Here is a 50,474-nt window from a genome sequence, read left to right as displayed (position 1 = left end):
GAAGGAGGCTGAACTATATAACTGCGAAACAAATCAGCAGCAGCAACAGTGGCGTTTGCGGTTACCCGACTCAGTACTTGATGTGACGATGACGACACAAATGAACCTCGAAAGGCTGTGGAATAATGATGCCGGTGTCGCGCATGGAAAGACGTCTATGTTTTTATAGCGCAAAGTTCACGGATTATGACATAATTTAGATCGCCTAGTGGTGAGTTATCCCCTTCAAGAGGGACCAATAATACTATGGGTAGTGAGGCGCATGATGCAGCATAGTAACCCCATCCACCTAGTAACGCACCAACCGCGATTTACACCACCATCTTCAATGAACGTTATATTCTTAGGGAAGCGAAGCCATGGCCGAAAATTGTGCTTTCTAGCGATACGCAGCCTCAATTCCGAGGGCTGAAAGCCGTATGCTCGCCAAACCTGCCAAATTACATGACGTCCGCTCTGGATAAATATCAAAGCGGTGTCGATTAAAACGAAGCCGTCGTAGCTTAGAAAAGTTAGCCGAGATTCCTTACCGAAAAGAGGGTAGCTATTTCCATGACGTTCGCGTTCAACCGACAGCGCTTTTGAAATGTATTCCAGTGCAAACGGTGCAAACAGCCCTCCTTGGCGCTGGTGGCCAACTGCGCAAATTGTGCGTTTTTCGGGATGCACCTTCCTATCAATCATTCTCTGTGCCATGTTTCGATTGCAATGAACCAATTCGCTATGCGCTTCTACGCACAATACACTCGAGGAAGCTAGCATCTATGACTCATACTCGCCAGCATGTTCTTCCGTTTTCTATGTCTTTGGCTTCTCCTTGCCAGTCTATTAAAGAGCTTCAGTGTTTGCAGCTTGTCCCAATCTTCGTAACGTCCTGTCCTTACCGTATCTATCTCTGAACAGTAATCATTTAGGCAAAGATATCTTCGCCACATAGCACACCACGGCAAACTGGTGGCGCTGCGATGGCATCCGCTGTCTCCTCGGCTAATGGTCTGCTGACCTCGACTTTGCTTGTTGCTAATATCCATTGTCCATCTTGCGCCTCTTATGCCGAGGACATTCTGCGACCTTTTCAAGAAATTCGAAACGTTGATGTATCCATCATTGACCATGCCATACGCATACAACACGAGGTGGATATTTCCAGGCGGTTTACAGACGAGTTGGTGAAAGCAGCATTTGAGGTTCAGCATATCTCTACATGTGACGCCTCAGGGCGTCAACTGCACACACGCGATGTTCCTCACGAGCCTACGAAGCCTACATCGTACCATCTATGGCCTGTCTTCATGTCTCGAGCGCAGAGAAAGCACATCGAGAATTGCAACGCATGCCAGAGCGAGCGCCAAAAATACAGCATCAAACACCGAACATGGTCCGCCCTCACGCAAGCAAGGCGACGTGGTCAGGCTTCTGTGGATGTTTCGGCCCTCGAGCGTGGAGAAAGCCAACTGCATACTCCCGTAGGCAACCGGTCTTCACTTGCTCTTACGAATGGTACAAGCTCCCTTGAGAAGGATGAGGCAAAAGTCTATATAGCGACTATCTCCATTGAAGGCATGACATGTGCTTCGTGTAGTGGCACTATCACCGCTGAACTTGAGCAGATGGACATTGTCCAGCACGTCAGCGTTAATCTTCTCAGCAACAGTGCAACTGTCACATTCAGTGGTCCCAGCTCCAATGCAGATAACATTGTCGAAGCTATTGAAGATGTGGGCTACGAGGCTACCATCGACGATGTCCAGGCTGCTGTTTCACCCAATGACTCGAACCACTTTTACAAGGCGTCTCTTAGTATTGAGGGCATGACATGTGGGTCCTGTGTTGGAACGATTACCAGGGGCCTTCAAGACCTCCCCGATGTCCAAGAGGTCAATGTTGACTTGGTGGGAGACGGTGCCACCGTCGGGTTCAAAAATTGGTCAACTGTTGATTCGATTCTTACTAAGATTGGGGACTTAGGCTACGGTGCCACTGTCGTCGACTTTGAGGAGCTCTACGCCAAAGAACAAGGGCGCGCCTCTCACGAACGCAGCGTACAGTTCCAAATATCTGGAATGTACTGCCCTAATTGCCCCATCAACATTGCAAGTGCTATACACGGGGCTTTTGGTGATGATGTACTCATCTCGGAGCATCCAAGCCTTAAAAACCCTCGAATCACTCTTGCCTATAGGCCCAACCCTCCGACATTGACAATACGTCGCCTACTGTCCGTGATAAATGCCGTTGATGCTGCATGGTCAGCCACAGTCTATCACCCTCCGAGCGTCGAAGAGCGGTCACGCACGTTGCAGCGCAAAGAGCGAGATCGCATCCTTCGCCACCTTTTCCTGACCTTTCTTGTCGCAATCCCAAGCTTTATCATTGGTGTCGTGTACATGAGCCTTGTGTCCGAGGAAAATGGGACAAGACGATGGTTTGAAGAACCAATTTGGAGTGGCACTACTATGCGAATGGAGTGGTCACTTTTTATCATGACGACTCCAGCCATGTTCTACGGTGCCAGCATCTTCCATGCTCGGGCTCTAAAAGAGATCTGGTCTTTATGGAGACCAAAGAGCAAGGTTTCTTTTCTACGAAGACTCTATCGATTCGGCAGCATGAACCTGCTTATCAGCGCAGGAACAAGTGTGGCTTATTTCGCATCCTTAGCGGTCTTGATCATGGAAGCGACGGCCTCTCAGCCTATAGATACCCATCACGACATGGATAATCGGCGCAAGTCGATGACTTATTTTGACACTGTCACCTTTTTGACCTTCTTCATATTGATAGGCCGTTTTCTAGAGGCCTACAGCAAAGCTAAAACTGGAGATGCAGTCGCTATGCTTAGTGGCCTTCGTCCTACCGAGGCGCTGCTACTAGACGACAGTTTTGACGAGAATGGACCAGAATACAAACCTGCAACGAGGAAGGTCCCAGTGAGCCTTCTTGAGGTTGGAGATAATGTCGTTATCCTTCATGGTGCATCTCCACCCACTGATGGCATACTCGAGCAAGATGGAACGTTTGTGTTCGACGAAAGTTCTCTTACAGGAGAGTCGAAGCCTGTCAAAAAGATTCGTGGCGATACTATTTTCACCGGCTCTGTGAATGTTTCAGACCCAGTCAGGATTACAGTTACCGAGCTTGGCGGCAAGTCTATGCTGGATCAAATTGTCGCTGTGGTGCGTGAAGGCCAAGCCAAGCGAGCGCCCATTGAACGCGTAGCCGACCTGCTGACTGGCTATTTTGTCCCCGCTCATCACAATGCTAGCTATTGTGACATGGATCGTCTGGCTTGCTCTGGGAACATCAGGTAGACTGCCGGCGGATTGGCTTGATGCTGATCAAGGAGGGTGGGCCTTCTGGTCTGTGGAGTTTGCGATTGCAGTCTTTGTCGTTGCTTGCCCCTGCGGCATCGGACTGGCTGCTCCAACAGCCCTCTTCGTCGGCGGCGGAATAGCTGCAAACTCCGGCATCTTGGTTCAAGGCGGCGGCGAAGCATTTCAGGAGGCATCTCAGTTGGACGCCATAGTGTTCGACAAAACTGGCACACTGACAGAAGGACAGATGATGGTTACAGATGTTCAATTCCTCGACGAAAAGAAAGCAGTCTTGCTGCAGCACCTTGTGTTTGCACTTACCAAAGCTATGGAAGAGTCCAGCACGCACCCTATTGCGAGAGCAGTTGCTGATTACTGCTCTCAACATGGAGCCGACCGCCCTGAAGTTGTGATCAAGAGCGCCGAAATCAAGGAAATGCCCGGACAAGGGATGACTGGGAGGTTCGTTTTGCAGGACCCTTCATCGCCTACAGACACAGCATACGAAGCTGCCATCGGCAACGGACGATTATTGTCTACTCTCTCGCCCTCCGTTACGGAGCATAGCCAAGTGTCGGCAACCAACCTTTACCTGAGTCAAATATTGGCTCGACTCCAGTCGACTGGCTTCTCGACTGCTATCTTCTGCTGGCGCAAGTTACCCCTGGATGCGCTCAGTGACACCTCTTGCGCTGCTAGCATCTCCATTTGTTCCTATAACAGTATTTGGCATCTCTGATCCAATCCGACAAGAAGCACAAACAGTCCTCCAAGCTCTCCGAGACAGTGGAGTCGACGTCCACATGTGTACTGGAGACAACCAAACGACAGCTCAAGCCATAGCATCACAACTCAGCATCCCCGTCTCCAATGTCCGTGCCGGCATCATGCCTCAGGGCAAAGCATCCTATATCCGAGAACTCCAGTCCCTCGGCCAATCCTCCCGTCGTCGCATCATTGCCTTTGTCGGTGACGGGACAAACGACACACCCGCCCTTTCCGCCGCGGACGTGTCGATCGCACTTTCTTCCGGGTCCGATGTTGCGGTGACAACGGCATCTTTCATTCTCCTCAACAGCAGTTTGCAGACGATCCCTGAGCTCGTTAAACTTGCTAAGCGGGTGTTCCTACGAGTGAAGCTGAATTTCGCTTGGGCGGCGGTCTACAATATCTGTTTGATTCCTGTTGCAGCGGGAGTGTTCTTTCCCATCAGCCAATGGAGGTTAAGTCCGGTCTGGGCGAGTGCAGCCATGGCTGGGAGTAGCGTTAGTGTAGTATTGAGTAGTTTGGCACTCAAGTTGCCGGAATTGGAGTGGATGAAAGTAAAGGGGTTGTTTGCCAGAAATGAACATGTTGGATGACGCCGAGGAATGACTGAGATTCGGCACTACAAGTTGTGTAAGGCTCTGGTTGCTCTCCAGAAATCTCTATAGTATATAACCTTCGCCTAGCAATACTAATTCGTTATTGCTCTTATCGGTAATGAGAATCAGTTGCTGAAAGATACAGCCTTTTCCTACCGATAACAGGACAAAGTGTTGAATACGGTATAACGAGGATCGACTCGAGTAAGTGAGCCACGAGAGCTAGTCATTCTATTCGCGCAATCCCAGAAATGGACGTTTCGAGCACGGCCTAGGTATTGGCTTCGTTAACGGTGTTCCCCGTTGTGGTGCTTGCCTAGGGTCAAAGCCGTACCGGTAAGAGCTTTGTTCAGCGATTTAGATTTGGAAGGCTTGCATCTAGGCGGGGAATTACGCTTTTCTAGAAGAGGCTAGTTGCATGAGTGGTTTGTGCGTGTTTTGTTGGAATACGGCGATCTTGATCAAGTCTAACTCTGATAACGAGCAAATCAGAAGCTGCGAACAATCCGAGCCGCTGCGTGATCATGAACTCTTCCTACATGCGATATGCGTACCAGAGTGTAAGCCGAACTAAGAGGTTGCGTTCTTCTGCAAAACGCGCTGGCTGGTCTTGCACTTATCTCGAAGGAAATGAGACCAGAGGCTTGCGGATTGTCCGACCAATCACCTATTTGACATTTCCTTCACCTTCGAGCCGACGGTCACGGTATGTCCGGCATCCATACCCGCCTGTACAGTTGCCTGAGCAGCATTGCTTGCAGCCAGAGTCACCCATCTTATATACAGTGTTTTGAGGTAGTAAGCAATAATTTATAGCCTGGAAGGAATCCGTCTGTTGAACACCGTGTTGTGCAGAGCTAAACAGTGAGACATGGCTTTAGCCTGGAATTCTAATTGCATCTTGTGAGGTCAGCATTCTATGGAAGCAGTTGTCCCGTTGGAAAGTCCATGTGCAAAGGAGCGGGGAAGGGCACATGGAAATTCCCTTGCTCCAATTAATGACACGACTTGTTGTATTTGCGCAAGCGGATGTAGTTGTACGGAAGCGGTGTCAGAAAGCCTGCGACAATGGCAGCGCCAGCAGCAAGCCAGAATGGTGCACTTCCAAGCTCCACAGTACCACCCGTCAGCAGGTAATCAACCACATTTTCGGCGACCTCCATCGCTAACATCGAGATCAGACTCATACCAGTAGCCGTCTTTGCTGCGACTTTCCACGGCAGTTGATCTCGGCCTCGGTGAAGGAGGATTGTTTCTAGAGCCATAGACGAACTGATTCCTGCCGACACTAAAGAACAAGAAACTTGTCAGCACGATCTTAATTCAGTCAAGCAAGGACCCGGTGGTAATTCGGCAATGGGCAAGCTTACTTGAGAGGAGCATGATCAGTCCCATTCCCAACTGCGGATAGCTTGACTGAAGAAACCACATTGTTGTAAAATCGCCGAAAGTGCAACCGATGAGACAGCGCAATGTGTTGATGACAGCTCTCTTCCATGTCATGCGAGCTGTCCAGAACTTCACCGAGGTTAAGCGCGACGGCTCGATGGTTGTGCAAGTATGGGATCGTTGTAAAATAAAGGGGCCGTGGCAACTCCCGGGGTACGTCTCCTGCCGCCGAAAATTACCAAGCTGCTGCGGAGAGCAAGTTTTGAGGAAACTCGAACAAGCTCGCCTGTATGGGACGCGTGCCATACGCATGCGGCTGACCGGGATTGTAGATGTCAGCATGTCGTCACCTCCGCCTCATTCGAATGGTTGACAGAATATGGGACAGAAAGTCAATGACAGCTGCCTGCGTAAGTACTTCCGCCTTTTCCCAAACTCGCCAGTTCCAATACACGAGGAACGAGCAACAGGCCCAAGGAGATTGCGCAACGGAGCAGATTGTGTCTGCTGAAACCTCCACGCCAAAAAACGTTTGCAAGCGTGATGACTGTCACGGCCAAGAATACAGGCTTCAGCCTGTGTAATGTCGTAGCAAAAGCTGAGCCGACAGAGACAAAGTCAAGTACAATCTAGGAGGTCAGCATGTGTCTGCACATTCCACCTCCGGCAGTATTGCTTACAGGCAACCAGCAGCATGAGCCGTGTAGTAAAGCTGGTAAGACTGGCAAGAAGAGCCACGACTGGGTTGGCTTTGATGATGAGGCCGGTCGTTCGCTGCAGCAATCAGGCATTTTTCAGTAATCACAAGCATAGGAACTTTTCAGGACTGCGGATGTGCTGAACTGCGCTACCTTATTTAAGCACTAGATCTTCGCCTGTGACGTTTCAATAGCGCGAAAATCACGCTCAGGGTGCCAATACAGTACTCTCCTTTAGTTGTGAGTGATTTGTGCCTGTGGCAATGGAGAACTAAATTCGAACCGGTAGGCTAATTGGCTACACGCTTAGCCCATCTCTTTCTGTAGTCCAGATAATATAATATTTTATGGATAAATATTAAAAATTATGGGTTGACACGGAAACTCCATGGATCTTGTCTAGTGCCATTAGACCTGAGCGAAACCGGGCTAGCAATCAATACGAAATAGGTTTCTACGATACATGAAAGTTTCTCCAACAATCTTATACGGTTGAATGATAGTCGCTATACAGGCGCTGATATCGAGAGGGGAAGCATTAGACAAGCTATTGTAGCTGCTGTTGTTATACCTGCAAAGTATAGTAAAAACACTCTACTAAAATAGAGCAGTTAGGAAGATAGCAATTAAGTGAGTCTACACTTGATCTATACTTATATATATACACTTTAACATAGAGTTCTACGGTCCCACGTTTGCCAGATTTATATGGTACAGGATGACATGGGTAGGAGATGGTGACATATTGAAACCGCTGCTTGTCGAACTGGTTTGCCTCAACCTCGTGGTGGACAATGTGCTTCGCCGTGTGCTTTGCAAAGCTTCTTGCCGTAACTGGTGTCGACGTGTCGCCTGCAGACAAACATACGAGGCGATTCATCCAAGCGAACGACTTGAGTTTGGCTCGTTCAAAGTCTTGGATCTCCAGCATCTGCTTGATCAGCAAGCGTTCTCGACATACTCGGTTGAGTGAGAAGTCCTTAACGTCGTTCCACATGCTGCCTCCGTACGTATATGGCTTTGCCAGTATCTCTCAAGAACGCCACTTGACCTGCCTTCACATCCGCGAACGTTCGAGCCACAATCTTCGTTGTCAATCGTGCTACCAGAAAATCGTGAGCAACCTGTTCGCGGTACGCGATCGTCAGTAGCGGATCTTCTTCTGTTACACAAAACTCGTATAGGCTGAGAACAAACGGAGATTGAGCTCGTCAAGTCATGATGCATAGTTCCCTGCAACGACGGCGCCCACTAAAATCGTGCTCGATGGCTGATAGGGAGTGTTGCCCTTACCGGTCTTGTTTTCGAGCCGTGCCAATGACTACTCAACCTGGACGACTTGTAGTAGCACCACGGCAACCGGTGTGGTCGTCAGCCACACCAGCGATCCCTCTCGACAAGGATGGGACGTTGTGCCAAGGAGTACAGCCTATGTGGCAGCTGTGGTCATGCCGCAAAAATCTCGCCGATTGGCTGTTCTTTCCACTACAGTCTCCCCACAATCCGCCGTATAGAATCTCTTCAAGGAACAATCACCGATTTGATGCGTCCAATCAGTAGACACGTTCAACTGACTACTGACGTGAGAACCATTTTCTTGATTTTCTCCGACCACAATTAACAATGCATCACTACACATTAGTAGGGCGAGAACGCTTTAACAGGTCTACAGTCACGAGTCTTACACATAATTTTTCCTGCCTCCGTGGCCAATCTACGTGAACTACACAGTTTTTCCATGTTAGTGTAGTTTGCACTCGACACTTATGTCGTTAGTGCTACCTTCTAATACCCACTACTGAGGCCTGTTTTCAAATTCTGTTAAGTTCTAAGACCATCCAAGATTAGCCTCGTGACAGCAGTGATCTTCTGAAGGTGTCCTCTGTCTGAACAAGAGATACATCATGCCTTCAAATCAGACGCCGACCTGGCCCCAAAAACTTGTGGATGATCGCAAGTATACTTTAGAGGAGATTCGAGCAGCAAACCACAAGCCCTTGATCGAGCGCCTCCTTGAGATTCAGACATATGCATCCACAAATCTGCGGCCCTTCGAATGGGCACATGAAGTGACATGTCTTCGTCTTGCTGACAAACCAAGCTGGAACATGAAAAGTGGATCGGATGTCTATCTACAAGAAGTTACTCTTGACATCCTTTGTCCAGATTCGAGACACCTCGCGGTGTCTTATTGCAATCAGCCTAGCCCGTCCGAACCCATCATGAGCCAGAAGTATAACATTCTTCGAAAAGGACTGGCAGAGCCGCAGAACAGCAAAGCACGCGCTTACGTCTTCTATCGTGTTTTGAACTTCTCGCGCCGTCACGACATCGATAAGTTCTGGATTGACGACGACTGTCTGGGCACAGTGGATCGGGCAAAAGCCATCAACGGGATGGATACAGTGTATCGCAAAGCGACAAAGTGTGTCGGTCTCCTCTCCGTTACTCTTCACACCAGGGAGGAAGCTTGCTTGCTAGATGCGTTTTTGTCCGGAAGATTCACAACGCTTCGTGGCAGGTGCAATCAAGCCATACTGCAATCTCAGGTTGATGAAAGACAACTTCGCGGAGCCTGCAGTCTTCTCGGAAGAATTTTCTCGGACGACTGGTGGAATCGGTGTTGGATTTTTCAAGAGGCATACTGTGGTGGTAGCAAGATGACGCTCTTATTGCCATGTGCAGGTCGATGGCTTCACTCACATCGCTGGCGCCACATAAAGCCGCTCAATAGAGATGTTCAGCTTGACTTACGAAAGCTGCAAGAACAGATAACGTTGTTATCCATGGCCCTAGACAACCATTGTCGACAGCGTCCTTGCGCTTGGTGGGCACCACTCAGAAAATCATTTGCGAAGGGTCGAAGATACGATATAACACATGAATCTGGTGTGACCAGACGAGCACGCTTCAGTAAGACACCAATATCTGCTTCGATTATTGCTGATGTCTGCAAACGTGATCTGTTTGAAAAGACCGACCTCCCTGCCGTGATTGCGAATTGCTGTGACTATACTCAACGCATTGATATGTCGTCTTTCGTACCAGCCAAGCTGAGTCTCAGCCTCGTCATACTCGTCCTCTTCTTGCGAAACGGGGACTTTCTCAAAATCGACTCGAGCACAAAGCCGCACTCACACAAAACCATACTCGAGATCTCGTGTGACACGTCTTTCAGGCAGACGGTAAGACCGGAAACAAGACGCTGTCTCACGATCCTGAAACGCCGACGATGGCCCAAAGTCGAATTGTGTCGAAATTTCATCAAGACTTGGGGTCATGTCTGGATAGTGGACAAGACTGTCAGAGTGCGAGTCAGAAAACTCTCTCCTGGCCAGGTCAGTAAGAGGGCGCATTCGATCAGTAGTTTCGAGCAGGACTGTCTGAAGCATTTGATTGAACAAATGCGTCCGGAGCAACGATCGCTTGCCTCACATCTTCGCTCCCTGCTTAATGAACTTTCCGGAGTCGTATACGAGACGTCGCCAAGACGACAGTGGATGCTCTTGATGGCGCAGGAAATCTGTCGCGCGCTCAAAAAAGGCATGCCTTTGCTACTTGGGAGACCGTCCGGCGAGAATCAGTATCATGCCATGTTTGTCAGCCCGGCGCGTTCGATTAGCCGACAGATCACGGCTTTGACGTCCTGGGAGGTGGGTGAAGTGATAGAAGGAGCATCGGGTCTGCGTGCTATTGAGAAATACGTATCTTTCAGAGCCCAACCGGTTCGTCCATCGGCTGATGCAGACAAGATGTGGGTGCCAAAAGACTGGCTGAATGGCTTGTGCTTTTTTGAAGGATTACCACAACGGGAGATCCGGATGCCGTGGCCAGATTTTTTGAGGTAATTCATGGTCACATACATGCTATATAATGTTTCTCACCCCTCGGCTGTGGTTGATGGAGCAAGTGCTATGTTCGGAATCAAGATGTGCTTTCTGCTGAAGTTCGTGCTGAAGAGGTCTTCGTCGTCTTGCAAAACATCTACTCTGCCCAAAGGGAAAGCCTTCCAGCTTGCTGTCGTCGAAGTCCATCGTTACCTTCGATCATTTTTGGGAGAGTAAAGTGTGTTTGGGTATTTGTTGGGCCGACACACTCTTTCATCGACCAGTCTGGATACCAGACAGGTACACAGTCATCGTGGTTTCGCCAGTGAGTGACACAATCAAATCCAGTCCTTGTGTTTTCGTCTCGTACTACTTTCCTGCCATACGCTTCCATGAGCCATCTACATTTTGGTATCTGCAGATACGAAGGGATTACCCATGTTCTCCGCTTACATGCCATTAATGCTTTCGGTCAATTGATCCATCACTTCTCGAGATGGCGGCTGTATCATCTGCTGGTTGACCTTTTGGTCGACCTCACGAAGAGGTCTTCTCCGTTCGGTTTTAACTCTGGCACTGCGTTTCTTAGCAGTTCGACATATCTTCTGGGACAGCCCACTTTGGATAGCCGGGTTGTGCGTTTTTGCGTTCGACTCGGTCACTTTGAGATGTTCTTCCATGGAATCTATAGTTAGACAAGGTACCTTTGCGCAGCACCATGTGTCCAACTACTCTCATAACTCTGTATAGCCGCGGATCTAAATGATGCCGTTAATTGTTTCGAGGTCTATAACATCATTGATGGTGCTGAGACGTAGTCGTCTTGGGCATGATCTTTTTGTGTTCTCCATCCATTGGACATGAACCCGGTATTGGTTCTTGCCCTGTATCCTGATCACGGAGAGGTCCTCGATCATCGTGATCCAGTCCATTCCTCCTCCGCCATGGTGGACAAAGACCACTGTGCGCAGTTGCAGAATGAGCCCAAGTCCAGCTCGTCCGCCCACTGCAGCCACGCGCGGTCAGCGTCGCCCGCTTCGTTCGGCCGCACGTAGTAGTTAAGGGTCAGGTCCTGCACCACCGAGCGGATGTGGTCCTGCATCTCTTCCATCGCCTGATAGACGGTGCGGAAGAAGCGCACTTCTCGCGTCAGCGAGGCTTTGTCGCGGATGATCTCGACGAGCCGCTGCTCGTACGGGGGTCGCGGCACGCCTTTCTGGCCCGCGATCGCCCCCGGCTGGAGACCGAGGGCGAAGGTCACACGCCCCGAAGCTCTCTGACAGTGGTTCTGCTCAAGCCATGTCGTTATCGCTAGAGACGGTTCTCGCCATTCTCGGCCTGGTAGTGAGCGTCGCTCCGATCATGGGGCTCGTGGTGGACAGGATGTGGAGGCAACGAGGATCACATCCTTCATCGACTTCTGTCAGTGCAGGTACGTGCCCGAGTCAGCTGCGCCTGCAGCATCAGTAGCTTCGAACCAGATCAGCTGACGAGGGAGTGAACAGGACACAAAGCCATCGAGAACGTGGACGAACAGACCTCCAGATACGCGACGACAGACCAATTACGTCAGTACGGAGTGGTGGCAGAGACAGCCAGTGATGGCAAAGTCGACGACCACATGTGTGGCCCTACAACGACAGCTGGGGAGCAAGGTCTGGTGACTGAGGCACGATAGAGCTCAAACATATGGTTGGAAAGACTGCTAGCAGAGCGCAGACAAGCTCCTGAGGCTGAAGCCTTGTCGATAAGGCTCTCCTAAAGGGCTTTGAAGACGTCACCAGCGCTTAACTGGGGTGATCGGCGTCAGCCAAAACCAAGCCATCTTTGATGCCCGTTTGGTGTTGCTAATATGCCGGCCGAATTTCTGCATTGAGGTTGAAGGGAATACTCAATACTCGACTCGCTCAAGCGACCCTCTGACAGACGCATGGGTTCGGTCGTTCGGTTCAGGTCTCTCTTCGCTACCAAGCATCTCGTCCACTCCTTCACCCACTCATCGTCCTTTCCCCACCACTTCACCTGCTCTGCTACTGTAATCATCTTGCCCTAAAGACTTCATCCGCCGTCTCCGCTTCACTCCTCGTCTCCCACTCGATCTTATTGTTCCTGGCTTTCTCATCGATATCCTCCAAATCAGCTTCTAGCTTTCTCGCTTGACTGACCCCTCCCGATCAGGGATGTCCAGGCTACCACTACTAGAACTTTTTGTCACAAATGCTCAGTCTAAGGTGAGGGTGGTCAGTTTATCCTCCAGAAAGTGTTCCCAATCTGCATCCGCCTCCAATTCCGCTCGTGCAAAGAGATGCTGTACCACTCCTCCGTGCCCGTTTTGAATAGCCCAGGACAATGGTGTTCCCCCATCTTCGTCGATAGCATCCCAGTTGACCTCTTTCCGAGCAAGAAGGAGAGCCACAATCTCTGTATGACCATTGCAAGCAGCCCACAGCAGGGGCGTCCTGCTACCTTCGTCTTCTATATCAGCTTGCACGTCCGGACGAGCCAATAGGAGCTCAACAACATCTATATGTCCGTTTACAGACGCTTGTGAAAGCGATATCATCCCATCAGAGTCTGTTATAAAGGGACTCCGTGTCAGCTCGAGCATACTCACTTGACGTGTAGAACGTAAGCGAAGAACGGAATACCCTCCTCATTTTTTTTTGAACAGCACAATACGAGGGGGAATCATGCATTCATTGACAGATCGGGGTGAGACAGATACACTCCGAGTCACACCTAGGACACCGCCACATACGTCCTTGTACAATCGCATGACTTTCAAAGACGTAGTCCAAAAGTGGCAGTCGACCTTTTTGAGAATTCGAATCAACAGACATTGTTACTGCGGCATGGAATCGAAAAGTAACTTGCCCAAACTCAGCCTACTTTGGATGAGGTGTATGCAGGAGGTAAGCGAGTTCGTATCGAAGGGGCAGAGGTCTTTGCTACCCCGCTGTGGCGCTTGCTGTTCTTATTTCTGATGCATAGCATTTAGGGGGACCGTCAAGACCATCATTCACTTGTAGGTTTTGTTACACAGGAAGACTCGTGGGCCAAAATGGCGGAGAACCTGGTCCAAAAGCGACAACAACTTATCTACGCCGCCCAGTCATTCATACAGGCCTTGGCTGAGAAGAAACCACCAGACGTTATATTCAGCTTTTTTTCTGAACAGATCATCATCCACGAGCACGGCTTGCAACAACTAGCGCCATTCTTGGGCCGCGAATATCGTGGCATCCCGGGGGCAGAAGAGTATTTACTGTTCTGGCCTCGACGATCTCTTTGGAGAATGGGAGAATGACGGGTATATTCGTCGACACAGAGGAATCTAAAGTGTCAGTCAAAGGTGAGGCGACGTTCACTTGGACAAGTACAGGTCAAAGCTGGGATGAGATCTGGACGTCTTTACTCGAGTTCGACCAGGAGTACAAGATCAAGATGTATGAGATTTGGGCGGATCCTGGAGCCGCATATCTGGCTAGCAAAGGATTACTCAAGTGATAAGCAATGACAAGATGATCGCTTTGATATACGTTTTGTTGAAATAGAGGTTCTACATACCATCTTATGCTACTAGGATCAGATGGTTTATCCAGGCTCCATGAGAAGGTAGAGAACTAATCTGAGAGCTGGAGACCCGGACTCAGCATAGCAACTTGCGTTTCTGCTATATTGCAACTCTCTGCATCTAATGCTCTCGTATCAGTGTATCATAGTGGATACACGGCCATGTAGGCTCGCAGCAAGCAGAAGATACGGGACCGAGATGGACGACCTGGGTGTGGTCAGTCAGTGACACTGTAGGATGTAGTAGGACGCAAAGAACACCTGCCCTGCACGAGAGAACCATGAGATGCCTAGCAAGGCGACGAAGACGCCACGGGGTAACATGTTGGGACGGCAGCATTTCGCCGAGACGGTGTCGGCGAGCGTCCGGTATATGACACTAGTTGCGATGACGCGCTTCGACAGCGCCGTTCGCGGGGTGACCAGTCTATCCTTCACCCGTGAAACGGTGGACCGTCTGTTCTAGATGCCGCCCGAATGTGAGGGGCTCGCGAGCATTGGTGGTAGATTTTCCGGTTTCGCACGTGGTGAGCTGGAGGGTTCGCAGGCGTCTGCCACCTTCCTGCAACATCTGTATGACCAGAACCTCAAATGACATTTTGTCCATCCATGTCTCGTGGGGGAGGTTGTTCTTCACTGGTGGTGAATCTTCAGAGCTCGGCGATGGTTGGCACCTTGTCGAGAATGCCTCTGGAGTGATCCCGCAAGGGCGACGTGGCCGCACGACTTAGTCGTGGTTGCGTGTTCATGCTCAGATCGTGTAGCATCGATATAATAGGCACTTGTGCAGTTTGTTACGCCCTCGTGGTGGCAGCTAGCTGAGGAGCACAACGCGTTGTGAATACGTGCTACTAGTTCGACGATCTGAGGCATGTTCGACAGGACGCGACGAGCTGCTGCACCTCCCATGGGCGGAGGTCTGTGATAAAGATGTCAGTCTTTCTAAAAAGAACAGGTCGGAGTGATGAACGGCTTGGCTGACAGTTCACGATAGTTTCCTAATCTAAACCACGCTCCCTTGATCTCCCAAGATCACGTTGTAAGCCCTCTTCGTCCTGCCTTCCTTGTTGCTCATTCTTGGGGCCGTCATACAGCTTTGAGTCATAACACCTCATTCCCTTGCCACTAAACTCTAGTCTCTTGTCACTCAGCTTAGTCAGTCTTCCACTCCACGAATACCACGGGCTCGTCTCCAATGCACCACGCGTCATGTCCGGGCGGTACGGACATAACATCATTCTTGCTGAAGTGGACCTCGGTCCCGTCGTTCATTCTCACTGCCATTTGCCCGCTCAACACGATTGCCGTGTGCGTGAGCATGCAACTGTCGGTTCCGGCATGCTGTTTGAGGTCGGTAGACCATCCTCCACCAGGATTGATGGTTACACGCATGACCTTTGCATTCCCCAGAGACACAGCTTGCCTCGTGACTTTGCCGAATGTGTCTAGGGGTGCAGAGTCCAGGCTGGCCTTCTGCAGGGTTTCAAGTGACATGATGGGTTAGGCCTTCTGATCTTTCCGTCAACCTTGGAAGGTATTTGTTGCCATTCGCAATTCACTTTTCGTGCGATACAATGTCTCGGTCCAGAAAGAGACGAAGAGATAGAATAGCTTCTTATACCTATGGGGTGTTTTGGAGCTAAGGAGTAGGATGTTATTTCTGGTAGGCTTACCTACTAGATACGTCTTGCATCTGCTGTAATCAGCTAAATCTCCTTCGTAAGTGGCTGTTGTAGTGCTAACACTTTGTGGCAAACTCGTTCGGCACAACATGTCCGCCAACGCCGCTGCCTTGGATCATACCAACCCAGTCGCCCATTTAGACGAAGTCGCTTATTTAGACGAGGTCGCGACCAATGGTGCAGCTTCCAAGAAACACTTGGCAATATAGGCTCCACCGAAATTCCGTAGATTGCGCACTTTTAGATAAGCTGCCAGCTCACACCACCGGACACGAAGTAGAAAGATGTTTACTACATTGAGCACAAGGTGAACCGCAGAACATGACCGACTGTTCAGGGTCCAGCAGAGAGAGTACCATAAGGTGGAAAGCTGATCAGCTGTCTAACACTAGCAAGAAAGGTTGCTTTTGCTCACGTGGATCCCGTTACCAATGGTCCAGCATCTAAGCTCCTTACTGCTACTATATCGCAAAACCGATAAATCCTCTGGCTCTGAGCCGACACAATATCATGGTAAAATCGAGCTAAGCAGGGTCGGGTGTACCAGACTGACCATGCTTATCCCACGTAACACATATGCTCTCGCTACGCCATGCTTGTAATGCTCATGCTTTGGATGGTATCTTCCGCAGTTGAAGCTGATCATGCCAAGTACTATTTCTGGTGTTCACGTGCAGCAACAGTCATATCCCTGCGTGGTCCACGTCGAACGCGCGCAAATGGCAGAACTGTGAAAGCTCATCGGTTACAGTGCCCAAGAAAGCGTGGTGGGTAAGTCGTGACAGCAGCGCAGCTAGGCGGCTGGTATCTGTCTGGACCTTTTCCGCTCACCATCTTCTCGGAACTCAGAAGCGGTGTGTTGTGGAGCGAGCACATCCTAGGCAGAATTGATGTGAGACCTAAGTTTAGTGATTTAAAGCAGCCCATCAAGCGAACTAAGCTTAGAAGAAATCAAGCGATACGTCAGACTAGGTGAGCGACCAGGATTGGCGTCACACGGCCGGGGTTTCAAGTCTTGATGCACGTGACTTGCACTCGGCTGCATGGCGCAGGTCACGAGCAGGACCTTCCCCACGAAACTGTTTCAGAACTGGTCGAAGAATACCAAACATGTGAAGGTTGCCATAGGAACCCGTTATTGTCTGTTCTTTCACCACGCTGGCACGATACTCGTCGATGTCTTTCGGCCCAAAGTCTCCCTTGAGACTCATTGCCGATCCGGACTTCGCAAGGAAACGGTCGGTAGAGGATCGTCTTGACACCGCGATGATACGTCTCAAGTTCCAGGTTGGAGCGTGGATCGATGCTGGCTTAATCTGTGTTTCTTAGGAAGCTAGCCTTGTACGTGCCAAGCAGACCCGGGGACCCTCGTGTTCAAGTCTTCAGCTGCGGGGAAGCTATACGGGATGAATATGCACGCCCGGCTAGCGACTGGAGTATATAGCTTCGACAGGCGGTGACAGCATTCATTCCTCCTCCGCTGTTGACGTATGGACCTATAGTCATACTACTAAAGTACGGAGTGCATCATCCTTGTCGTCTAATCGCAATGGTTCTTGACGTTATTGTGATCACCACACCAGCAAAAGGCAAAGAGGCGCGAGTGGAGGAGTTGATCGGCCAGCAAGTTGAAGGAATCAGACAAAACGAGCCTGGCGTGCTGTTTGACCGGTGCTATAAACGCGCTGACCTAGACGATGGCACCGAGTTCGTCATCGTTCAGAGGTATGTCATACTCACTTGCTCGATTCTGTGTTTATCATCGATATCACTCCTGAGCTCTTCTTGTGTTTGACGTATGATCGATATTCAGGTACAAAGACGAGGCGGCGTACAATGCCCACTTCCATACTGAACACCGCAAAGACCTCCCTGCAATCATCAAGGACGAGGAGTTGATGGAAAAACCCATGGTGTACATGAAATTGGAACCAATCCGATATGGGTTTGGACGTTGATGACTGGCGTCCCACAGGTCGTGAGTTTTGATATGGATGGCCAACGTTGGAAAATCTATCGAGAAGCCAGGCTCATATGCTGCATATATGAGCTTCTTCATATCTTTTCAGAATCAAGAATGTTAAGAAGATGTTCAAGCTTGTTATTCTTCTATGGTTTGTCACAATTATGAGATAGAGTTGTGCATTATACTAGGCACGAACTAGGAATGCTGCACACTTTTCAATGTCTCCGCGCTTGTGCTGAGAGGCACAGTCGTAAATGTGCTGTTTGTATCGAGGCATGAAATGCATGGATTGGATCACGGACAGCCTGCCACAGATCATCTGTCAAGTTAGGGAGCTGAGGAAGTAATGGAGTTGACGAGATGGCTCGCCATTAATAGTCTGATGACGTGCCGCCAAGGATAAAACTGTCTCTGTAAGGATGAGAGTTACATAAGAAGTGACTTAGCTATAGTGCAACTACCGCGCAAGAATATGGCAACCTCTCCGGAAGTGAAAGGGCAAGAATGTGTTCTCTGGACACTCAAAACAGATCGCAGAACCTCGCCGAATATCGTGTATAGTATAGGAACCACAGGTGCTTTCATCGGCCTTTTCGGCTGGGTAGTCCTACTTTCCTGACGATGGACAGCATGGTCTAGACACTGTGTGGCCAAAGTCACGCCATCGCTTCCCCTGAGTTGGTTCGTCCATTGCGACGGGAGCAAATGTCTACCATGCTTGCACGGACTGATGAGACGACACAACGAGATCGAGCAGAACTGGCAAGCACCATTAATCCAAGCACAGAACAGACCGGTTTCAGTGCCGTCGAAAGAGAGCTGCCACCACTTTTGGCCATTGCTCACGTGACATGCGCGTGCTACCCTCGTGCACGTCACGTGTTGAGAAACCTGTACCTGCATTTTGTTGGTGCGCCCATGGCCGCAGTTTGCAGCTTGGGAAATCTAACTGACCGCACTATGCTTGATGTCAACCTCGACCTCGCTACGACAATCACCATTATGCCATTTCGGACGCTGGGACCTTCACCTGACCAATGGATGGCCGGTCTCTTCCGCGACATGCATGTCCTGAGGTAGTCACGAAAAAGGAGGAATTTGGGTGCGCGGAAAATAGTACCAACCCCAACCCTTCGACGCGTCGCACGTGGGTAGAGCACGAAAAACCGAGTTGCACAGTGTCCTGCCACGCCAGACGAGGTCCATAGTCTACCCTTTGGCAGTGGTCAGCTCTGGGGCCCAGTGGGCGAGACGGAAGGTTCATAACTTACGTCCTTCCGGGTTCTTGGTGGGTGAACACTTTCCATATACATTCATATGTTTGCTCTATGCTCACGCAGCATCTGCACCACCTGTGCGTGACCTCTAGCTGATGCCGCCCGCGGTGCAGTGCCATAGTATCCTCCTTGAGCATTAACCAACTTCCGGGCCATGACAGACCAGCCTCGTCGTGCTCCTTCTCACACAAGCTGGGATCGGTCCTCCCCATGTCAGTGACGACGGAGCAAAACGCTTCCTCACACATGTATGAGCGGTAGATACCGCTGATACCATCCTGAATAGTCCAATAACCCCCACTCCCGAACTTGGACCAGTCGTCCTGATCGCTGCGATCACAGTCCTCCACGAAAAAGACCGTGCACACACTGTCGCCGACGAGCTTTTGGACCCCGTCGTTAGCATCCTGATCGTGCGTCGAGGAGGAAAGAGCTGACCTTGATACTGCTACCGACGTCGCCTTTGGTGTTCGAGTCTGGGATGGTGCGACACCCCGTCTCCCACACGAGGTCTTCGGTGACACATGGCGGACCGCCGTCGGCCTCGTTGCAGAAGGTGATGTTGCCCGGCGTGCGGAGCGATGTCACCACCGGGAGACATACCCCGAGAACGCACACTTTCCTCATGACGCTCGGCGGCGTTGTTGCCCTCGTGTCCGGGATGATTCGGAGAAGGAGGAGAGTCTCTCTTGTCCTGGTTGATCCGACCAGGATGGTGATGGATCCAAAACACCGCTCTGGCTGTGGTGCGACGGTACCCAGAACATGAGTCTCCCCAGATGCGGCCGTCGGTGGCAGCGACCACCAGTCATGCTGGCAGGTTGGGGCGACGCAACCAGCAGCACGCTGCGGTTGTTCGTGGTATCCTCACAACGCACAGCACCCACTTCTGGTGGGAAGAATGCTATTTTCCTTCGATTGGAACTTCGCAAGAAAGCATGGGGTATGAAGGTCGGTCGCATACAGCACTGATGTTGGTGGCATCTGAGGCTGTGCAGCAACCGGCTAGGGTGGAGATGGAGAAAAGTGCATTATGAGCTGCATGAGGACAGTCGTCTCCTGGCAATCTGCCAATGCGCAGCAACAACTTCTGGTGGGCATATTCAGGATCTCCGTCAGCGGAGCACCATACCATGGCTTCTGATGGGACAGTGGAGCATTATGCTGTGGGTGTAGCGTCGATCTCTAGTGGACCATGTCCCTGATGCTGTGAAACCATTGTAACCCGCTGCGACCAGTCTCGCGGCCGCTCTGCTGATGTCATGAGCTCCCTGTGCGAGCAGTGCGAGACGTCGCCAGCCTAGCCGCACAATCTAAACCACACCAAACAAGGTCGCACGGAACTAATCGAAGGAGGTCCCAAGAGCGACCAGCGACACGACCCGGCTCATTTTATGTCACGATCGCGACCACAGCGTCGCGCAATCATGCCTTACACTGTCTTCACGACTGCAAACCCCGCGCACCACGCGACCTGGTTGGCGTACTCTTACTGATCGATGCGAGTGCCTCGAGAACCCAATAGACAGGACATCCCTAAGTTAAGCTCCACTGGACGTCAATCATCCAAGTTAGTGTACATGAAGGTCGGCAGATCGTGTTTCGCATTTCGACGTCAAACCTGACGTAACGTGAGCGGTGATTCCAACGATGTGGCTGATAGCCTGATCGAGATATTTAATTCTGGGCACAAAGAATACTTGGGTATCTGAGGGACAGCAGCAGTCTTGGAACCTCATCTGTAGGCAACTTGGTTAGGATAACTCTACCGCCTCGGCTCGGCTGCAGCTGTGAATCAATAGACTGCAAGTTTGACCACATGCTGGTGTAGCAACGCTTGATTGAGATGGCGCTGTCCACCGTCAGCTGTGTGGAAATCATCCACGACGGCAACCTTAGACTTCCGACCTTGGCGAGGTGCTGCCATCGACACAGGGAGTGCAAACACACCCGCACTGGGTCCTCGTGGCCTGATAGGCGCTGAAGCGTGAGAACCGAAGATTGAGTCTGGCTATTGCTATGATAGTGGGCATGAGCCGATGCTCAAATGATGTTTGGCTGCTCGGGGTCCTGCCACGCAAAAAGCTCTCGACTCGGCTCGAGCTGGGCACCAGACACACGACGCAGCTGGTCACCGGGTCCGATGACCGTCTCTCGCTTGTCGGAAGACTGCCGCCGGTGATACTGGAAGGGGGACCCGAGCACACGGCTTGCTGGCGGTGCCGGCGGTGGGTCGATGCGTAGATCGCGGGGTGTCGACACGATCGGCACGTCTGCCGTCTCGACGTGCGTTCTCGGCGGAGGCCAACGGAGCTGGGACAGTCGCTGGGACAGGCGTGACGCTGATTTCACGACCTGGGGCCTTTGTAACGACACACGCCGCGGCTTCGGTGGAAACCAGCTCTTCCCCCATCTTCTGTCCTTCGCATCCGCTTCTCTCTTGTGGTCATCCTCCTCCTCCTCCTCGTCACTGAAGTAGCTCTGCTCGAACGCGGGACGGTTGGGGGACGGTTTCCGAAGGTCGGAATAGACTCCGAGTCCGAGTCTGACAGGACCGTGAGCTACTGGGCGTGGGACCGCACGGGCCGTCGGGGCGGGCTTTTGTGGGTGCGGTGAATGCGGTGAATGCGGTGGGTGCGGTGGGTGCGGTGGCAGTGGTTTGGTGTCGTACTTTCTGTCCTTCCCGAGGCCTGGAGTGTGAGAGATGGTCGGGTGCTGCGGACGACTGCTCGTGCAGTCTCTCGGCTGCGGCCGCGGAGGAACCTCGACCGCCGCCGTGGCACTGGTCCTTCCCTGCTCCACATCGTTCAGGAGTTTCGCTCGGTAGTGGTAGCCCAAGTATCGGTAGACGATCAAGAACACGCCAGACACGACGAACAGCACCGCGAAGATGATGAGTGCGGTGGTGACCAGGGGCACAGTATGGGTCGCCATGGTTCGCCCGTGGTGATCACGCGTGGCGAGGCACGATCTCGGTGGTGAGAGAGGGGGACGGGATGACAGAAGCGTATACGGGCTCCCCAGTGCCACTTTCTGTGGTCTATATAGCAAGCATACGGTAGCTGCTCCCACTCTTGCGAACGACGGCTCGAGTCGCACCCATGCGGCACAACGGCCACGAGACGTCTGAGAGAGCGTGGGTCGGCGGTGCAGCAGGATATTCTGCGTGCGGCGCAGCTCGCGGGGATCTTGCGCATGGCATATCGACAGGCCGCGACATGGCAGGCAGAGTTCGTGCTCGGCAGAAAGACCGCGATGAGAGACGACGAGTGAACTACTGCGGTGCAGTGTGCCTCCACCAGATGCGAACGGGAGAGACGCTGGATCTCGAGGTCGCAGTGACCAGAACTGGCCAGGCTGGCGCAGCCTCGGTCGCGCGTCACATCCAGACCTGATTGGTTGGTTGGTGGTACACGTGACTTTATCCCTGTTCGCGCCCCACTCTAGCTTCGTCTCATGAGGTCAAGCGAACTGCTCAGCCAGGAACTTGTCTCCGCGTCCGCGCTTGTGCTTCTCTTGCCCGTCTGGCTCCTGCTCCGACCTCACCACTCTTGAGCACTACGATCTTTCGAGCTTGACATCGCTGAAGGTCATCTTGATCTTCCTCCTTCACATTGGTCAGCGAGGTGAGGAGACAGCTCAGAGTGCCGGTCTGTTCATGGTAGCTCGAGGATGGCCACACGTTGACCTCCGTCGGCGCACGATAGTAGGCTCTGAACTGTTCTGACTTACGCGCCAGGAGCTCAGCTACTACGTGTGCCGCATCGCGGGTTAAATCGTTGGCCTTGGCCTACACCTGTTAAGTCTGCCTCGTGTGGTCGCGAGACCGTACGGCAACGGTGGTCAAGATGAAAGCCTCCAAGCCGGTGCGCAGATCGCCGTTGATTTGAAGAGACGCCGTGAATATATGTACTTACTCGATGTCAGTCGGAGGACCGCTATTGAATTTTCATCTCCGACACTACGGCTTGATGCTCGTAGGCTGTGTCTTGGAGCCCTCGCTCCTGATATTCTGCCCGACCATGGATCCCTTGACGAAACATGACTCTACCTTCGACACGAGCTGTCACCGTCAGCTCGACTGGCCATGCGTCACTCCTGCTGGTGCTTCATGGTGCCAGCACGGGTCTTTCGTCGAGGTCTCAGGAGAGCATTTTCCCCCAGTTGCTCTGCAATCTCAGCACCTCAATCACGTTGTGGTGCATCGACGATCACCGTACGATTCACCATCTGCGTCCTGGCATTGGCTTGCCCATCACGAGTCATGCCTATGGGGAAATGCCTCTGGACAAGCGCCGCTCGACTGGATGGAGAGGCGGGACGAACACGCCATGACCGACACTCTCCAAAGTAATGCCACCACGAAAAGACGAAATGGTGAGGAGCTTCATTATGCGTCAATGCCACGACCCGTACACAGACTATATTCGTTGCGCCATGGCCACGATGAATACGTCCGCGTGCGACAGAGGGCGAGCAGAAAGGAGAACACCATGGATGGTGAGCAAGGCGCGTGGGACATTATCGTCGACTGGGCCGGAGGATTCATGATGTCTATGCTTGGCGCAATACCGATATGATGCTGTTCGGCGAGTATGCACCATGTTCAAGGTGATGTTGTTCAAGGGCGAAGCAAGAAGACATTCCACTTGAAACCGGAACTGCCGAAGGCAATCATGTGGGTGGCCTTTGACCACGGGAACTGGTGCATCTGTGGCAGGAGGCTTCCTATTGAGTGGTTGCAGCATTCCCCTCACTTCATCTGCACCGGCGTGGAAGAAGGCAGTATTCACGGTGACATAGCGCACATCTTCTCTGAATACTTTCCAGACATAGTCGATAGAGGATTTTCTTCCGGGCGGCTCCATCTTGTTACAATCATTTCCCCATGGCCCGATGCTTTCCAAACAAGCAACGCTGATCGCCTCAAGAAAGATGTCTGATGGCATGGCAGGTGCTTGACTAGCCTGGGGACGAAGTTAAGGTCCAGCCAGGTCCAGATTGACATTACCCAGTGCCACACCCAGATGTCCGGAATACGCAACGCTCGACCTCAATAGTGACACGGTCAATAGCGCGACGGTGTAGGGGTGCATAGTGCTGACGTTGTTCTCGCTCTTGGATGTTACACACCGGACCAGTCTCGACTGCTACAAGGACCAAGCTTTTATTCAACAGGAACCCGTCTCGACCGAGGCTGTAGCCCGAGACCATTTGAACCGAACGAATTGACGCCACTGTATATCAGGACACCCTCGTTTGAATTGGCAAGCTGAGTGCACTAGGCAACAAGTCCGCACCTGTTGACACTCGCTTGCCTGATTTTGGAAGTGGTGGAACACAGTAGTGGTGGTATACGGTGGTAGGTCTATCGCCACCAAACGTATAGGCCCTGGTGTCATGGATTGTCGACTTCTGCCAGCGACGACAAGTGTCAGTGCTCGTGAACGGCCACACGACAGAGACTGCAGGTCTGCCCCATGCTGGCCTTCCCCAGGGATCACCATTGTCCCCAATCTTGTTCTTGTACTTCAACGCGGATCTCGTATCATCCAAAATCAATCGAAATAAAAGCGCCATCGCCTTTGTCGACGATTACACAACATGGATCACAGGACCCTCGGCCGAACAGAATACCAAGCTTCTGCAAGAAACCGTCGTGGCCAGGGCGGAAAGGTGGGCGATCTCCAGTGGAGCCACCTTCGAGGCCGACAAGACGGCTTTTATTCACTTCACAAGAACAACCGGAAAGTGGTCCGAGGATGCACTGGTGGTGAAGGAGAAAGAAATCCACCCACAACGCGAGGTCAAGATCCTGGGTGTGGTCCTGGACCACGAACTCCGATTCCAGCAGCATGTAGCCAGAGCAGCCAAACGGGGTGTGGCGGCTGCTTTGGCGCTCAAACGTATCAAAGGAATGACGGCGAAAGTAGCGAGACAGTTATTCACGGCCACGGTAGCACCTACCTGCGATTATGCCTCCCCAGTATGGACGGTCAATATGACAAAGCGATCAACGAGGATGCTCGAACAGGTCCAAAGGATTGGTGCCCAAGCAATTGTGGGGGCCTTTCGCACCGTATCGCTGGTTAGAGCCGAGATGGAAGCCGGCACCGAATGTCTGCTAAGGCGCCTTCAGAAGCAGCAACACAAATTTTGGGTTCATTGCCACGCTCTTCCCTCGAAACACCCTTGGTGGAAGGTACGCAAGGGAATCGACATCCGAAACAAGAGATTTCCCTCACCACTGCAGCATATCGCACAGAGACTGCAGGCAATCGAACTAGACAAGCTGGAAACAATCGAACCGTTCTGCCTGGCACCGTGGCAGGAGCCAATCGAAGCGTGCATCCCGGATCGGGAGGAAGCCCAAAAGTGGGTGGGAGCGCCACATGAGGTGAAAATGTTTACCGATGCCTCGTATCGGAACGACAACGCAGGCGTCGGTCTGTACTGTCCAATCGAGAACAAGGGTAGTGTGACGATGAAAGATAAGTGGGTGATCGCACTGGGACAAAGCGAAGGACTTACCGCGACATACGTGGAAATCATAGCCATTCAGCAGGCACTACTTCGGATTTCCGACCTATGGGGCACTCGCACGATTAGACGCTTGGGCGGGGCTGCTAGTATCCTCACATATGTGGTGCTCAGTGACAGTCAAGCGGCCATCCGGGTAGTGTCAAAGCCCGGTCGTCAGAGCGGCCAGTCGAAGGCACGGGAGATCAATCGATTAGCACGCGAGATCAGGGATCGTGGAGGTCCTCAAATCCGTCTCCAATGGGTACCGGGCCATTCAAAGATCGTGGGAAACGAGATCGCGAACACATTGGCCAAGGAGGCAACCTCAGGCCCACAACAGCCACGGGACGAGCTGACGCTACCAGCAGCATTGAAGAAAGCTCGGCGCTTGATAGTCCAGACGACGCCGAGGAAGGCAGACGACATCGATCGTGCTTTGCCGGGGCCACACGTGAGGACACTGTATGACAACCTGGTGTACCAGAAAGCGGCAGTCCTGTGTCAGCTTCGGACAGGCAAGAGTCGCCTGAAAGGCTATCTGGCCAGAATCGGGGCCGTTGAAACCGACAAATGTGAGTGTGAGCGCGCACCGCCAGAGACAGTGCGACATTTCCTCTTTGAATGCCCTCAATGGGCGAATCTTCGCCAGTCATTGCGGGAGGTAGCAGGCTCTCGCTGGGGAGACCTCTCGTATTATCTTGGGGGACAATCAACGCAAAGACGACCATCTGGGGAATTGCTCGACGGACCTGCTACATCCTGGAAGCCAAACCTCGCGGTCATTCATCTAACGATCGAGTTCGCCATCGCAACAAGGCGACTAGCGTAGCCACCACGCCCTCCCTCCCTTAACGAAATCTCCCTTTAACCACCATAGTTGACTGGCCGATAGACTGAAGGTCGACATTCGGGAAAAGGCTCTCGAGCACGACGGATAAGAGGAGGACGGAAGAGGAGGGAACACTCTGAAAGAGGTGGTGGTATAATATTACATGAAAGTAAGCAAGTGAAGCTAGGTCAAGCGCGTCGGACTAGGAATGAAGCTCCGTGGGCGCAGTCTCGCTAGGCCTATAGTTGTAAGCGCGTAGTTCAGCCTAAGGGCCGCATCTCGGCACTCTGGGGCGTAAGAGAAATCAAATTAAATCAAATCCAGAGAGGGGCTAAGGATTCCTTGAACGTGCAGGCCCCCGGCATCCTTAGGGGTCTGGCACGGGGGCCACGACCTTGCATCGGTATCACGTGCGCGTGTCTGTTAGCTTTTGTTGGGCTTTTCACCCTCGGTTGACGATGTCCGATAACTCGGATTGCCATATTGCCCAAAGATGAGGCCTTTTCTGGAGTTGACATAAACCTCATCGACTTGTTTTAAAAGCTCGTGTTTCCGTACACAGGTCTCGTGGTAGCTAGGCTCGTAATATTTTCTGTTATGATGGAATCGATTTGGTCCGATCAACTTACCAGCGACCGCGCATATCATCACACATCTTCTGTGTACTTCCTTTCCAAGAGCTTCGTATCTTCCAACCTGGTCCAACAATATCGTGCATAGCCAGCAGAGCATTGCCAAGCAAGATAGACGAGCAGTCGAAAAGCCGCTCACTCCCTTCAAGCAGGCATCCCTTTCCCTCATGGAGGTCTGTGATAAGCCCAGAGACAATAGAGTGAAGTTGATCGGCACAAGATCTTCGCTGATCTTTGATGGCTTCTGCAATGAATCAGCAGCCTATTTCACCGTAAGAGTTCCAGGACGCTGTTGAACGCAGCTGGCAGGCTATTAAACAGAGGGCAATTGACCATTGCATTAATAGTACGCGAAAACGCCTGCGTGCTGTGATTACAGCCAAAGGGTGGTACACCAGGTATTAGGTATATACTTTTGACCCAAATGTACGCATAAACGATCATTTCTCTACAATTCTACGTGGTCGCTACGCGTTTTCGATTTGTATGTAGTTTACAGTGGTGGAAAGAAACGAGGAGGGAGGGTTAAGAATTCGGGGGAATTTCGGGTTTGGATTTAAACTTTTGGTAGTCTCTGTATGGTGACTGGGGTTATGACTGGCATCTTTGTTTGGCTTGTTGGGTTTTGGTTTTTTGCACACTCGCTTGGGGCAGTTCTCATCGGTGCAAGGAAGATGTCATTTACCTTGAATTGGTGGGCTTTTATCTTCCCAAATGCTGGGTTGACCCTTGCTCTTATACAGATGGGAAATGTGCTCAACAGTACAGGCATTAAGGCTGTTTCGTCCGCTATCACAATTTTGCTTGTCGTAGCTTGGGTTGGACAGGGAAGGATGAAGACGATGGTATGGGCGAGTGAGCACGGTTAACCTCATCCAGAAAGAGGCGGCTGGTATATTCGACTAAGACACAGCAGGATCGAAATTATCTCACTTCTTTGGACTGCCCTTTCCTTGGAACAAGAGAGTTTGTTGTGAGCGAACCAAGCATTCGTCACCACTACTCGGAGGTTGTTAGGATGCGAGGTCTATGCCACAAAGCCTACAGAATTTCAACCACTCTTGGTTGAAATTAGCTCGCATCGGCATATCACTCTTCTTGTCACTCCGATTCCACGCATCGTGACCAGTGCTTCTTACTCGCGAGTACGATTAAACTCGCGAGTAAGCTGCGAGTATTCTTGGCACTCTTCCCTTCCCTAATTCAGTATAGTGAAGACGATATCGATTGCTTCCTTCCAGATTCCCTCTGGCACCTCTAGTCTTTTATCGATATTGTCTTCACTATACTAAACTTGGGAAGAGAGCAGTGCCAAGACAAAATTGAGGACCTCAGGTAGGAAGCGAGAGCCATTAAAGTAAGAGGCTACCATTTCATCGCAACCATTGAAGCATTCGTCATGCTCCTGCGGCTGCGATTCCCATTCATGCGGGGAAAATTCCGGCGTTGGAAGAAGTTGTTGTCCCCTAGCTAAATTGGTTCCGAGCCGGGTCCCGCCTTTTCGCACGACCTCCGAGAGTGGCACAATGTTCTCTCTCAACTAGATGCCACTATTATCGCGAGACTCTTGTTTTTAGATCTTTGGAAATCTATGCACAAGGCATCTTGACCCCAGTCTGAATCAACCACCAATTAACCGGTACACCTGTCCAATGACCCAGAAACATACCAATCTGCATCATCCACCAATACGTAACCGTAGGCATCTCCAGCTCCCAGTTAAAAATCGCGATTTGAAAGATCGCCATCCAGCCAAATAGCCCAACCTCGAAGAATAACAGCGAAAGTGCATCAGCTTTGAGTGCTCGATAGATAATCTTAGGGCCATATTCGCCCGCCATAGGTGCGATGGAGAAATACTGAAAGACGATGCCGAATACAAAGGCGAAGCCGAAGTCGACAAGCATCTCAGCCCAAAGGAGACGAGGAGGTGAGCCGAAGGCTGCATTTGTACCGTAGACGAGCCACTCGCCGACGATATCGCCCAGCACACAACCTGCGCCGCAATGACAGACTCCCACTGTCACCGTCGCAAACATTGGGCGGCCGGAATCCTTGTGATGGTGCTCATGTCCGCCTTGCTCTCCATTTCCTTCATCTTGCTTCTGGCCATCTTGGTTTACCGCCGAGTGATTGTGTTTATTTCCTCCTTGCTCCCCACTATCTTCACTTCCCAAGTCACCCTTCTCGGCATCACCCTCATTATTTGTAAGCGTGTCGTCGTTCCTGTTCATTCGGCGTGCTACGTTCTCACCACCTGTTCCACTGGCATTGGCAGTCGGAGGTTGATGCGCTTCCTCTGTGCCGGTCTCGCCGTGTTTCTGTGGTGGTGGCGGACGGCCATACTTGACGTACACCCACAGCGTAATCGGCCACAGATACAGTGCATTGATGACATACACGGGGATCATAATGTACATCATTGACCGCCACCCTCGTCGCCAGATAATGTCGAGTAAGATCCATGCTGCTGCGATAGCGCCCAGGCCTATTGATACTGAGGAGATTACGATAAGAGCCGTTGGCTGATCGTATTCTGACGAGCTCATGGTACTGGTTGAGGAAAGAAAGTGACTGATCTCTCAAGGCTCGGCAAATATTTATGTTCGCTAGCACTTCAAGATGCTCTAGCCTGTTGAGGGGATACGACGGTCAAGGCTCTGCTTATCGTCCGGGCTCGAACCATCTTAAATAAAGCTTGGTTCGCATCAAAGGTACCCGAAGCCTTGCCGCTCTTGCCGCAAAAATGACTTGACGTTAACCAAGTGTAAAAACGCACAAAGGGCGCAGCCTGCTGAACTTTAATTGGTGAATGACGATCTTCCCGGTCTAGAGTATCTGTAAATTACGCCAAGGGTACGCACTACGTCATTCTTAGTTAGCGGAACACAATTCCGTACTTGATTTCACATCTTTGATCGATTCAGCCAGCTAAGTAGAACCTTACTAAGAAACATGACGGAAACATGTTATGCTGAGTTTGATCTAGTATCCTGAATACCAGATTCCGCCTGTGTCAGGTAGTTTGTCAAACATCAGCCACAGGTAGTTCCAGCTGGTGCACCACTCGACTTGTGATTAAAGCACACTAATATACTGGATAACAGTATTTGTCTTGCTCGTGAGCCACTCGCGCAGACGGCCGGAGCGGTCGCCTGGGTATTTGACTGCGAAACAATCTGTCCAGCGTGTGCTGTTGCCCCATGTCAACCAGACTAGATCATCACAAACAAAGCCAATATCTTCCAATCGTGTCGAGTTCCAATAATACGTCTCCCAATGATCCCAGTTGTCAGGATCTTGAGCTGCTCGACATTGGTCTGGTGTTGCGCCTCGCCAGAATCCGGGAAACTCTTCTATCGGGCGCTCGCGCGAGCCGGGTAACCAACGATACGAGAATAGGGGAGTCCCATTCACCGACGGCTCATATGGGCTACCCCATGAATCACTGATCCAGTCCGTCCTGCTGCCAGATTTCATCTGTTGGATAATGTTCATAGGGAGAATCGTGCAGATAACCAATATCATCACCACTATGGTGATGTAAGGCCCACTTCGACTCATCTTAGCATCTCTTCCGCCGCCTCCTCTCAATTCCTGTCTGCCGACTTCAGCGATAGATCGGTAAATTCCCCTGGCGCGACTGTGATTTCCTGCCCATTCTTTTTGAAATTCTTCACGATGTCGAACAACAACCATAAGTAGCCAGAGAAGCAAACCGATTCCTGTATAAGCGAATATGATGGTACCGACCCAGCTTTCGACTCTGCCCAAGTAGTTCTTCGCATTCAACTCCAACAGACTGATTTTGTCATTCTTGGTGCTGTTGCAACCAAGAATTTCGGAATGCATTGGAGGTTCAATGCCACAGAGTCCATTATGAGGACATTGGCCACCTACGAAAGCCAGGTCTCCGTATCGGTAAGAGCCTGATTCAGGATCATCAAGGACGAGAGAGAAGTTCATGTTGACCGTAAGGAGACCCAATACGATGAAAACGAGAAGAGTATCCACGAAGGCGATCAGCTTCGGGATACCGTGGTTCTCCGCAGCTAGGATCGAGTTGGACAGCAGGAGGAGAACTGCTGTGGACGTTGCTGGATACTACAGCTCACGATCGGCAAGCACTTATCTCACTGGTGGCACTCGAAGCCGATGCATGCTTATCGATGAACATAGACTATACAATTTACGGTAACATTGTACTAAGATCACATTACAAATGCTTGAACCTCGTGTATGGTTTCAAATTAGGGCTTTGACCCTTGCATCTTCTCCACTTCTGGCATCATACTGCGCATTTGCCATGGCTTGTTGCTGGCGCCGTCGACTAGCGGAACGCCGGAAAATGTGAGGGCACCATTTTGTTTGTTCGCACCACATGCTCCAGGTATGAGTCTGATGTGAGGCCACACATGCAGGACTTGGCTGCATTGCAGGTGTCCAATTCGTCGGGTGCTGCTCTGCCAAGGCTTCACGCATGATGACGGAATTTGGACAGGGTAGCTCGCCGCTCGTGGGCATCGACTGCCGCGTGAAATCGCATTATGATCACATTCTCGACAGACCTGCAGTCCACAGTCGGCCAACTGACATGAAGCTACTCCCTCGAGTAATAAAGTCTTGACCCAGCTTTCACCCAAATTCGTGCTAGATTGGTCAGGTGAGACTGGTCTATTGCTCAGTAATTCCAGCTTTTGGACGGAGAAAATTGACAAGTACTCCGTTACTATAACGTTTGAGGTTCTGTTCTTCTCAAAGAGCAAGACATGGTCGAAGGACTTCGTAAAGAAGAGTTCCGGAAGATCCTTCCAGCCTTTGGGATATGACACGTTAGGGGCGAAGAATTGGAATCAAAGCCCGCAAAGCTGGAGCATCGTCGACACCACGCCTGCAGAGATGGCAGAACAGGCGACAGAGCAGACGACACCTGCGGGACGAGGATGAGAGCTCAGTTCAGGATAACCACGATGAAGCATGGGGAGCAGGCTGTGCCAGGCTAGACGCCTGCGCAGCATCGACAGTGCGCGAGAGCATCACGTGATAAGACGAGTTTGGCTTGTAGCCGCCAGGCATACGTCTTGGCTAGCTGAGTTCGTCTTGTTGTCTGGGGGTGCAAATTCACGATATGCGGATTCGTGGCTGCTGCGGTGCCGCTCTTGCTAAAGACACTACGGAGACCTTATCGGCGCATGATAGTGATCGCCAGTCGAGTCTGATGAGAGACACCAGGATCGGGACTGACCGGGTTTAGATAGAAGACATTCTAAGGATGACTGGTCAGCTCAAGAGCCTCCCGTCACACAATACTGTTCGGCTGCCCGTGCTCCCCTCCGAGGTCATCGCCATGATTGGGCAGAGCTGTGTCGAGCCTTTCAGCATCACGGTATCGAAGTCGAGGTTGAGTTCAACACCACAGTTAGTGTTGCGATGTAGCCCTCCGCCTCCTCTCGGTCTGTTCCTTGTCTGCGGGAGCCTCACGGTCGGCATGCGACGAGCTGCGAACAACAAGTTCAATGGACACCTGAAGATTGGCCGAGATGCAGGCCAGGCCTGAGGAGCGAGCGAGTTCGTCCAACAGTCATGGGTAGAAGCAGTTCGAGAGGTGGAGATCACCAGTCTCGTCAGCCACGATGAGGCTCAGGATCTGGACTTTAGTCTGTTTCGGAGGCTCGAACACATCACGCTCCGACCACACCCCACAACATGGCTCGTTCAAACGGAATTCCACTCGAAGATAGAAGAAATAACCCTCGGCGAGTTCCAGTGTGCGATGGACAGCGAAGCAAGAGAGCTTTACGATGTGCTGGAGGGTACTACGCAGGAATTGCATGTACTGAAAGCGGCTTTCCGCAACGGTGTCCTCATCACGCTCATCCGCAATCTCCAAATTAACACCGACACTGTTTATCGGTCCTGGCATAACGTGTCGCTTGGCGGACCAGAGTTAGTGTCAGTGGTCAAACTTCGTCTGCTGCCATGGAAGAAGAAGAAGAAGAAGAAGAAGAAGAAGAAGAAGAAGAAGAAGAAGAAGAAGAAGAAGAAGAAGAAGAAGAAGAAGAAGAAGAAGAAGAATCAGACGACAGCCAAAAGAGGAAGACATGCGAGCGTTGTGTAGCTCGAGGTATAAACGCTTCAATTCCAGTTACCTTGTCCACTTTGCTGAGAGAAAGAGGCCGGTGTTGCTCTCAGCCATGGACACCTTTTCCGTGATCATTGCATTTTTCACATGCTTCGAATCTTCGCTCCCCAGGCTGGGCTCGCCCGCCATCGTCCTGTACCTCGGGTACTGGCTGCATCGGCTGCCTGCCTGGACATGGTCTCTGGATGGACAAGAGTGGCCGTTTGCTGACCCGGATCGTTTCTCACTGCGAGCTTCTTCTGAAGCACGGCAACGAAATGTTGTCTCATTTGGTCTTGCGGGCTCTTTTCCGCCGGTGGCGTGAGCAGGGAACGGACGTGCTCGCCGGAAGCGGAAATTGGTGTGACCGGTAGTGTTGCTCCACGGCCCATGTTCAGCACGAGTGAGTCATGCTGTCGTCCTGGTGAGCAGACATGAGGACTTTCCCCGTTTGTCTCCAACTGGCTCAGGCCGTCGAGGGTCGTTTCGGCATCGTCTTCGTTCTCCGCGCGGATCTCTTCGGACATGGTGCTGCTCGGCGAGGGAGGCGGCGCACCACAAACTATCGGACCTCCGGCTTGTCCAGGTCCAGTACCGGGATCATGTCGCCATCGCACTACTGGTGGACCAACATGCGCTGCTTGACGTTGGTTGACGGAGGCCAGCGAACGTGCTGTGGCATTTCCGGGTTCGTCCGGTGTGAAGCGTTTGTGCCTAGCGGTATCGGCCGGCTGTCTGTCCGGCTGAGGTGGAGAGCATGTCTTTCGTTTCATATGGTACAGCATCGCCAGAAGGTCGGTCTGTTGCAGTATCGAGGCTGTGACAATGCTAGTCAGGTTGGTGACAGCGTGCAGGAGGACGCCTATAAGCAGCCCATGGAAGTCATCTGAGGAAGCTTGACAGCCACCAAAAACAGGTGGGTAGGTCGTCAGGGCACCACGGTTGGGTGTGGTATGGTCACGCTTTGCATACGAAGCACTTGGAGATCCCCTAGAGGCCGTGGGTAGGCATCGGAATTCAGCGGCTGCTTCAGGTGGCATAGCTGGGTCGCGAGACCTGTGGACGGGCTCGAGATCTGGTGGTAGCGTGCCGATGAAGAGTTCATCGACTTTTTCCTCGGGGACATCTGACTTCCCACCGCTCCTGACTGCGACCAATTCGAGGCCACGCCGCATACAGATGGATGTGTATATCCTCGTCTTTTGGAGCCTTTCTAAAGGACATTGACGTCAAAAATGGCGCTGGCTGTATGGATAGCTATCTAGAACCCACTTCGAGTGGCCGCTGATTCTCATCCCCGAGTTCAGGGCTTTGAGAGTGCAAGTGCAGGACAATGCTAAGCTGTGGTGACAGGGAAGTATTGTCGGCCATCGGGAAGACACTGAGATGCAATTCTGCGTAGAAGTTCTTGCTACGAAGGTAACGAGGTGTCTGCTTGCTGGCGGGGCCCTTAGTTGCTGACGCAGCTCACCTCAGCCTTGTGATCTAGCCTTGTCCATTCCAATCTTGGATGATCTGGCTTTGCAGTTCTTAAGCCTTGCGTTTATGCGTGAAGTCGCACCGACGACCCGAGATGGCCGTGATACTCAGCAAGATCCAAGAGGAGCACCGCAAAACGATCCAAACCGAAGCGCATCGGGCTTGCCGCTTCGCAGTGCGAGTGAGGGAGGCAGGATCCGAACAGGTCATAGCTCACCGTGCTATCGAAGGTCCGCCTACCAGAAGAAATACGTTATTTGATGGAGGAATATGGCGCATGAGCAGCCAGGCCTTGACCTCACAGGCATAACCAAACAGACAACGTGGGAAGTGGTCCTGGGAAGCCTTGGACAGATACAGAACTACGACCTGGCACGATATGTCTAGAGTATGTGCTCGGTGGTTGATCAGGGACTAGGTAGAAATCCACAATTGACCGGACAGAGCCTGGACCCGACCATCGTCCTCGACATCTGGAGGCGTGGTCCCATTGTCCACGAGAAGTGGTTGGTGTGCCTGCAGACGATACGCCGCGGACAACGGTACTGAGGCCTTCAACCGAGAGCTGTTGCTGTGTGACGCAGCCACACGAAAGTGTCACTCCCACCGAAATTGGCCTCACCGCACTATGGCAACAGGCGGGCAGCGCCGACGACCCAGTGCATGATGGCAGTAAAGAGTGGTGGTAAGGGAGCCGGTGGACGTTCCGGTCGTCAAATGAGCATGACCATATAAGTGTCTGCTTTCAGCGCACCTGTGCCGTCCGTCGTCACGCTATCATGCATTGCCAATCTTATCTGCCACTCGCAGTGTACTTTTGCACTCTAGGTCTGGCGGTTGATACCACCACGGTCGGGTCCACGCCGTCCATTCACACCACCACCACCACCACCACCACCACCAGTGGCGTCTCGTACACCTACACCTGCCTTATCGACAACACCATTGAAGCACTGATTCACCGCAATGTCCTGTGGGCACTATCGACCGCCACTGCTGGAGTAGTCTCCAGCCAGCCAGGAAGCCTGATCTTGGCGACCCCCTTTTCGTCGACGGGTGTGCTCCGACCGACCGAGTGGTGTCCGTTCGCCGTCACAACGACAGGCACTTTGGTGGTGGGGACGGAGTCGTACCCCATGGACCCGATCTCTACCGCCGTGTTCTCGAGCTATTTATTCACCGGCACATCCCCAGTCTCGTTGGCGGAGACGTCCTCGACAACGTCTTGATGTCGCCTCCGATCATCTTTTACCGGCTTGCAAGCCTAGAAGCTGTCATGGACATTTCGTTTCATTTATGCGCCTTCAGAGGTTTGGCATTACGCGGCGCAGTGTGGACAGCCGAAGCTGGGTTGTCTACTGCAAACAGGCAATCACGCCGTTGCCTGGCTAGCTATAGGGAAGTCCCCTGGTTGGGCGTGGTAGACTCGAATCTAGATCATGCATGAATTCCTTGAACCAGAGCCTATAGAAGCAAGTGTCGTTTCTGTCGCCCACACGTTCGTTTCCTCTTGTACTTCCGTTTGCGGTTGCGCTTGCACAATACCACATTGACATACTGTTGGATCAGTAGTAGGCAACAACCATCGTGAGCAGGTCTTCTTATTTCACCAACATGCCAACAATCATGGTTCAAATACCCTTGACCTCCCGTGTCCTCGCCAACCAGGCGGTGTCATGAGAAATATTCACGACGATGCCCGTATGGACTTCACCAAACGCGGTTGTGTCCACCTCCCTTCTCCGGCCGTCACTCTAGCCCATTCGCAGGAAGGCTGCAGGATCCCGTCGTGTTCTTGCTCAGATTGCAGCACCCAGTCGGACACCGAAGGCATGCTCCTGACCGATGGATAGTACCCGACAGGAGCAGAAGGCTAGAAGGAACAACGAATACGACTTTGACTCTATGCTTCCATTGGTCATTCGAACCGAGCATTAGATCACGACCGGGACACAAGAAACGGCTGTACAGAAGGCGTGCACAACCCAGTGGGTCCCCAACCGAGAAAATTCCGAACAACCTCAGCATGACCCAGCTAGCAAGCAACTTGCAAGGTACTCCCGTAGCCACTACACCTGTTTTTCACATCGGCTCCCTGCGCAACTCGATCTGAAACGACCAGGCTGTGTCCTTCGGCACAAGCAAGAGAAGGACTCGTGTCTCCTTGCTTGTTGCTTGTTTCCAGCCCTATGAGCTCCGTGTGCTGCAAGGTGTATCTCAGCACGTTATGCAAATCAAGGATGCATGAACCGACTCATAGAGCTCGGCATTTTCTCCACCTTGAACCAGGCTGTGACGGTAAGCAAGTGGTGTCGCAGCCAGTCAGGTCGAGAACTCCTTTCGGCTTGTTTAACTCAGGGACTTTGATGAAATAGCTGTAATATTCGTTAAGCGAATGATTTGACATCCAGCTTTCGCAAGGATCCAGCGTCTGTCACGGCAATAACCTTGAATAATTCATTGTCCCACTTCAGAAAGCTGCTCACGTGTGAACAACCACAAGTTGGCAAGTACTGGAGAAACATGTACTCAATAGTTGGTATGTGAACATGCTCTTTCACCATGATGGCGACTCACCAGTAGAAGTTGTTCCCCGTGATTGTTGCGCTATTTCGCGTCTAGTCCGCGCACGCGCTGCAGTCCCTGCTTTTGATCGAAATGACGGTGCTGGGCACGATCGTGGTCATATCCACCTTCGGAGTCGTATCGTCACCTGCGCCGACGATCTTGACATAGGGCAGGCCCGAGCTGGTGTTGGGCCTCATGCACACGTACCCGGTTGCCCCTCGTCGCAGAGCACTAATCTAGTCGCATTCTCGGTTTTGCAGCTGTGGCAGTTCCTGATCGTGATGATGCCAATGTTCGAGTCGACGTTGCTCACCGAGCATGTCCCTCCAACGCCGGTCGTGCTGGCTGCCGCGATTTTGGGTGTCGTCACGGATCGTCGTCGAGCTCACCTGGATGAAAGGGAACGTGGGCTTGTGCTTGTCCGACCCGCGCGGCTTCACGACCACCATCGTGTTCCACATCACTGCCGCGGCCAGGGCGCCCTGTCGTACTTGTCGGCGTCAATGGACACCATCCTGGGATGCCTAGTGGCCGTACCGCTGCTCGAGCTTGAGGTCTTGGACGACGAGGCGCTCGATTTCCTGCTCGAGGTGGTGCTGCCGCGCATGTGTGGAGGCAGCTCCATGCCCGAGAATGCGTCCTCATACTCTAGCTGCACTCTGCTGCTGCTGGTACTCCTCTTCGTATTCGGGACTAAGTGCGGCATCTCGACCTCCGCCACGGCGATGTGCGCGACATCGTTCGTGCTATTCACCATACACTGACAGCAGATCTTACTCCTCATATTGGAGATCTTGTTCATCGTTGCGGACATGCACGCACTCGTATTCGTGTACTCGTTGTAGGCTATGATCTCCTCGTCGTCGTAGTAGTCCCCGTGCCTGGGGCGGAACAGCTTGACGTTCTTGCACATGATCGCGGCTATGTCGATGTCTGGTGCACCATCAGCGTCGCTCCCTGAGTCCGTTTTTGTTCCTGATCGAGATCAAGTCAATCTGTGCTTTCAGGGCCGTGGTGACGGCGTCGACGAGTAGCACGTCCCTCGTGGGCATCAAAACCTCACCAAGCCTGTTCCCTCCCTATGAGTTGATGTTCGCGATCACGTCCTCCTTCCTGGATTTGATCCCCAAGTCCTGTCGTTCGTGCTGCAGTTCATGATCGTCCTCGTGCCGGTACTGATGAGCATCCACATCAAGTTGGTGTCGCTTGTAAACTTAAGTTAGTTCGCGTTCGTGGACGTGTCGGTGCCGATGGTGTTACACCTACGCATGTCGAAGCCCGTGATCGTCTTACCCAAATGACCTACTAACTGAAGAGTCGGGCGTGAATACGCTTGCGGTGATCGCCGCCACGATGTCGTTGAAGAAGAGGGCCTTGGTATACGCCACGAAATGCTTCACGCTCATGGATACGCCTCTGTTGCCGTAGAACGTCGCGGTGTACCACTGGTTGAGCTCCTCGTTCGTGTCCCCAGCATGGATGAGAACACGTAGTCGTCATTGTTGATGCTCATGTTCGCGGTGATCATAATTGTTGTCCTGATCTTGATCGCACACACGGCCTCGTGCACGACCAACTGCGAGCGCCCGTCCTGCCCACATAGGTCAACGCGAGCGCCGACGTCTACTTCCTAATGGCCACGATCCTTGTCGACTTCAAAGTAGGCGAAGATCAGCTGCGAAAAGTTGCTCGATTCATGGGCACCGACACGGAGTTCACCGCGCACGTGATCCTCCTCGCGACCCGTCCCTTGCTCACGTCCGTTGGCTTGATCCTCATGTCGGTCAGGACGTTCCTCGACTCATGGCCGTGTCCACGTACTTGTAGTCGTGCTGGCCGTCAAAGTGAACCTCGTTCACATGTGCCTTCACAGGGATCTTATTGTCCTGGAGCGCGACCATGATCTTGCCCATTAGCATCATCGACTTCTCGTGCATGACGTCGTCCGTGTCGCTGCTGTTGAGCACCTTGATCAGCTCGGCCAGGGTCAACATCACAATCGATTGCGAATGCTTCTTCAACATGGTTAGTCCCTCGAGGCTAGTCAAACCTGTGTGTAGACCACCAATCGTTCCTGCAAAGCAAAAACGTCCTCCTCTCACAAATTTCTGGATCGTTGCTTGCGATTAGTCTGGCCTGCAGGCAACATAGTTGAGCTAGTCTTGGCATCTCTGCTGCTATACCTTTACGGCTTCGATGACCAGACTAATGCACGAGACATTGTTTCGTGGGTTCTGCTGACCACACATAGCCTCATACAGGTGAGCCTTGACCAGCTGTTCTCGGTGAGCGTGACTGACTGTCGAAGCCTCAAGCCGTTGCGCATCTACTCAGCCGGGTCCTTTCTCAGCATTTTGCTAGACTGTGCTGGATGTTTTGCTGTTGTTTCACTGGAAGATGTTCGTCATCACTAATATGCCTAGGCATCAGCTTTTGATTCTGTAGTTATACAACTATTTGAACGCTTCTGCTTGGTCTGCTCGACATCACAACCGCCACCCCACAACCGTTCAGCTGTCCCTGCGAGCGCAACTGCCACAACTCCTACATCCTTCTCTGCCCGCGCCATGTCCCAGGAGGCCAGAAAGCAAGTAATGCTGACTTCCTCAGCTGCAACCGTACTCGGCAAGGAAATTTACATCGGTATGCATATCTTACGGGCATTCGAGCTGATGGTTGGCGAGTCTCGGCTCGAAGATGCGAAGGCGCTTGTCGACGCAGACTCGAGCCTGCTAGAGCACAAGATCAACTACCTTGATCAGACTCCTTTACTTGTTGCTGCCCACCAAGCACAGTTTGACATGGTTGAGTATTTTCTAGACAAGGGAGCTCAACCAGAAGCCAGTGATTTCCTAGGACGCAATGCCGCATATTTCCTCACGCACTGGCCAGAGCAAGTCTTTAGTCACCCAAGGTTGGGTACACCAAATGGGCCTCCTACTGAAGCGGTTCTTTCTGCAGCTCTGAACGCGAAGAAAGATCTCACCGATGAAGATCCGGACCCAATATACGAGTGCTACCTTGCTCAAGGCGATCTCGCATCAGCTACTGAACGTCTGCAGGACCAACACGTAATATGCAGTCTGTGCAGGGAAAACGGGGAGTCCCTTTGGATTACATCGACGTGGGCTCTGGAGATGTGTGACAAGTGTTACAAGAAAGAGGACATTCAAGAGGCGGTTTCGAAGCATGCTTGGTTTCGCATCACTGGGATCCATACCAAACCCGAACTTTCTGACAACGGGAATGGTTCTGAGGAATGCAAGCTAGAGATCTGGCATCAAGGACCGTCGTCCCGCCTCCAAAAAGCCCTCAACTTGAGGTGAGGGGTGGACAAAATGGAAGCTTCTTTCGTAGAGGTGAACTCGTCTCGAACCGTCAAATTAGCCCTTGTCTTCGTGTCCGACATGAAATGACCAAGCCGACTGGCTAATGAGGGGTGCGGCGATGCTATTCTCTGAGCAAGCTGCTTCAAACATGTCCATAGGCCGTCGCACGGCCGTGTGGAGCTTTCGTGGGGAAAGGTTTGATGTCTTGCTTTTGCGCTATCGATGGTCAGAGCATCTGTAATCCGCCACAGATATCCTGTGGTTGCTATTGCTTCGTGACACAACCGTCCATTCACGAGACAGCAATGTTTGAGGAAGGTAAGGCTGTCCACTCCCGTTGGGGGCTGCAACTCACGCATATCAAAGTCAGCAATCCTTCCTCTGCGACAAGGGCAGAAAGTGAAACGTGCTACAGTATGTTCCCAGCCGAAGTAGCTGCGACTACCCTACTTGGTCACCCAATGTTTAGATCGGCACATTCAAGTTTCGACGTTTTGTCCCTCGTAAACTCGCATAGCGACACGAATCCCCCCGGCAGCCGTTTGCCTACCAAGGTTAGTAGCTATGCTAGACCTGAATCGATTCTTTTCTGTGACATAGACAACGTGATGGTGGAATCTTCGATCAGGCCTGCTCATCCCTCTGACGGCGGTTCCTCCCTATGTGGCGGCAAGATGGCGACATGCTTTACACGGCGTCGTACTCTTAGGGTCGGGTGGTAACGTCCATCTCGCGCAGCATGACATACTGACGGAGCTTGTGTGGAGGTCGAGACAGAAGACGACGACGGCACGGATTCGGGATGCGGAAGGTCTGGTCAAAGCTCGGCACGAGGATAGATCGTCCATCAGCTGCTCAAACATATGTCCCCTGGTGGACTGTACGGAGTTCCAACCTCGGCTCCATGAAACCCAGTTCTGATCTTCCACTTGACAGTGTCGACCTTTACTACCTGATCTAGCTCGTCTATCACCACACAGTTCGAATCTTCACCGCCAAAGCCTGGTCTACCATTGTTCTGTGTCTTTCTCCGGTAGGCCCATGTGGCCATCTCTACAGGGTCACCAGTGACCACTGGCTACCAAGAACGTTTACCCATCCGGATGCAATGAACGATGAATCAGAAGGTGTTGCGACGAGCATGAGAGGACTTGGGTTCGTGTACATGCTCATCGACCACAAGGTTCCGTTCCGAGCGACGCGACCGCATAACAGTAAGGAACGAGATTGATCTCAAAACGAACCCACACCGGCACCGCTGAACGGACTGCATGGATGCTATGCAAGGTTCGAACACGCCCGATTTGATAGGCCATGTCCACGTTGAAGCATGGGACTGCTCATCAGGAGATGAGACTCACATTTTCGTGGCGAACACACGTACGGTTGACCAGCAAGCTTGTACTGGTCGGTGGTCTTCCCACACGTCCCCTCGTCACCGCTACATAGACAGGCCTCTTTTTGCCTCGATCTCTTCTGTCTTTCCTCTTAAGAACCACTCAGTTGCATTTTACGCTCTTTCAATCCCAATCGCGGTCGCAATCTCAATCTCAATCTCAATCTCGCCTTCCTTCCAAAGGGAATCGGCCCAGACGCCCTCGAGCAGCCAATCCAAGTCGACAAGCTCATTACCATTATGCAGTACCTCTCGTTCTTGAGCATTGCCGTGCTGACCTACCGAGCAGCTGCAACGGATTTGTCATTCGAGGTGTACGGCATGTGCAAAGGCGATAACATGCGCACACTGTTGGACACTGGACTGACATGTTCGGACGGGGCCCCGATCCAGCTAAGCGGTCGGATGTGCGGGCTTACATGCCAATGTTTTGCTGGGAACATGAGTTGTGAAGGAAAGGTCCCTGGATCCTGTGATGAGATTGTCCTCGTCGACTATACAGACTTCTGCGAGTCACAGTTCTCCTGTGCTTGTCCGTCCGCTTAGGAGCCCCAGGAGTCGTCCTCGTACACGAACCGCGATCCACGCTTGATCCCAGCTGCAAGCCTGCAAAGGGCCGCAGTTTCGCAAGGTGCTCTGCGGCTCTGCCAACACGTGGTCCGTGGAGTTCGACCCTTGAGGACGCACCACTCGCTCTTCCCGTCCTCCTTCGTTCTATTGCTGGTTGGAATGGTCAACGTTGACGCGAACGAGTCCGTGAGAAGGACCAGGGTGGTCGACGGCTGATTGCCTGGCGTGTAATGACGGTCGCGTGGATGGGCGCGGTCATGCTCAAGGCGTGGTCGTCTTCCCGTGGTGCGGGGATCTGGTTACCAGCCAAGTGATACAGCCAGCGCGATAAGGACTGTACATAGCATAATGAAACAACGTTCATTACTGTTCCTACTGGGTCTGTCCGCTATTGTCGAGGTTGCTCGTAACAGACATCATTAACTAGGATGGTTTGTACATGCCTATATCGCTGCGTCCGACCACAATCAGATGATGGTATACAACCGCCTGCGGGATGGCAAGCTCCGCAATACATCTCCTCTTGTTGCGCAGCAGACACACTCGGCCTCACATATCTTTGTCACATAAGGGTGTAGCCATCACTGGTGTGCCAACAGCAATCAGCATCTCCTGTACGATAAAATCATGCTGCAGCAGCAGATTGCAAGTCGAGACGAGTCGTCAGCCCTTTCTCGCCTTCGTCCGGTCGCGACCCCGCACTATCAGTGCTAGAAATTGTCGGTGCTTGCGTCCGCGCTGTCACCCCACGATCTTGCACGATTTCTTTTGCAATATTGTCATCAAACAATGTTGTTTCAACACTCTATTCCTCAATACTTATCGTGGTACTGAAAAGCGCTCTGGCACCAACATGCCTGCATTACACACATTCTCGGCCAAGAAACACGAGATTCTTGCAGACTGTGAGACCAAACTAGGGTACACTTTCGTCGACAAACAGCATTGTTTTGCCGCTTTGAACGCAACGGGCTTTCGTCTTCGATGGTCGACCGACACGCCACCAGCTACCAAGAACGATCGTCTTGCCATACTTGGCGATATCATGCTGGATACGAACCTGGCACGTAAATGGTTCAACAACACCACCTACGACAAAGGTAGGCATGAAAAGATTCGAGCGAAATCAAAACATTGAATGCGATTCAGGCACTTGGAATCGAGCTCGGAGCGTCACGGCCAGTGATGCGAATCTTGCTTTCGTAGGCTTCAGTCATGGATTGGATCGATGCATTGCACTGGAGCCAGGAACCAGGGCTGTATCTCAGAAGACCATGGCGACCACCGTGGAAGCTCTGATTGGAGCACCTACCAGGATGGTGGTGATCTGGCCGTGGAGCAGGTCGTGTCTCAGCTCGGAATTGACCATGAACATTTTCATGCGGTAACGTACAAGTCCTCCCAGACCCATCGTTCGAGATACTACACTCTCCCTCCACTAATCGTGTTTTAGTCTTCGGCCTCCACGTGAAGGACTCCAAGACCGTTTTCGCAAGGGCGCCCGGCGACCCTTATGCCAGCCAAACTATACTCCCGTGGGCATTGATGGTTGTGCCCTCGCAGAGTATGGTCTAGCTGACATAGGGGTCCCAGTCGCTCTTACGAAGTCGATCCTGGAGTCCTTCACGTGGAGGCTCTTAGATGCCTCTCTGTGGTTCACTTTGCGAAAGTGTACGGAGTGAAGTCTTGACCATCCGGTTTTGAACACAATACCGCCATGGGGTGACACGAGAGAGGCATCCAAGTGGATTGAATTGGGGATCGGCAATTGTGTCTGGCGCTTCGGGTATGGCTTCCTCAATCTGACTTTTTGGCTACAGGCATAGATGCTTCCATGGCGTCAGATGAGCCATCTCGTTCATGAGGTTAGGATAGGAAAAGAGTGAGCTGCCAGGCGCTGCCCCCAGCAGGCTGTCCAGTGAGCATGGTTGGTTGCAGCGTTGCCAACTGCGCAGCTTGACCTCGTCGTCGCTGCGAAGCTGCGAGCTGCGACTGCGCAGTTCGCAGCTATATTAGTCATCATCTGTTTCTGTAGGCAGACCCTCCTCGTCAAGCCACCAATTGCGCAGTAGTTCGAATATCTCAAGGGTTTCGGGTGTAAGGCGGTGACGATCAGGTGCAAGTAGTCGTTTGGCTGACGAGAAGATCCTCTCGACCTCTGCTGACATTGCTGATACCGAGATAAGGTCGATAGCCATTTGTGCAAGCTTTAGAAAGCTAGACTGCGACCACCAGGTCAAGAGATTAGGTATCTTATGCTGCACGACGCCCTGATCAATATATACCTTAAACTCATCGTCAAGTGCCTTCCTCTTCACAAAAAGAAGCTCGCTATCAACGAGTAAGGGGTCTTCATCGTCAGAGGATGAGTCTTAGTTTGTACTGTTCGAGTGCGAATAATAGGTCTTATAGTGCTCGTGGACACTTTTTATCATTTGCTTGCTCCAGGCCTTGCTCCAATTGCGGTCGAAGAAGGCTTTGTGTGCGTAGGGGACGAGGAGTGTCGCTGCTGCGTAGAGGGTGTGCTGCTTGTCGGATCCAATGTAGTATTTATCAAGTTTCTGCCAGCATTGTTGGTAGGCGACAACGATCTCGTGGTTTTCGTAGTACTTTGCTTCTGCTGCTACCATTCCTTTCTTAATATGCTTCCTCAGGCCCTCGAAGGTGACTAGCCATTCCCAAATTGATCCATGCCGACCGTTGCCAGCGGAGGATTGTAGGTCTTTTTGTGCTCGGGCGAAGGGTTGCAGCGCAGCAACCACGTCTTAGAGGTGGTCCCAGTCGTCCTCTGAGAGTGTGTCCTTGTGGATCTGATCGTAGTGTCGCTGGCAAAAGAGAACAAGTCGTGGTTTGATAGTAATAGCTTGTTCAATAGAATAATAATGCGATGACCAGCGAGTATCATTGTCAAGTGCGGGCTCAAGACCTAACCGCAAAGTCAGCAAATGCGCGATGACGTTGTCGAACGACGTTGGTTCAACCTTGACGCTAGGCCCTTTTAGGCCTTAGCTAACTGTAGCCTTGCCTCTTTAGGCTTAGCATCCGCGCACCGCCCGTGCCAAGCTAGATTATTGACCAATCAGAACCTTGATGCCTGTGCACCAAGGCATCTGCATGCGCAACAATAATCCAACTTGTCAACACCACGGATTTGGTGATTTTATACCAAACAGCAGCAGGACTCACCGTCGACCTTGTCATCACCAACACTCATCTTCCTAAATGCCTCTCCCCTCTGTGCGCTTCCTCTGATGAAGACGATGAGGTTATGCAGCTTTCCAATCGCCCCCTTCTTCCTCCAAGCCTCCTAGGCCAGCTTCGCCTTTAATGACTCTGACCGAGCATTAATATCCTCACCGGCGATATCGAACTCGAACGCCTCAACGTCCTTACCATAAATAAACTCCCTCGCAGCCAGGTTAATGATATAACCAATACAGCGGGCTCGTCGAGAGTCAGGATCCTTCTCTGCTGGATCAACCCTCAAGATAGTGAGTCTAGCAGCAGCGTCATTAACTGTTGCATTGTCGCACTACAAGAAACCCAAGTCTCTAATCTCATAGTCTAGGATTACCTCAAGCAACTCTTTAGTGATTTCCTCAGCACCGTGCGCCTCCCTCATCCTCTTCAGACCCAGCAGCTTCGACACGCTGCGCAGGCCACTATCGTCCTTTACCACAAAGTGCGCGACGACGCCCAGTATTGCATATCGATTTGGCGAGGTCCAAATATCAAAAGAAAGATGAATCTTCGACTACGATGACTGCAATAAGGCCTTGATCTTTTGCTTCTCCCTCCCGAACGCAGTCACCGCCCAATTGCGCAGTGATGCCCTCGACAATGATATATTAGCAAGCGCAGGGCTGGCTGCTATCAGCATTTCTCGAAAAGACTGCGAGTCAACCTTATTCAAGGCAATATGCTCGATAACGAAGAACCGCAGTACCTTGTGCTGAAATCGGTTGACGTTAATTGTGTGCATTAACGTCTTGAATATCCTCTACCTCCTCCTCCTGCTGCTCGCTACTCTTTCCAATTGCGTGAGTCAGCTTCAAGTGCTTGTGCGCCATGAACGCAGCCTCTCGACTTATCACAACGAACTTATCGCACTCCCTCTCACCACACAACCAGCCAGCAATCTTCGTAGGATTAGCAGGCAGGGCATAAGTCTGACCGTACGCCCACCACCGAGAGGTTTTACTCGGACTTGGATTGCACAACACGTACAATTGGCTATTGCGACTGTGACGGTACTGCGCTGGAGGGTAGGGCTGGCCTAGCCAGTAGCGGTCAGTCATAGCACTCATCTTAACGGTTAATATCGCAATCTACAACACCACGAAGCAAGAGGACGAAGCAACAACTGCTATTACTATACCTACACCGCCTTCCAAGACGCTATACCTATTACACCACGCCAAGGAACTGCGCAGCGAACGCAGTTCTATCCCAGACGAAGCTGCGACTGCGCAGCTTAGCTGCGCTGCGCAGTTTTGGCTGCGCAGTTGGCAACGCTGGTTGGTTGATCAGACAGAACATGAACGTACCGACCAAATTCACTCATTAAATAGCACATTACAGTGCCGCAGACTCGAACTGTAAGGTCTTGTCTCTCCAAACCTATAGCATTACATAGAAGCTCTTCATACAATCTCTCTCTGCCTGTGCCTGATCAGAAGTGGCCGACCTACAGATGGTCCAACAATCCCAGCGATATTAGTGCGGGTCAGGAGGTGTGCCGCTAGGCAGGCTGACAACGTCACAGACACTGCCGTCACACCCGGACAGGAGGCAAACAGCATGCATGTCATGCGAACCCATTACCGTCCCGCTGACCTGCTCATCCACAACACAATCGCAGGTGGAGGGGACAAATGCCGAAGTCTGCCACTAACTAGATCGCGAAGCTGTACGCCGATCTACAAACCGATCTGCAAGCCCTACTGCTCCCTTACAATGACAGGCCTCACAAGAACGACTCGGCGCTACCAGAAGTCGAGGCTACGAACAAATCTTCTTGGCCGCACTCTTCCTCGCCAAATGATGTTTCGGCCAGACACGACACGAAGGCACTATACGAGAGCCAATTGCGGATACTGTCCAAGGCATGAGCGTTATAAGCATGGTGAGGGAAGAGCATATGTGTTACGTGAGATAAGCACGGTCAGTCTAGTACATGAACCTCGAGGCAAGAGAAGCAATGTGAGCAAGCTCTATGGCATCAGGACGAGCTCCAACGATGCCGGAGCACGAGGATGAGCAGAGCACTGGCCACCAAAGAGGTGACTAAGGAGTTCGGAGTCATACATATCTCAAATGCGGCACAAACACTATCGCGTAGCAAGAACTCGTCGTCTAAACGGTCTTCGATACGTCTCTGTGTGATCAACTCATCGTTGCCATCCAGTTGTGGTCAGGGTATGGCTGCAGAGCACTTCCGGCGCCTTATGAAACACAGAGGTCGGACGGAGCCTCCAGCAGATCGGGGGTTTCGTGTGTGCGAACAAGCACGTGCGTATTTCCAGCGTCTGGAACGTGTCCTCGCGGATGTGCATCTTCTACCTCGATATCTACGCCCAGGGCATGAGACGTAGAGAATCCCACCTAGGGCTAAATCCGTGCGACAGAAGCTATGCACCATATCACTGGAGATTGCATCTCTAATGCCTCTTGAAACCATGATAGCCCTGGTGCTGTGCAGTCACATCGAAGCTGCTGGAGCGAGTCTCGCCACTGTGCATGCCAGCCATCGCTGCGGCAAAAGAAGCCTTTTCTCGATGTAGTGATCTGGTCTCTCTTACGCCTCATTCGCTCGTGCCACGCCGTGGACTCTTTCTGGCATCGGCTTCACCATCACGGGCATCGCGAGCATGGATGGCAGCATCACTTTGGTGCACGTCCAGTGAGTGGAGGACAGCGCTCAAGCTGGCCAGCGGTGACTCGTGCATAGATGTTGCCTCCAACACTTGTGTAACATCCACTGGGCTATGGTCCAGCCACTCCTGTGTGCCTTGCCCGTGGTCATTGTCGACATTGTCGCTAACGGCATGATCGTCGTCGTCGTCGGGGCCATCTCCATCGTGGTCGTTACCGTCATCCTCCAGGTCATCGTCCCAGTGCTCCGAGCTTCCTTCAGACATCGTGGTCTGGTCGTGATAATCCTCGGCGCTATGCTCGGTCTCGGAGTCGCGTTCAACAAACTCCTCGTCGCTCTCGCGAACGTCGTCCGCTTCCGTTGCCGCGCTTACGGTGCTTGCGGTGGTTTCATCGTCGCCCTTGTCTGCAGACACTTGGTGAAAGGATGCTGAACAACAACACCAACAGTGAGGACAACAACGACGGTCAAGTGGTTGTGGCATGGTTGGGTGAGAGACCACACCGGCGATCTCGGCTGTGAACTTGAGATGGTGGAAGGGGCCCGTACTTTGAAACCGGACACCCCCTGTGGTCATCAGAAGGACCAAAGTGAGACTCTCTATGGGCCCATCTAGAGCAACAATGGCAAGCACCACGAGTTTCTGGTTGACGGCGACTCTGTACAGCCACCGGTTCTCGCGGTCTTGTCACCGCCCGACTGCCGTGGCGGTGGCTGACCTGTGCCACGCATAGTCATGGCCAGGCTGACTCCAGGTACAGTATGCACCGCCAGACAGTGCCACACTCCTGTAGTACATGCTGCAGGCCACTCCACCGGAGAACGAGGTCAGAACGGGACTCCCCGATCGATGGCCTCCAGCAAGCGATGCTTGGACGAGTCACATGGATGTCGTCCCTCGAAGCCATTTATCGACCTTGGAACGCAGTAAGCCCATGGTACACTCCTCCTCCTGGCTTCTGTCTACTTTTCTCTCCCGTGGCCACAGCATCCGGCATGTCCTTGTGTTCTTGCTTTGACTGTGGTGCCCAGCTTCGAGCGCAGTGGGACGGGGTCTTCGATGCTCGACAAAGGTCGGCACAACAGCAAGCCTCGCTGGCGGTCAAGCGGGAACGACTACAGACCGTCTCCAACGAGGTGGTGGGGGACCACGTTGGCATGGCGGCACCTAGGTCGCACCATATGCTGATCCCTCTGTCGACGGTGATGGCGCCTCAAGCATACGACGACCCCGGCCCACCACTGTGCTCATGCCCAGAATGCCAGATCCAGATCCACGTCCGACTCGAGAACGTGTGTCGTGCCCAGAGGGTATCGGCACAGAAGCGAGCATCACTGGCGAGCCAGCTGGCACAACTTCAGAGGCTCTCGCAAGAAACATTACACCACATAGTCCGTGCTGGCCACCACGACCCTCCCGATGTGGCAGTGTCTAGCATGGGCGTATCTCAGGATCGACCGCAAGGGACGAAACGCAAGCGTCGGGAGCACTATTCGGCAGGATCCTGGCCGAGCGAGATGACCTCTACTACCGGGGTCCACCACGAGCAGTTTTCCCTGACAATGTACCATGACTTCTTGCACAGATCACGGCAGGTGTGGTGCTGAGAACCGACGAAGGAACCCGCACTGAGATCAGGACGTGATACTGAGAACTGGTGAAGGGACACATAGCAGGACAAGGACGCGATCGAAAGCGAGGAACGATGGGTGTTGTACAGCTAGAAGCAGAGAACAAAACAAGTAAAATAACACACGGACCATGTCCGATCTTATCACTGCAGTATTGTTCTGTGACGGCTCTATGCGTTGCTGACCGAGGTCTGGTGCTGCAGCGCTGTGCCCACCTCCACCTGAAGTGTCCGCAATCCTCGCTCCCAGCCGTGGAGAAGCACCGTCATGGCTCGCTCCCTGTCCCCGTCATGAAATCACGACCGTTCCCCCATCTGCTGGTTGAACGACTCGGCAAACTCCAGCGCCCCGTTCACCTCGCTCATACACACGCGGAGTTCGTCCTGCGTACGCTGCGAGTTCACCTCGATCTGGCTCATTCGGTCTTCGGA

At 52.2% G+C, this 50,474-nt stretch overlaps 15 protein-coding genes across 15 annotated transcripts; 5 read left to right on the top strand and 10 right to left on the bottom strand.

The window, feature by feature from the left end:
- Window positions 1-965: 965 nt before the first annotated feature.
- PMZ80_011207 (uncharacterized protein) lies at window positions 966-4,675 on the top strand (the record flags this gene model as incomplete). The annotated part of the gene is made up of 3 exons (XM_064879595.1): window positions 966-3,180; window positions 3,266-3,991; window positions 4,038-4,675. 3 exons carry the CDS (start codon window positions 966-968, stop codon window positions 4,673-4,675), a joined length of 3,579 nt encoding a protein of 1,192 aa, XP_064724650.1.
- Window positions 4,676-5,673: 998 nt separating this feature from the next.
- Window positions 5,674-5,943, bottom strand: PMZ80_011206 (uncharacterized protein; the record flags this gene model as incomplete). The annotated part of the gene is made up of 1 exon (XM_064879594.1): window positions 5,674-5,943. One exon carries the CDS (start codon window positions 5,941-5,943, stop codon window positions 5,674-5,676), a length of 270 nt encoding a protein of 89 aa, XP_064724649.1.
- A 9,374-nt stretch (window positions 5,944-15,317) lies between these two features.
- Window positions 15,318-15,659, bottom strand: PMZ80_011205 (uncharacterized protein; the record flags this gene model as incomplete). Its single annotated transcript, XM_064879593.1, has 1 exon — window positions 15,318-15,659. The coding sequence occupies one exon, from the start codon at window positions 15,657-15,659 to the stop codon at window positions 15,318-15,320; it is 342 nt and encodes a 113-aa protein (XP_064724648.1).
- A 1,737-nt stretch (window positions 15,660-17,396) lies between these two features.
- On the top strand, window positions 17,397-17,805 carry PMZ80_011204 (uncharacterized protein; the record flags this gene model as incomplete). The annotated part of the gene is made up of 2 exons (XM_064879592.1): window positions 17,397-17,572; window positions 17,661-17,805. 2 exons carry the CDS (start codon window positions 17,397-17,399, stop codon window positions 17,803-17,805), a joined length of 321 nt encoding a protein of 106 aa, XP_064724647.1.
- A 3,328-nt stretch (window positions 17,806-21,133) lies between these two features.
- PMZ80_011203 (uncharacterized protein) lies at window positions 21,134-22,024 on the bottom strand (the record flags this gene model as incomplete). Its single annotated transcript, XM_064879591.1, has 1 exon — window positions 21,134-22,024. One exon carries the CDS (start codon window positions 22,022-22,024, stop codon window positions 21,134-21,136), a length of 891 nt encoding a protein of 296 aa, XP_064724646.1.
- Window positions 22,025-28,662: 6,638 nt separating this feature from the next.
- Window positions 28,663-29,622, bottom strand: PMZ80_011202 (uncharacterized protein; the record flags this gene model as incomplete). The annotated part of the gene is made up of 1 exon (XM_064879590.1): window positions 28,663-29,622. One exon carries the CDS (start codon window positions 29,620-29,622, stop codon window positions 28,663-28,665), a length of 960 nt encoding a protein of 319 aa, XP_064724645.1.
- A 529-nt stretch (window positions 29,623-30,151) lies between these two features.
- Window positions 30,152-31,039, bottom strand: PMZ80_011201 (uncharacterized protein; the record flags this gene model as incomplete). Its single annotated transcript, XM_064879589.1, has 1 exon — window positions 30,152-31,039. The coding sequence occupies one exon, from the start codon at window positions 31,037-31,039 to the stop codon at window positions 30,152-30,154; it is 888 nt and encodes a 295-aa protein (XP_064724644.1).
- Window positions 31,040-32,846: 1,807 nt separating this feature from the next.
- On the top strand, window positions 32,847-33,191 carry PMZ80_011200 (uncharacterized protein; the record flags this gene model as incomplete). The annotated part of the gene is made up of 1 exon (XM_064879588.1): window positions 32,847-33,191. The coding sequence occupies one exon, from the start codon at window positions 32,847-32,849 to the stop codon at window positions 33,189-33,191; it is 345 nt and encodes a 114-aa protein (XP_064724643.1).
- A 107-nt stretch (window positions 33,192-33,298) lies between these two features.
- On the bottom strand, window positions 33,299-34,369 carry PMZ80_011199 (uncharacterized protein; the record flags this gene model as incomplete). The annotated part of the gene is made up of 1 exon (XM_064879587.1): window positions 33,299-34,369. One exon carries the CDS (start codon window positions 34,367-34,369, stop codon window positions 33,299-33,301), a length of 1,071 nt encoding a protein of 356 aa, XP_064724642.1.
- Window positions 34,370-37,701: 3,332 nt separating this feature from the next.
- Window positions 37,702-39,265, bottom strand: PMZ80_011198 (uncharacterized protein; the record flags this gene model as incomplete). The annotated part of the gene is made up of 4 exons (XM_064879586.1): window positions 37,702-38,174; window positions 38,548-38,698; window positions 39,000-39,015; window positions 39,063-39,265. 4 exons carry the CDS (start codon window positions 39,263-39,265, stop codon window positions 37,702-37,704), a joined length of 843 nt encoding a protein of 280 aa, XP_064724641.1.
- A 543-nt stretch (window positions 39,266-39,808) lies between these two features.
- PMZ80_011197 (uncharacterized protein) lies at window positions 39,809-40,567 on the top strand (the record flags this gene model as incomplete). Its single annotated transcript, XM_064879585.1, has 1 exon — window positions 39,809-40,567. The coding sequence occupies one exon, from the start codon at window positions 39,809-39,811 to the stop codon at window positions 40,565-40,567; it is 759 nt and encodes a 252-aa protein (XP_064724640.1).
- Window positions 40,568-43,389: 2,822 nt separating this feature from the next.
- Window positions 43,390-44,111, top strand: PMZ80_011196 (uncharacterized protein; the record flags this gene model as incomplete). The annotated part of the gene is made up of 2 exons (XM_064879584.1): window positions 43,390-43,636; window positions 43,990-44,111. The coding sequence occupies 2 exons, from the start codon at window positions 43,390-43,392 to the stop codon at window positions 44,109-44,111; spliced, it is 369 nt and encodes a 122-aa protein (XP_064724639.1).
- A 437-nt stretch (window positions 44,112-44,548) lies between these two features.
- PMZ80_011195 (uncharacterized protein) lies at window positions 44,549-44,734 on the bottom strand (the record flags this gene model as incomplete). The annotated part of the gene is made up of 1 exon (XM_064879583.1): window positions 44,549-44,734. The coding sequence occupies one exon, from the start codon at window positions 44,732-44,734 to the stop codon at window positions 44,549-44,551; it is 186 nt and encodes a 61-aa protein (XP_064724638.1).
- A 1,109-nt stretch (window positions 44,735-45,843) lies between these two features.
- PMZ80_011194 (uncharacterized protein) lies at window positions 45,844-46,843 on the bottom strand (the record flags this gene model as incomplete). Its single annotated transcript, XM_064879582.1, has 3 exons — window positions 45,844-46,018; window positions 46,073-46,206; window positions 46,541-46,843. The coding sequence occupies 3 exons, from the start codon at window positions 46,841-46,843 to the stop codon at window positions 45,844-45,846; spliced, it is 612 nt and encodes a 203-aa protein (XP_064724637.1).
- A 1,497-nt stretch (window positions 46,844-48,340) lies between these two features.
- On the bottom strand, window positions 48,341-48,816 carry PMZ80_011193 (uncharacterized protein; the record flags this gene model as incomplete). Its single annotated transcript, XM_064879581.1, has 1 exon — window positions 48,341-48,816. A coding segment is annotated over one exon (476 nt), but the record flags the coding sequence as incomplete, so codon positions are not given.
- Between the last annotated feature and the right edge of the window lie 1,658 nt (window positions 48,817-50,474).

This window comes from Knufia obscura (genome assembly GCF_036327395.1).
Source record: "Knufia obscura strain CCFEE 5817 isolate CBS 148926 chromosome Unknown scaffold_30, whole genome shotgun sequence".
In the NCBI taxonomy this organism is placed as follows: Eukaryota; Fungi; Ascomycota; class Eurotiomycetes; order Chaetothyriales; family Trichomeriaceae; genus Knufia; species Knufia obscura.
The sequence above is the reverse complement of the archived record's forward strand: the minus strand, read 5'-3'. Positions and strand labels throughout refer to the sequence as shown.